Source organism: Hesperophylax consimilis, chromosome 20 (genome assembly GCF_061612785.1).
Source record: "Hesperophylax consimilis isolate HC1 chromosome 20, BYU_Hcon_1.0, whole genome shotgun sequence".
In the NCBI taxonomy this organism is placed as follows: Eukaryota; Metazoa; Arthropoda; class Insecta; order Trichoptera; family Limnephilidae; genus Hesperophylax; species Hesperophylax consimilis.
In genome coordinates this window covers 10,052,072-10,124,160 of record NC_142855.1, presented here as the reverse complement: position 1 = coordinate 10,124,160, position 72,089 = coordinate 10,052,072, and the positions used below count along the sequence as shown (strand labels likewise).

At 35.1% G+C, this 72,089-nt stretch overlaps 3 protein-coding genes across 3 annotated transcripts; 1 reads left to right on the top strand and 2 right to left on the bottom strand.

Moving 5' to 3' along the window:
- Window positions 1–18,123: 18,123 nt before the first annotated feature.
- Window positions 18,124–32,069, bottom strand: LOC149414051 (uncharacterized). Its single transcript, XM_089643967.1, has 5 exons — window positions 31,776–32,069; window positions 27,839–27,982; window positions 24,394–24,543; window positions 20,526–20,675; window positions 18,124–19,323 (listed from the first exon to the last, which is right to left on the bottom strand). Exons 1-5 carry the CDS (start codon window positions 31,909–31,911, stop codon window positions 18,647–18,649), a joined length of 1,257 nt encoding a protein of 418 aa, XP_089500093.1. The 5' UTR covers window positions 31,912–32,069; the 3' UTR covers window positions 18,124–18,646.
- A 2,750-nt stretch (window positions 32,070–34,819) lies between these two features.
- LOC149414050 (uncharacterized) lies at window positions 34,820–41,293 on the bottom strand. Its single transcript, XM_089643969.1, has 4 exons — window positions 40,975–41,293; window positions 40,569–40,712; window positions 37,366–37,515; window positions 34,820–36,144 (listed from the first exon to the last, which is right to left on the bottom strand). The coding sequence occupies exons 1-4, from the start codon at window positions 41,108–41,110 to the stop codon at window positions 35,378–35,380; spliced, it is 1,197 nt and encodes a 398-aa protein (XP_089500095.1). The 5' UTR covers window positions 41,111–41,293; the 3' UTR covers window positions 34,820–35,377.
- Window positions 41,294–48,526: 7,233 nt separating this feature from the next.
- LOC149414049 (uncharacterized) lies at window positions 48,527–62,831 on the top strand. The gene is made up of 4 exons (XM_089644102.1): window positions 48,527–48,763; window positions 49,025–49,168; window positions 60,311–60,469; window positions 61,271–62,831. Exons 1-4 carry the CDS (start codon window positions 48,628–48,630, stop codon window positions 62,311–62,313), a joined length of 1,482 nt encoding a protein of 493 aa, XP_089500228.1. The 5' UTR covers window positions 48,527–48,627; the 3' UTR covers window positions 62,314–62,831.
- Window positions 62,832–72,089: the final 9,258 nt, after the last annotated feature.

The following is a 72,089-nucleotide window of genomic DNA, read 5'->3' as shown; positions in this document are numbered from 1 at the left end:
TGTTCAAGTTTGTTTATTAATTTATTGTGTGATATTGTATCAAAGGCTTTGGAAAGATCTAAGAAGATTGAAATACATTTTTTCCTTTTATCAAGGTGTTTTACAATGAAATCTGTGACAGCGGCAATAGCGTCCGAGGTGCTCTTGTTTTCTTGAAACCCGTATTGATTTTCTGAGATCAGTTTATGGCTCACGAGGAATCTTACCAGCTGTGAGTTGATGACTTTTTCAAATACTTTTGATAGGCTTGTTAGTAGGGTTATTGGTCGGTAATTATTTATATCAGTCTTGTTTCCTGTTTTAAGTATAGGAATAACGATACCTTGTTTAAGATTTGAGGGGAAGTGGCCCTGAGTGATACTAAGGTTTATTAAATGTTCTAGGGGCAATGCAATTTCCGTAGACAGCGTTTTCAAGATCTTGGTTGTTATGCCATCAACCCCGGCTGAAGAAGTGATTTTTAGGGAATTGATAATTTTTAGAATCTCTTCTTCTGACACCGTTTGGAAATTGAGTCTTCTGTTGGAGTATTGAAGTCCTGTTTCAGTAGGTTGAACATTCCCATAATTTGGTAGACGAGAAGCAAGATTTGAACCAATATTAATAAAGAAATTATTGATGTAATCCGCAACGACCTTAGGATTTTTTGATGTGTCAATAATTTTTCCATCAATGGAGAGTTTTTGTATGTCCTGTTTGTCTTTGGCATTTTGAGTATTTGTGGCTTCTCTTAGAATTTGCCATATTTTTTTGGGATCGTTATTGCTTCCTTTGATTTTGTCTCCATAGTAGATTTCTTTTGCCTTTCTAATGACTTCCCCGCACGTATTTCTGTATCTTTTATAGATGTTTAATGAGATTACGTCGTAAGGATTGTCTTTCACTTTTTTGTGAAGTGCATTTCTTCTGCGAATGCAGTTGATGATTGAATGACTTATCCATGATTTCAAGGGTTTAATTTTGTTTGGAATTTTTTTTGACAAAGTTGTGGTATTATTACTTAATTCATTTTTCAAAAAGTCAACAAAATATCTCCATGCATCATCTGAGTTTTTTATTTGGAAAAGCTCTTGCCAAGATTTATTTTTAATTGAGGTTTTTAAATTTTCAAAGTTAATATTATTGTATATAAGAGACTGATCTCGTCTATTTTGTGTGGTGTCGGATTGCAAAGTGAAGATTGTTGTGTAATGATCTGTAATTGTTGATTTGTAAACGATGCTTTTGTTTTGTTTATTAGTTTTGACCATTATGTGATCAATACATGAACTTGATTCATTGACTATTCTTGTTGGTGTATTGATGGTACTAATTAATCCATGGAATTCTAACATGTTCAGGTAGTCGTGACATTGGTGATGTGGATTATTTGGGAGTATGTTGATATTTAATTCTCCCATAATTATCAAATTTTTAGTATGGGAAAGATTGGATAATATGCTATTAAGACTGTTTAGAAATGGTGTGATATTACGATTCGAAGGAGAGCGGTAAATTGCTAGAATGCAAGTGTCATTATTGTATTTTATTTGCAAACAGTTCGCGCCAGTAATGTCTATTTCCGTTATAATGGGGTTAAGATCATTTTTTGTGTATACGACGACTCCATCGTTCTGGCTATCATGTTTTGTCGAATTGAAGGAAGAGTAGTGATTTATTAATTTTGGAGTATAAATGTTTGACAACCAACATTCCGTGAGAATAATTATATCGAAGTCTATATTAAGGTGGTTAAGCTGTATCTGGAGTTCATTAAAGTTTTTATTAATTGACCTAATATTTTGGTGCATAATTGTAGTGTTTTTTACCTCTGCTATAAGGTATTTGCAAATTTTGGCATCTGAAGTAGTAAAAGGGTTGATTTGAACACCATGTTCTGCATGTACGCAATTAAAGTTAATAGCCATTATAAAATTTATAATAAACAAAAAAAAGAATTGTTTAGTTCCCTTGAATGAGAGCTCCACTAATCCCTGGCCATCACTGGGGGTTTCAACCTTTTATTGCTAGTGCAGGAGTTCATTATTGTTACAGTGCGAAAATAAGCATAAAAGATATGACTCACCAATATTGGGGGAAACGACCCAGTGAATGACCGGTAAAAGTTGAACTCTCAATCAAAGAAATTAATCAATTTTTTTAAGATCATCCGAATGTTTGATGTAGTGTATTTGCCTGTCGCCGTCATTTTTCCTAATCATTATTTTACAGTCTTTGTACCAGACATATTTGAAGCCCATTTCTTTTGCCTTTGTTTTAGACCTCCACAGAAGATCTTTGAAATAGGGACCAAGGATTTCACCAACAAAAATCTTCTGGAATCCGTTTCCTTGTGTTGTAATTGTATTAAGTTGCCTTTTGTTCAGTAGAATTTGTCGTCTTTTTTGGGGGTTAGTAAATCTGACGTGGAGTTTTGGGGGGACTCCAGGTCGTCGGTCCGGAATTTTCTTGATGTCGAGGATGTCATCGCTTTTTAATTCGATTCCTGAGACTGCGGCCACCCGTTTAATAATTTCTGCAGGCTGCTCACCCTCTTTTACTTCGATCCCAGTAAATTCAAGGGTGTCTTCATGAGTTACTTGCTCCACTACTGCCAGTCTGACTTCCAGGCTCTTTATTATTCTGTCTTTTTCCGTTAGCTCCTTTCTCATTAATTCAACTTCCGAAACCAGTTTGATAATGGTCTCCATCTTAAGATGAATGTCATCGTACTGACGGCTGATGAAGTCCCTTGTGTTTCTGGTTTCTTGATTTTCGTCATCTATTTTCTTTATTATTGCTTGTTTAAATAATATTGACCCAAGTTTCCTCAGTTTCCCCAGGCAGTTCATTTTATTTAGATATTTATTTGACTTTTTACGTAAGTATGAGTAGACTTACATTTTATTGGTCATGATTTAAAAGATATGATATTAAAGCCTTTTTGTACCTAGCTTCTGTGCAGTTAAACAGATCCGCTACATCTGCGTACCTATTACTAATTTCATGTAATCTAAGTACAAGCGAGTGTTTGAAATGTTCAGTCTTAGAATTGTTACAATTAAATAGGGTTTTAGAACGAGTAGCTCTTATGGGTACACGAAATTCAATGAGGTTAATTAAATCAAGGCTGTCTACACTACCATTTACAATTTTGAACATAAATATTCAGTCGGATATAATTCTTCGATCTTACTTTCGGTGGTAAGTGTATTGTCGGAAAAAGTGCAGTAAATTCATCCATGCACTCTTGTAATATGTTAAGATATACAGTAGAATGAAGTGATTTATTTTTTTTGCCTACTTTGCCGATTTATAAGAATTTAGAAATCCCCATAATTACGAAAGATTATTAACAATTAAAACTGTGCTATGAACGCTACTGTTTTTGTTGTTGAAAATCGGCATATTTTTCCTGATTCTAACCTTGTTTTTACTAAGTCTTCTCTTCTCAAGAGACCACAAACAGTAGTTGCGACTTCTATTACAATTTGCACACATCTCTCTTTTGGTTTGAGTATGACAAGAATAAATCTTTATCATTGGTAGTTTGACATCGTCAATTTTGGTCTGATCTACCGATCCTAATTACCATGACTTGTTAAATTTGGTTTGATCTACCGATCGTCATTACCATGACTTGTTAAATTTGGTCTGATCTACCGATCGTCATTACCATGACTTGTTAAATTTGGTCTGATCTCCCGATCGTCATTACCATGACTTGTTAAATTTGGTCTGATCTACCGATCGTCATTACCATGACTTGTTAAATTTTCTAATTATTTCAAATTTGATGAGTAGTGGTTTGGTTACATTTTCCTATTTTATAACATCGCTATAATTATTAACCAAAAAAACAAAAACTGGCACTTTAAATGTCGGGTTTTCCAATAAGAGGTGTTATTTTGGTATTCAATCGTAAAAGATCAATGGTTTCGTTGCTTGTGTGGCACGTAACGCCGTCTTGTTGGAAGTACACGTTGTCCAAATCAATACCATCCAATTCCGGCCATAAAAAATCATTAATCATCTCTCGAAAACGCAATTCATTGACCGTAACTGTTGCTCCAGCCTCATTTTCGAAAAAGTAAGGTCCAATGACTCCGCCGGACCATAAACCGCACCAAACAGTCACACGTTGAGGATAGAGAGGGTTTTCAACAATAACTCTTGGGTTTTCCGAGCCCCAGATGCGACAATTTTGCTTGTTGACGAAGCCACCGAGGTGGAAATGGGGCTCATCACTGAAGATGATTTGCATTTGATTAACTCAAGTGAATTTTAATAATTTCAATGCGTTGTTGAAGCGTGTATCGTTCCATTTTTATTAATGGCGTAGTTTTTACTTGTCAAAGTGACAACTTCTAAAGTAATATTTACCGAAAGAGCGGGCTATTCAAAATAACAACTCTTATTGGAAAACCTGTATAAGAATAACGTCATTTGCATTTTCGTTTTGCCGGGTTTTACATATACTTTTAAAAATTACCAGACAGCAAAATGACATATACATTTTTTACTAAAAATAAGCCCAGCAATCGCTGCTTAAAGTATGTTGGGTTAGTGCTAACTCTGCTCACTTAAGCCCTCGTATACCCAATTTCTACCGATTTATAACAAGTTTCTTGCTAACTCTTTAAGTTTGTAAGTTGCAAAAAATTTATATCTTATTTTTTACGATAATATCTATACATTTGTTATGCCGAAACTTTAATTATCCATAGAAAAAAATCTCAAAGTAAGTTCCAAAAATTATTTTAAACAAGTTTTATTCTGTTATTTACTATGTTATAGGAATGAAAAATTTCAAAATGTATCTTCAAATGCAACTAAAGCAATTTTCGAGACATTTTTGCTGTATTTCAAACGAGTAGTGTTTTAATAAATATTTTTACCATTTTCACTTAAGGCGATGCACTACGTCGTGTAAATCGAGCCGTTATCAATAACACCCCTTACGTAGATGGCGATAAGGTTTAAATTCCAGCTTAACACCATCCGCCTGTTTTGATTTATGCAAGAAAAAAACATGGCCAAAAAGTGCCTTTAATTTTATTTTGTGGATGTTCAGGCATAAATATTAAAAAAATGTCCGATCATTTTATAAATAACTTAATTTGCCACACTATACAATAAAATGATAACCGAAAATGGGTTCGTAAGTAGGAGATTTCGAACTTTAAAGCAGTTTTCATGGGCCTTATACATTATTTTTTTCTGGGCTTATAAAAAGACTTATCTAAAAAATACTGAATGATTTAGTAGGCCAAGATGTGTTCTACTCGCAGTATTTAATTAAAGCATCTACAACATTTCTAAGTGATCAAATTTTCAAACCAAAAAAACATGAATTTGCATTGCTACGTATGGCATCGCCGTAAGGCCTTAAATGTCTCAGGATCTATATTGATGGCCGTACTTATTATTATTATGCCATTATTATTCTGAACCACACAATTTTTAATTTGAACAAATATAAATCAATTTTACCTGCTGTCGGGGTAGTACTTTCAGAGTGCTCTAAGCATTCCCTTTTAACATCCAGTTGGTCTATATCAATTTCCGTATAAGGAATTCCCCTTCGTTCTTCTCGGGGTCCTGGTTCTGCCTTGATGGCAACAGTCTTCTTATTAATGATACCTGGAAAAACAAAACAATAATTTATTTATTTATTTTTTGGGAGATCGACAGTTTACATTTAATCAGTTTGTACATAAGTGTTATTTAGTAAAATAAAACCAATTATGGATTTCCTCCTTGTGACTTTAACTGAGACAGCATAATTTAAATTTGTGAGAAAGGAATATTAATTAAAAAAATTATACAAAACAAAAGATTATATGAAACGAAAAATTTACAAAACAATACATTTATAGCAATGTAGAGAGGCTGTAGATATAAATCAAATCATAACCGAGATATAAACAATAGAGACATAAACATTATTCACAAACCATCAGAGAAATATTCTTTTATGGACCTCTTGTATTTGGTAAGTTCACAACTGAAAATATCAACCTTAGATAATACGTTATTGTAATTATTGCATAGTCTGTTCAGGCAAGAATTCTGCTTAGAGTTCGTTTTGCTTTGATCAACCCTGAACAGGACACAAGAGCGTGTTGAACGCGCAGGTACATTGAATGAAATCTTGTTTAGCAACTCTGGGCATTGAATATTATTGTTAACTACTTTATACAGGAATAGTGCATCCATATGATGCCTCCGTACATTCAGTGAATCTATTTTAAAGTATGAAGCTGCCTCTGCATAGTTATTAAATCTTACAAATGACTTGTAACAAAGATATTTTAGGAATTTGTTTTGAATTGCTTCGATTTTGTTTATGTGGATTTTGTAAAATGGAGACTAACCAACTGATGCAAACTCCAAATGACTTCGTACATAGGCAAAGTAGAGTTGCTTAATGATATCGATGCTATTAAAAAGTTTTTTTGTTTCTTATGATGAAGCCTAACATTTTAACAGCTATGTTTGTGATTTGATACGTACATTAAAAATTGTCTGTCTTATACCGAGGGACGAATCACATTTAGGAAAGTAAATGCTGATCAAAAACTTGTACTGTAGTACCGATTGGTTTTTCCTTTCCTAAACACGCTCATTAAATAACATACAATACAGGGTGTATCGGCACGTACCCGACAAACTTTAACCAGCTATTCCTTAGCATATTTGGAGTAAAAAAAATTATGTGCACTTTGCTGTCCGGTAACGTTTTTTTTCTACTAAAAAATTTATTATTCATATTTTCACCACATGTCACCTGTTTTATCCTTTGTCAAAGTTTGAAAACCCATCTGGCAACATTTTATTCGAATTCCGTTGAATAATGCACGTGTGTACCTATATTGGCGCACTTTTACAATCACAACGAAATGGCACGGCACCATTCGTCTCATTTTTAACTATTATTATTTAGTGTGTACGAAAGAGCAAAGACGCTTTTCGTCATACTTGCTTATAACAGCTGTTGAACACGAAAAGCAATGCCAATGACAGTGATGTAGTGTGGAAATTTTTAATTTTTTTGTTTTTAATTGAAAAAAAAATGCTACCGGACAGCAAAGTGCCCATAACATTTTTTACTCCAAATGTGCTAAGGAATAGCTGGTTAAAGTTTGTCGGGTTAGTGCCGATACACCCTGTATATCTGTATATGTTTTTAAAATAAATATTGGAAAGTCCTATTTTACAATTATGTCCTGTGCGGGCAAACTATATCTAATTTTTTCTAATAAACAGTGTTAATCTCAAGTGACCTACCATGTAAGTATGGTACTGTATATTATCTCCATTTATAGTTAGTAATAACATAGATCATTGTAGAAATGTATTATATATTTGTACAGCGCCCTTGAGGTGATTTTGCACGACAACAATTTATAGTAATTATTTTTTTAACGATAAACTAATGTTTATAAGACAAGTTTTTTATGCATGGCACAAAGGATTATCAAATTATTATAAGCATTAATTTCTTGCCCGAAATATCCATACACATTGAAAATTTCTCCCGAGTAAAAATAAATACCGCCGACGGGAATTGAACTAGCACCTTCTGATGTCCGGTCAGGTGCTCTGGACCACTGAGCTACGTCGGCTTATTCCCAATCCGTCAAATAATTCCATATGTACTTCTATCGACAATTACTGCTTATTATATATTTTTTTCCTTTTTATTTTTAATCAGGAGATATTTTCAATTTGTATGGATATTTCAGGCGAGTAATTAATGATAATAATAATATGCAATAACAATAACGGAACGGTTTTAACAGTCGCTTACCAGCCGGTAGGAGAATTCTTTCAGAGGACTCAAAGTATTCCGTTTTAATACCAGGAACCTCGATATCAATTGCAGTATTAGACATTTCGCTTGCTTCGATGGTGACTCCGTCTACATTTGAAGGCTCCGTTGAACTCATTTCATCTGTTAACAGAAATTACTTATTAAACAAATGGAATCCGTAATCGGAATGATACAGTCTGAAAATACTTTCAAAACCGCACAGGAAGGGGCGCTCTCGTCAGGTGTCAGTTATTTCATAAAAATAAATAAACGTAATATAAACCCTGCTTTATATTTTTCTGGTTTTGGACTTTACTGGAAACACTTGTCGTATTTTTTTTTATTTCTTCACAAGGCGAAATTCAACGTTTTATATTATCTTGTTGGTGGCACGTATTTTTTGTCCTTTTTGCAACAGTCGCAAATTTTCTTACAAAGCAAAAAGACAAAATCAAAGAAGAAATGGTAATTATTCGGGATCACTGGCTATGCTTAATACAGTTTTATTTAAAATAAACCTTTTGATTCACCTTAATTACTATTAAAGAAATCTGCTTTTGGGGAATTTTTAATTTTAGCATTCTTAATTTTAATAACGTAACATGAACATGACATGGGATGACGACCGTTTAAAATAATATGTTGAAGACATTTTTCTTATGTTGGTATTTCTGATACTATGCGAGTGGCTAGAAGAGACGTTATTACCATTTACTCTTTGCAAATGAGATAGGTACTATTTTGGATGGGTTTGTTTAGTGTAGGTTAAGTAAGGCTAGGATAGTATGGGTTAGTATAGGTTAGGTTGAGTTAGTTTAGTAAAGGTTAAGTTAGGTTTGTTTAGTATAGGTTAGATTATGTCAGTTTGATATCACAAAAGGTGTTAAACAAGGCTGCGTAATGTCACCGTGGTTATTCAATCTATACATGGATAATTGTATGCAAGAATTAAAAGAGGTGGGATTGGGCGCGAATTTGAATAATTTGAAAGTATGTTGCCTGTTGTATGCTGATGATGCGGTGCTGATTGCTAATAGTATAGATGATCTACAGTCTCTCGTGTCTAGGATGAACGAAGTATGCATGAAGAATGAGTTAATGATAATTGTAAGTAAGTCTAAAGTAATGGTGTTTGAAAGAGGGAGTACGAAAACAGTGTGCAATATAATTGTGAATGGGGAATACTTGGAGCAGGTGGATGAGTTTGTGTATTTAGGAAGTATGTTTACGAGAGATGGGAAGGCTGACAGAGATATCGAAAGAAGGGTAAATGCGGGTAATTCCGTTAATGGAGGACTAAACGCCGTAGGCGCTAACAAAAAATTGTCCAAAGAAGCGAAGTTAGCAGTCCACAACGGAGTGCTGGTACCTACCTTGATGTATGGAAGTGAGGCATGGAACTGGCAAAGAAAGGATGAAAGTAGATTAAATGCTGTTGAAATGAGATCCCTGAGGCGTATGTGTGGTAAAACCATGTTTGATCGTGTGAGGAATGTGGAGATCCGCAAAGAGTGCAAGGCTGATGTAAGCGTAATGAGTAAGATTAAGAAAGGGACGCTTAGATGGTTTGGGCATGTAGAGCGAATGAGCGAAGATAGGAGTGTAAGGAGGATATATGATGCAAATGTGAATGGTAGCAGAAGTCGGGGACGCCCGAGGAAGACATGGCACGATCAAGTGAATCAGATACTCGAGTCGGGCCATGTCAAGAGTCAGAATAATAGAAGAGTATGTATGAGACGATGTATGAATGTGAATGAGGCAAGGAGTGTGTGCCAAGACCGAGTTGTTTGGCGGTCCGTCCTCTCTGCCTACCCCTGCGGGGAAACGGCGTGATGGTTAGTTAGTTAGTTAGTTAGTTAGTTAGATTATGTCAGTATTTTTGTTGTTTGTTTTTGGGGTGTTATGCCGTGTTGCGCTAACTCCTTCTTTAGCCGACGTTTCGGACAGCGTTGCAGTGTCCATCATCAAACTTAACGAATTCCTGGACCATCTTAATTCTCTCCACAGCAAAATTAAGTTCACAATGGAGCTGGAAAACCAAGATAAAATCCTGCCTTTTCTAGATGTGGAGGTGATGCGAAAACACGATGGTAGCCTAGGACATACCGTATATAGGAAACCAACTCATACGAATCGATACTTACACGCTGATTCGCACCACCACCCAGCGCAGAAGAGAGGACTTATCCGTACGTTGGTGACCCGAGCGACCAGAATATGTGAAGAAACAAAACTTGGAGCAGAACTTATAAAACTGACCGATGCACTGGAGCGCAACGGTTACCCGGCAAGTCAGACTAGGCAAATTTTAAGAGCCAAATCTACAACAAACGAAGACAGAGTTGAACAAGACTCAAAAGGCTGTGCTTTCCTGCCTTTCGTTCACAATGTGACAGACGGAATTGCCAGGCTGTTGAGAAAAGAAAACATCAAAACTGTCTTCGGAACCACCACCAAAATCCAAGACCTACTGAGGTCTGCAAAGACTAAGTTTCCTCTGGAAGCAGATGGAGTGTACAAACTCAGCTGCTCTGGTTGTGACAAAGTTTATATAGGCCAGACAGAGCGGACGATTTCCAAAAGGATAGCAGAACATTTTCGTGCTTGTAAACTTGGCCACCCTGATAAATCGGCAATCGCCGAACACTTAATTGAAACCGGCCATTACTTTGGATTTGCTCCCGAGGTCCTGGGAAGACCCAAAACTTATAGATCACGCCAGATTATGGAGGCAATTGAAATCTACAAAAATCCATTTAATATCAATAGAGACGACGGAGCTAAGCTCAACAGCTCTTGGTATCCGGTAATTGACGGCTACACCAAAGCTAAACGCAAATAACATGTCTAAGTATACTCCAATACCATATAATAATACAATATAAAACCATTGCATTTATACCTTGATACTGGGTACATCTACTCTAACCGCTGTCAATCGGTTTTCTAATTCTAGAATTCACCACAAGATGGCGCCACTTCCGTTGGCATTTCGCACTTGGATGGGCCCCAGGCTATCATAAATACTGTGCTTTCAGAATTCGCCACAAGATGTCGCCACTTCCGTTGGCATTTCGCACTTGGACGGGCCCAGGCCACAAATAAATAAGCACAAACTCGACAACCAAAATTTACACATCTTCGGATCTACCGGATCTGCCCTGATGATGGACACTGCAACGCTGTCCGAAACGTCGGCTAAAGAAGGAGTTAGCGCAACACGGCATAACACCCCAAAAATAAACAACAAAAATGATTTTGGCCGTGAGAATCTAAAAACTTACCTATGTCAGTATTGGTTAGGCTAGGTTAGTATAGGTTAGATTAGGTTATGTTAGGTTAGATTTTATTTCATACAAAAAAATATAAAAATTGAAATAAAAAACTGCTTAAATACCCTATTTTTTCCAGAGTTCCGACGATATACGCATGAATTAAATGGTGATAATGTTTCTTGTAGACCAGGGGTGTCAAACTGGATATTCTTAAGGGCCGTTTGGCGTGTGTAAGCGGGCCGGACTCAATATTTAAAAAATAAAACCCATACTTAATTGTTAAAATCTTTATTTAGTTAGATACCTATTTATTATAAATTCAGTAAGTTAAAAAGAAGGGTAACAAGGTAAATTATCTTGAGCCGGACACCTGACTTCTCTTGTTTTTGACAAGTTCATTGATGTCGGGTGTCATATTCGTCGTAGTTACTTTTAGAATCGATTGGAGATTTTCATCCGTAAGCCGTGAGCGATGTTTGTTTTTATTTATTTTCATAACGGAAAACATCTGCTCGCATAAATACGTACTACCAAACATACACAGGATACGTGCCGCATGATTTCTTATACTTGGATAGTTTGTTATTCAAACTCTTGAAATATTGTGTATAAAATGTAGTAACATTAACTTCCTTAAATTTATCCTTTACAATGCTGTCGCATTGGAGATCTATCAATTCCATTTGCAAATGAATTGGTGCCAGTGCAGCATCAAAAGTAAATGGATTGTTGAAAAGTGGGAATTCCATTTTATGCATTTTGCGAAAATCTTCAAAACGACTGTTAAATTCTGTGATCAGATTCAGCAAAAGTTGAGAATACTCATCCAATTTTGTCTGGTTCACTGTGCCAAATGATTTCACGTAAGGGAAATGATCGAGTGTTTGGTTTTTTATGTGAATTTCCCACAGTATTAATTTTGTTTCGAAGGCTTGTAAATGCGAATACATTTGAGTGACGATCAAGTCTTTACCCTGTAACTTTATATTGAGGTCATTCATGTGTTACCAAAAATGCACCATCAAGCCACCAGTCGTCGTCATAATCAATTGGCTTGCCTTTTTCTAACATGAAAGCTTGAATAGGGTCACGTAACTCAAAAAATCTTTCCAAAACTGCCCCTCGTCTGAGCCAACAAACTTCCGTGAAATAAGGTACATCGGAATACTTTTCGTCCAAATCTTGTAAAAATTGCCTGAACTGCCTGTGATTTAGACCTCTGCTCCTTATAAAATTTACTATTTTAATTACCGGTTGCGTGACATGGTCCATTTTTAAATATTTGGATGCGAGTGATTCCTGGTGAAAGATGCAGTGATTTCCCACAAAATTTTCTGATATTTTCTGTTTTAATTTAGTCACAACACCCGAATGTTTGCCGACCATGGCAGGAGCGCCATCCGTAGTTATGCTGCAAAATTTATTCCAGCCGAGTTCATATTCTACTATTAAATGCTCAATAGCAGAATAAATATCATTTGCTGTAATGGTGCCTGTCAATGGAACGCACTTTAATAGTTCTTCACATATTTCAAAGTTACTATTAATACCTCGTATAAAGACAGCAAGTTGAGCAGTATCAATAATATTAGTGCTCTCGTCAATAGCCAGAGAAAAGTGTGTAAATTCCTTAATTTTTTCCTTCAGCTGGGAATCCAAATTTTGAGATAAATCACTTATTCTTGAAGCAACAGTGTTTCTTGACAGCGGAATATTTTGAATGGTTGATTTTTGTGATGGGAATGAAACATCAGCCACTTTTAACATACATTCTTTAGTAAAATCACCATCAGTGAAAGGTTTTGATCTCTTGGCGATTTCTAATGCAATAATGAAACTGGATTTTAAGGCGTCTTCGCTTTCAGTTTTAGCTTTAGTGAATATCGACTGTTGGACGTGAAGGTTAGATTTTAAAGATAATAGTTTGTCCATTCTTATCTTTTCAGTGTAACCTTCAAATTTTCCTTTATGATTCGAATCATAATGTCTCTTTAAATTATACTCCTTACAAACAGCAATTGTTTGATTGCAAATCAAACAAAGTGATTTACCTTTCCATTCCATGAAAAAATATGCAATTTCCCATTTTGTCTGAAAAACTCTGCACTCACTATCAACTTTACGTTTTTGCGACATTATGCCACGTACCAATATTAGAACTTGAATGAACAACAAACTATGAGTACGTAAGTAATATAAACACTCGACGCGACCGCTCGATGCTAAGGCTTAAATCTGACTGCGCCGGCGACCGGCAACTGCGACCCTTGCGGTGCGGGGTCGGGGGGGAGGGGGCGTCGTGAGTACGAGTCGTGCACCAGACCAGCGCCACCAGCCGGCGTAAGAGAAAAGGTTACGCTCACGCTCGGTGCACGGCGCACCGCGTCCGATGCGCGCGTCTCTTGAAATTACACTGTAAATCAATCGCTTGCAATTTTAAACACGCGTAGGCATCGACTGTCCTCTGAATATCTAAAATCTACAATGAAAGAGTGCGGTTCTGTCCTCCGCGACATAATATTGTCACGTGGTAGCGAGCCGTAATGATGGGACCCGAGTGCCGCATACGGCTCGCGGGCCGTATTGATAGGGTCCGAGGGCCGCATGCGGCCCGCGGTCCGTATCTTTGACACCCCTGAATGTAGACCCTCGTGTAGAATCAGGATTACCAACATATGAAAATATCGTTAACAGAAATTATTGTAAATAGTTGTAATCCCATATAACGAAAGCGAATGTTCAAAATACGTCATTAAAAATTATGTTAAAATTAAAAATTTCCCAAAGGCAGATAGTTGCCAATAATTAAGGTGAATCAAAAGTTTTTAATTATTGAAGACAATATTAGCGATTTCTAAACGAAAATCTGAAACAGAAAAATCAGAAAAGTATACGGTCACATCTAGGACTCGAACCCAGTACCCTTGCCTTCCCGGGCACCGCTCTATCACTGAGCTAATGGGACCCTATCCCCTTCGGTCACTTTTAACTGTATCATACAAATATCTTTGTATATGATCGCAAATTTCCTTCGCTAACATTGTCTTCAATAATTAAATATTACAATTTGAGGTTTTACTCAATAAAGTTATTCCAAAAAATACAAAAAAATTGTATGAAGGGTGGCCAGCAATTCCAAATATCTACAGAAAAGATTTCTCGTGTCCTGTATTTCGATTGTATTTTACGTCTGTAGAGCAATTGCGTACCAAGAAAAGAAAACGAAATACCTGAATTATTTTCGGAAATAGATTCCGGCCATTCTTTTTTTATAAAAGAATAATCTATCTCGATGTCCGTAAGTATCACAGGAACACTCTCTTCCGCACTTGTGCTTGGTTCTAACTTGATAGCGGGGGAATTCATGCTTTTTATGGTTCAGTTTTATTTTAACTTTATAATGAGATTAAAAGGGCATTTTGAGAGATATGGTCCGATTATTTTCTTAAAAGATTTGCAAATTGTAAAAGGAGCAAAGTTGAATAAAATTACCAAAAAACACAAAATGACAGGAAGCATTCTGAGAAAACTTATCCATAGAAACTACAGAAAAGAAAACAATTTCTTAATTAAGAAGAAATCTAAGTGTTGCCATTTTAAATCTTCGTATGAACCTAAAAACTGGACTGGTTCTTAATAAACAAATTTGAAGCGGCAAATACATAATTTATCATGACATGTCCCATTCCCGGTCAAAAATAATTTACAAGCCGTTATGATTGCATTAACAATGTAAAAATTAAATCCAAATAATTCATTTTATACCACTTTGCGTCTGAATCATTTCGAAAGTTTGTGCTACAAGATTTGGCTTCAGTATCATTCAAAATATAAATGCTTTCTTTGTCCAGGGCTTTTTAGGTTCATAAAAAAAATTACCAACGATTGACTCCATGTGTAGTACTTCAACAAAAAATATGTCTATGATTAACCTCATTACATCGTCCTGCTTCCTAACTCTATTTCTATATAGGTACTAATATGACCATTAACCCACGCAGTTAAATTAACAAAAGTGATTGAAATGTTCCAGTGCTGACATGTTATGGGGACAAATGGTGGGAAAAATTTAATAAACCCGGGCATTACATTAAAGTAGTCCAACAACTGGATAGATATTCAAATTTGTATTTATTTAATATACATAACTTTATCAATTGTTTAATATACATGTCACATTACTACTGTAGGTCGCAAAAATATTATTACTATCTGTGATCTGTCGAATGGATTAATTAAGTCATTTTTCTTTATTTAAAAAAAGAAAGAAAAACATTCCCGGGTCACGAATAACCTGACAATATTTGAAAATCTCCTACTACCACCACAGTAATCGGAAAATGTTGCTTGTGTTGTGATGGAGGACTTAGCCAACCGAGGAATTGAACACACTACGCATGGGTGTAGTGTGTGCAATTCATGCTATTATAAGATCTAACCCATAAATCATTATAATAAATACCAAACGAAACACTTACAATGACAATTGGAATAAAAAACATGCTGGGTCTTGCGAAATATAGGCTTACGCAGAACTCTTAATCCGCACGTGTCCGTAACGTAACGATGGTCCACATTGGTCTTCAAGTCTTCCATATATATCTCCTTCACCCTTCAGTATTTTAAATATGTTCTTATATAAGTCCCGTGCGACATTGAAATTGTCATTAATTTTAGGAATATTTCAATATTCCAATTTCTTATCATGCACTTTGTCATTTTTTAGGATTATTTCCTTTGCATCGAGTATAAATATTTCAAAGGCAATAAGGAACATCATTTAGTTCTCTTTCAGGCATAAAAAATCATACATGTTCACATGAGAGGAAGAGAGAAACTTTTAATAATGTATGGTCGCTCTGGTAAAATATTGGTTACCTGCATTCATTACGGCGTATGATGTTTGGGACCAAATTTGGTTTCCTAATAATAAACGGGTAAAATACATTTAATAATAAATCATTATTTTAGGTATTCCTAAAACGCATATTTACAACCATTATTTTCTAGATAACATAATAAAAATTATTTTCATAAATATCAACCCATTTCGGCGTCAAATGCAAAAGCAAATTTAAAATTTATGGGATTTAGGGATAGACAGAGAAAACAACACCAATAATTATCATTTTAAATTGGTTAACGGACGATACTTTAAAACCAAAATTGAACAATTTGCTAAGAAAATGATAATATTTTGATAACCCGTTATTTATTTCTTGTAAATGATTGTCTTTTTCTGCATTTTACGTATTTTAATCTCGTCGAATTTAATGTTTCAAAGACCCAATCCTGTCTGATTACGTCTAAAAGGGATCCAAATGATAATCTAGTCTCCTTCAAAGGAAGCAATCTTCCGAACAGGCCTTCCATTGATATGCTTGGTATAACTATAAGTGACCAGCTCAGGTACGGGGGCTCCATCGAAGCCAGAGTAAAGTTGGCCTCTCAGAAGCTGGGCGTACTGTACAGGGCCCGCAGATACTTTAATAGTACCTACACAACTGCTGACCCTGTACAAATCGCAAGTGCGCCCTACTGTCGAATTTGGCAGCCATCTCTGGTCTGGAGCCCCTAAATACCTGAAAAAACCCTTGACTCTGTGCAAAAACTGGCGGTCCGTTTGATAGATTCCCCAATCTTAACAAACGGACTGCAATCTTTAGAGCACAGGCGTCAGGTAGGTATGCTGTCCTTGTTCTATCGGTATTACAATGGAAGATGCTCTGAGGAACTAGCGTCATTGATCCCTTCGGCACCGGTGCGTAGTCGGGATACACGCCAAACATTTGTACACAGTTGACACTTGTCACATGAGAACGGGTCGCTTCTACGATTCGTTCTTAAGTTCAACAGCTCGGCAGTGGAACGAACTGCCGGCCTCTGTGTTTCCTCCCTCCTACAACATGGGACTCTTCAAGACCCATGTTCACTCCTTCCTCTCCACAAAAAGATCCTCCACACAGCATCCCCAAAGATGACATAGGCCCTGAGGGAAATTATTTTCTTCAGGGCCTCCTGTGTGGAATTAATATTAAAAAATATATATATAAAAGTATTTGGGCACTTTGTGTGACAAACACTTCCCGCAAACCACTAAAATAACCTTGTAAATAGCAAAATCAGAAGTGAAGATTTTTATTTTCATGACGCAAAAGACTGACTCGAATGACAGATATCTTTCGCTGATCACGTTGTCTTCCGCTGTGCTGCTATTGGCTATTTGGTCTGTTGGAGAAATGCGTTTGTAACAGAGTTCGAATTTTTCACTTAGACTACGAATGGCTGTAGATATTGGCAACAATACTATGAATTTAAACTTAGTAACTTGTTTAAAAACGAGGCTTTATTTTGATCAACTTGTGGATGTTGGATAAACATGCTCTGAATGTTGTGTGATTTTGGTGGACTTGAGACAAAATTCTTTATAAAAACCCATTTAATAATTTTATGACTTGTTTATTAAGAACAATTCCATAACTCAATTTCGCTAAAAATGGTCTGATGGACAAAAACGAACCAGCGCGAAGAGCTGTTCATTGAAATGACAATCAAAAAAATTATCAAATATCATCTGACCCACAATCACAGTACAGGGCACTGACTATATGGAACCTGGCAAAATGGCTGAGACAATACGTGTGACCCATTTCGCTACAGGGTTGAAGAAATACACGTTTTAGGCATGGAAGTGTATTTGTAAAAGCAGGGCTTAACAGAAATAGAAGGTTTAATTATTGAATACTAATGACCTTTTATCGGAGAGGATGTTTTCAAATCAGAGGACCATTGGAGTTGATACCCAATGGCCTTTAACCATTCTGATTGAAAATATCATAAAAAGAATGATTAGCTGTTCATTACCAAGACTTTTAATCTGGCGCAAGGAAGGGTATATGTTTCAAAAACTTAACGAGCTGATGATTTTTATGATTTGTTTAAATTATTTGGCAAAAAACTAATTTGTACTAAAATAATATTTTAAATTCACTTAGTAATTCTAAACTCACTGAGAAAAATATTTTATTTAATATTTAATAGATACACATTTTTGACACTCCATTAAAAAAAACCATATTCAATGAGATATGCTGCTTCATCCTTGTACACTTTGTCAGCATCAAACATTTTATTTGTACTCCATACAGGAGGCCGTGAAGAAAATAATTAGCATCTTTGGGGATGCTGTTTGGAGTTTTCTTTTGAGGAAAAGAAGACGGCTAACGCCTAAGCTAACGGGTTCCCAACCTGTGGGTCCTGTAACGTTTACACCCATCACATCATAACTTATTACACATTTGTGGGGATGAAATAAAATTATGCCAATTTAGCATTTATTTACAAGTGAATATGCACGTGTATTACAGAAAAAATATAAGTAATACACTACAAAACCCAAGAATCTATAATTAAGGAATGATTCTATCTCAGGGCGTGTACAAGATTCCTTAGAATAACTTTTAAGTTGTGTCTGATTGCAAAATCTTTAAAAACAGAACATGAATAATTCACATGTGTTTCTTCAAATCTCCCTTTCTAAGAACATGAATAACTCACATGTGTTTCTTCAAATCTACATGTGAATCCGCAGCATGTGTTTTTTCAAAGCTCCCTTTTGAGAACATGAATAGTTGCAGTCGGGACATGAAAAAGGTTTTTCTCCACTGTGAATCATCATGTGTGTCTTTAAATTTCCATTTTGAGAACATGAATAGTTGCAGTCAGGACATGAAAAGGGCTTATCTCTACTGTGAGTCCACATGTGTATCTTCAAATATCCCCTTCGAGAAAATGAATAGTTGCATTCAGGACATGAAAAAGGTTTTTCTCCACTGTGAGTCAACATGTGTAACATCAAGGCTCCCTTTAGAGAACATGTATAGTTGCAGTCGGGACACGAAAAGGGTTTTTCTCCACTGTGAGTCAACATGTGTCTCTTCAAACCTTCCTTTTGGGAACATGCATAGTTGCACTCGGTGCATGAAAAAGGTTTTTCTCCACTGTGAGTCAGCAGATGTCTAGTTAATTTTCCCCTTGTAATAAATGAAAAATTGCAGTCGGGACATGCAAAAGGTTTTTTTCCACTGTGAGTCGGCATGTGTTTGTTCAAATGTCCCTTTTTAATACATGAAAAGTTTCCATTATGGGTGCACAAGTGGACTTTTAAAGTGGACTCGCCTGAGCAGAAGTTGCAATGAGGACAAGAGAATCGTTTTCCCTCAGGATTTGTCTTCAGAGCCGTCAATAAGTCTGAAAAAGATTGCGGATAAGAGTTTAATAAGTAAAAGCACAATGAAGTCATAAAAACGTTAATATTTAGATTATTTATATAAATTATAAGATGGGTACCTAATTATATAAGATTATTTTTTAAATTGTAGCGGCAGTTACTAAGTAGGTTCTAGAACATTAATACATGCAACGCGCATCACATTGGAATCTACTAGCCGAGCGGCGAAATATGCGCCGACCTACTAGGCTGGGAAGTTTCTCTATTCTACTACGCGTAAGTGTGCCCTATATAAAGCGGCAATATCGAGCTAGGCCAGTCTTGCAAGTGACTTAATCCCATTCAAGTGCCCAGTTATAACTGACGACGGGCGGCCGCTCCGCTGACCATTTTTCCCATAGTACCAGTGAAACCGTATTTAGTATGGTCGTGGTACCATCGATGTAGTCAAAAAGATGTCACAACGTCAACTCGTTTGCATGTAGCTGACATTCACTGTAAAGGACGTTTGATGTGTGATTCAAGGTGCCGAATCACGCCTTCTTGGCACCCCACGTTGACTGCAGTTCCGTCGCGTCCAATTGCAACAAGCTCCTCAAAATCAATATCTTCTTGAGATCATAATGCGGTTCTTTCAAACTAGCGTGTTATCCACCAGGTTTAAAAATTCATCCTTACATAACATAACATATTGGTTGGAATTTCTTGAAAAAACGTTTTCTGTCATTTTTTAGTCTCAAGTTTAAACTACATGAAGGAACAGATCCAGTTCATTTGTTTTTGCACTCAATTCTCATTATTTGTGATTACAATATTTAAAAAAATCATTAATATACATTTTTAATATTTATAATTTTCTTAAATAATTACATGACAGAGCAACAATCCCGCGTAACCCGAAGTCGATATTACTAAGAAAAAGAACTTCCTTACTGAACCACTCCACCATAGTATACAGGTGTATCAGCACAAACCCGACAGACTTAAACCAACGGACCACGCGTTACAAACTTATATCAGACAGCAAAATGACATCTACATTTCTAATTTCAAATAAGCTCAACTATGGTCAATGTCTGTCGGGTACGTGCTGATATACCCTGCATACAGTGACAACATCTATGAATTTTACAAAGGGTTTAAACTTGAGGTTTAAATGTCTCAGGATCTATTTTGATGTACCTACCATTATTATATTATAATAAATGTAAATCGGCTATACCTGCTGTCGGGGTAGTACTTTCAGAGTGCTCTAAGAATTCCCTTTTAACATCCAGTTGGTCTATATCAATTTCCGTATAAGGAATTCCCCCTCGTTCTTCTCGGGGCCCTGGATCTGCCTTTATGGTAACAGTCTCCTTATTAATGATTCCTGGAAAATCAAAACAACAATATGTACATTAATTTGCCCAGACTAACAGCGTTACATTTCAAATTACGGCCGCCTTCTTCAAGAGAGTACTATAAAAAAGCTTTTCGTATTATTAACGATTAAAGAAGCCATTGATAAATCGTGAAGTGGCGGGAATTTATATAATAGACTTATAAAGGTTAATTTAAAAAATAAGAAGGAACCAGATATCCGGTTCAGGTACCGATGCTTCGAGAAGGAAAACCTTACTCTTGAGCATATTCGAAACGAAATTTAATCTAGCAATTTAATTAAAGGCAGTGAAAGAATGCTTTATTACGTCTATTTTATACATATAGTATGAATGTATAGTAACACATCCACTGTGTTTTGGTAAAACATTTATTGGGAATGTTACTTTTCAGTGACTTCATATACTAAGGACGGGTTGTTTCGGAGAATTTGAACAATTCATCAAATTTCAACGTTCATTTCCGGGTTCTGTGAAAGTCCTATTCAAGTTCTGTTATTATATCATTATAGGCTAGTTGCTTGACAAAACTGAAATTAAAACAGATCTTGAAAAAATCTCTCACAGAACTGGAAAATGAACGTTGAAATTTGATGAATTGTTCAAATTCTCCGAAACAACCCGTCCTTAGTCTTCAAAGTACAACATGGTACAATACATTTTGGTGATTAACACATTTTTAATGCTTAAAACTGTATTCGTAAAATAATTTTCAAGTTATTTCGACAAAACCGTTTATTTATTTTAATATCAACGGTATAAAATATACCATATACAGTAAATTATAAACAGTGACATCAGAAAATATACAATTAACAGAAACTCTAGATGGATATAAAAGTTAGAGATACAAGTACATTTAAAACTTATAGGTAGACTAGGTTAGATTATTATTGATTGAAAGATATGATAGTAAAGATATATGATATAATATATTGCAATAGCTAAAATGTATGCATTTATTTTCAGGTTTTGGTTGAAAGTAGGTAAGTGGCATAAAGCTGTTTATTCACCGTATTGACTATTATTATTGACCCAAGTTTCCTCAGTTTCCCCAGGCAGTTCATTTTATTTAGATATTTATTTGACTTTTTACGTAAGTATGAGTAGACTTACATTTTATTGGTCATGATTTAAAAGATATGATATTAAAGCCTTTTTGTACCTAGCTTCTGTGCAGTTAAACAGATCCGCTACATCTGCGTACCTATTACTAATTTCATGTAATCTAAGTACAAGCGAGTGTTTGAAATGTTCAGTCTTAGAATTGTTACAATTAAATAGGGTTTTAGAACGAGTAGCTCTTATGGGTACACGAAATTCAATGAGGTTAATTAAATCAAGGCTGTCTACACTACCATTTACAATTTTGAACATAAATATTCAGTCGGATATAATTCTTCGATCTTACTTTCGGTGGTAAGTGTATTGTCGGAAAAAGTGCAGTAAATTCATCCATGCACTCTTGTAATATGTTAAGATATACAGTAGAATGAAGTGATTTATTTTTTTTGCCTACTTTGCCGATTTATAAGAATTTAGAAATCCCCATAATTACGAAAGATTATTAACAATTAAAACTGTGCTATGAACGCTACTGTTTTTGTTGTTGAAAATCGGCATATTTTTCCTGATTCTAACCTTGTTTTTACTAAGTCTTCTCTTCTCAAGAGACCACAAACAGTAGTTGCGACTTCTATTACAATTTGCACACATCTCTCTTTTGGTTTGAGTATGACAAGAATAAATCTTTATCATTGGTAGTTTGACATCGTCAATTTTGGTCTGATCTACCGATCCTAATTACCATGACTTGTTAAATTTGGTTTGATCTACCGATCGTCATTACCATGACTTGTTAAATTTGGTCTGATCTACCGATCGTCATTACCATGACTTGTTAAATTTGGTCGGATCTACCGATCGTCATTACCATGACTTGTTAAATTTGGTCTGATCTACCGATCGTCATTACCATGACTTGTTAAATTTTCTAATTATTTCAAATTTGATGAGTAGTGGTTTGGTTACATTTTCCTATTTTATAACATCGCTATAATTATTAACCAAAAAAACAAAAACTGGCACTTTAAATGTCGGGTTTTCCAATAAGAGGTGTTATTTTGGTATTCAATCGTAAAAGATCAATGGTTTCGTTGCTTGTGTGGCACGTAACGCCGTCTTGTTGGAAGTACACGTTGTCCAAATCAATACCATCCAATTCCGGCCATAAAAAATCATTAATCATCTCTCGAAAACGCAATTCATTGACCGTAACTGTTGCTCCAGCCTCATTTTCGAAAAAGTAAGGTTCAATGACTCCGCCGGACCATAAACCGCACCAAACAGTCACACGTTGAGGATAGAGAGGGTTTTCAACAATAACTCTTGGGTTTTCCGAGCCCCAGATGCGACAATTTTGCTTGTTGACGAAGCACCGAGGTGGAAATGGGCCTCATCACTGAAGATGATTTGCATTTGATTAACTCAAGTAAATTTTAATAATTTCAATGCGTTGTTGAAGCGTGTATCGTTCCATTTTTATTAATGGCGTAGTTTTTACTTGTCAAATGTCAAAAAGTGACAACTTCAAAAGTAACATTTACCGAAAGAGCGGGCTATTCAAAATAACAACTCTTATTGGAAAACCCTGTATAAGAATAACGTCATTTGCATTTTCGTTTTGCCGGGTTTTACATATACTTTTAAAAATTACCAGACAGCAAAATGACAAATACATTTTTTACTAAAAATAAGCCCAGCAATCGCTGGTTAAAGTCTGTTGGGTAAGTGCTAACTCTGCTCACTTGAGCCCTCGTATACCCAATTTCGTCCGATGTATAACAAGTTTCTTGCTAACTCTTTAAGTTTGTAAGTTGCAAAAAATTTATATCTTATTTTTTACGATAATATCTATACACTTGTTATGCCGAAACTTTAATTATCCATAGAAAAAAATCTCAAAGTAAGCTCCAAAAATTATTTTAAACAAGTTTTATTCTGTTATTTACTATGTTATAGGAATGAAAAATTTCAAAATGTATCTTCAAATGCAACTCAAGCAATTTTCGAGACATTTTTGCTGTATTTCAAACGAGTAGTGTTTTAATAAATATTTTTACCATTTTCACTTAAGGCGATGCACTACGTCGTGTAAATAGAGCCGTTATCAATAACACCCCTTACGTAGATGGCGATAAGGTTTAAATTCCAGCTTAACACCATCCGCCTGTTTTGATTTATGCAAGAAAAAACATGGCCAAAAAGTGCCTTTTATTTTATTTTGTGGATGTTCAGGCATAAATATTTAAAAAATTTCCGATCGTTTTATAAATAACTTAATTTACCACATTATACAATAAAATGATAACCGAAAATGGGTTTGTAAGTAGGAGATTTTGAACTTTAAAGCAGTTTTCATGGGCCTGATACATCATTTTTTCTTAGGCTTATTAAAAGACTTATCTAAAAAATACTAGGTCATTTAGTAGTAGGCCAAGATGTGTTCTACTCGCAGTATTTAATTAAAGCATCTACAACATTTCTAAGTGATCAAATTTTCAAACCAAAAGATCATGAATTTGCATTGCTACGTATGGCATCGCCTTAAGGTCTTAAATGTCTCAGGATCTATATTAATGGTCGTACTTAGCATTATTATTCTTAACCACACAATTCTTAATTTGAACAAATATAAATCAATTTTACCTGCTGTCGGGGTAATACTTTCAGAGTGCTCTAAGCATTCCCTTTTAACATCCAGTTGGTCTATATCAATTTCCGTATAAGGAATTCCCCTTCGTTCTTCTCGGGGCCCTGGATCTGCCTTGATGGTAACATTCTTCTTATTAATGATACCTGGAAAAACAAAACAACAATTTATTTATTTATTTATTCATTTTTTGGGAGATCGACAGTTAATTAGTTAGTTAGTTATTACATTTAATCAGTTTGTACATAAGTGTTATTTAGTAAAATAAAAACAAATAATGAATTTTTTCCTTGTGACTTTAACTGAGACAGCATAATTTAAATTTGTGAGAAAGGAATATTAATTAAAAAAATTATACAAAACAAAAGATTATATGAAACGAAAAATTTACAAAACAATACATTTATAGCCATGGAGAGAGATTGTAGATATAAATCAAATCATAATAGAGATATAAACAATACAAACAATAGAGACATAAACATTATTCACAAACCATCAGAGAAATATTCTTTTATGGACCTTTTGTATTTGGTAAGTTCGCAACTGAAAATATCCACCTTAGATAATACGCTATTGTACTTATTGCATAGTCTGTTCAGGCAAGAATTCTGCTTAGAGTTCGTTTTGCTTTGATCAACCCTGAACAGGACACAAGAGCGTGTTGAACGCGCAGGTACATTGAATGGAATCTTGTTTAGCAACTCTGGGCATTGAATATTATTGTTAACTACTTTATACAGGAATAGTGCATCCTTATGATGCCTCCGTACACTCAGTGAATCAATTTTAAAGTATGAAGCTGTCTCTGCATAATTATTAAATCTTACTTGACTTCGTACATAGGCAAAGTAGAGTTGCTTAATGATATCGATGCTATTAAAAAGTTTTGTGTTTCTTATGATGAAGCCTAACATTTTAACAGCTTTAATTGTGATTTGATACGTACATTATAATTTGTCGGTCTTATACCGAGGGACGAATTACATTTAGGAAAGTAAATGCTGATCAAAAACTTGTACTGTAATACCGATTGGTTTTTCCTTTCCTAAACACGCTCATTAAATAACATACAATACAGGGTGTATCGGCACGTACCCGACAAACTTTAACCAGCTACTCCTTATTTGGAGTAAAAAAATGTATGTGCACTTTGCTGTCGGGTAAAGTTTTTTTTTAATAAAAAAATTATTATTCATATTTTCACCACATGTCACCACTGTTTTATCCTTTGTCAAAGTTTGAAAACCCATCTGGCAACATTTTATTCGAATTCCGTTGAATAATGCACGTGTGTACCTATATTGGCGCACTTTTACAATCACAACGAAATGGCACGGCACCATTCGTCTCATTTTTAACTATTAGTATATAGTGTGTACGAAAGAGCAAAGGCGCTTTTCGACATACTTGCTTATAACAGCTGTTTAACACGAAAAGCAATGCCAATGACAGTGATGTAGTGTGGAAATTTTTAATTTTTTTGTTTTTAATTGAAAAAAATGCTACCGGACAGCAAAGTGCCCATAACATTTTTTACTCCAAATGTGCTAAGGAATAGCTGGTTAAAGTTTGTCGGGTTAGTGCCGATACACCCTGTATATCTGTATATGTTATTAAAATAAATATTGGAAAGTCCTATTTTACAATTATGTCCTGTGCGGGCAAACCATAAATATTTTTTTCTAATAAACAGTGTTAATCTCAAGTGACCTACGGTAAGTATGGTAGTGTGTATATTATCTCCATGTATAGTTGGTAATAACATAGATCATTGTAGAAATGTATTATATATTTGTACAGCGCCCTTGAGGTGATTTTGCACGACAACAATTTATAGTAATTATTTTTTAACGATAAACTAATGTTTGTAAGACAAGTTTTTTATGCATGGCACAAAGGATTATCAAATTATTATAAGCATTAATTTCTTGCCCGAAATATCCATACAAATTGAAAATATCTCCCGAGTAAAAATAAATACCGCCGACAGGAATTGAACCCGCACCTTCTGATGTCCGGTCAGGTGCTCTGGACTACTGAGCTACGTCGGCTTATTCCCAACCCGCCAAATAATTCAATATGTACAAGTACTTCAGTCAACAATTACTGCTTATAATTTTTTTTTCACCTGTAAGCAACCAAATTTATTTTGGTAGGAAAGGCTTTGTAAATGCTGATTTTTTTCACTATACTCGGTCCAACTTTAGAACAACCCGTGGACGCGCATGTCTCCGCCCCTTCGCCCCACTCCTAAAAGGACGAGCGTTAACACATTTAGACCCACTTTTTTAACAAATTAATTATTTAATTTATTTTCCTACCGATAAATAAACTAAAAAATTAAAACATTTTAATACATTCAAATAATGATGATGATAGTATTACAATACATATTGTACTTTATTAGGCATCAGATTTATCAAATCGGCTAAGAAATCAATCCAAAGTTGAAAATATCATCATTGCCATTAAAAAAAAAATAATTTTCCTCAGATGATTCATTTGAAATTTCAAAAGCTAACGAATTATCATTATTGTCCTCTAGTTCATCAACAATGTGATCGATATTCCGAAATTTTTTTTCGATACATATTTATTATCATTGTCCGTTGAGGTTTGTGCACCACCTATAAACATAAAAAAAAACGATCAACACCAACATTCACAAATTTTATACATATATTACCTATCTATATCCTTGAATTATAAAAATGCATTGTTGTAAATCGAATAGTCATACAAATAACACATAAATAATGTTTACCTGTCCTTTTTTGTTTTTCGTAATTGGTGATAATGAATTCGGACATATCGGCTGAACATCCATTTTATAGCAGGGTCTGAATGGGTTAATTTCTCTAAGCGCAGGCACTAACGACTAACGAATTGTCAGCGAAGATTGCCGGAGATAGCCGAGCGATGGAGAAGGAAAGGAGCGGGGGGGTGGTATGCGCAGAACGAACCTAATTTGGTACTCCAACAGGTCGTTCTTATCGTGGACAGAGAATAGATGGCGTCGAGATATATTATATCTACATATGTTGGTGAAATATTTTGACTTGTCAAATATTTATAAGACAAGGTATTTTATGCATGGCACAAAGGATAACAAATTATTATAAGCATTAATTACTCGCCTGAAATATCCATACAAATTAAAAATATCTCCTGATTAAAAATGAAAAAAATATATAATAAGCAGTAATTGTCGATTGAAGTACATATGGAATTATTTGACGGATTGGGAATAAGCCGACGTAGCTCAGTGGTCCAGAGCACCTGACCGGACATCAGAAGGTGCTAGTTCAATTCCCGTAGGTGGCATTTATTTTTACTCGGGAGATATTTTCAATTTGTATGGATATTTCAGGCGAGTAATTATTAATGCTAATAAGAATATGCAATAACAATAACGGAATGGTTTTAACAGTCGCTTACCCGCCGGTAGGAGAATTCGTTCTGAGGGCTCAAAGTATTCCTTTTTAATACCAGGAACCTCGATATCAATTGCAGTATTAGACATTTCACTTGCTTCGATGGTGACTCCGTCTACATTTGAAGGCTGCGTTGAACTCATTCCATCTGTTAACAGAAATTACTTACTAAACAAATGGAACCCGTAATCGGAATGATACAGTCTGAAAATACTTTCAAAACCGCACAGGAAGGGGCGCTCTCGTCAGGTGTCAGTTATTTCATAAAAATAAATAAACGTAATATAAACCCTGCTGTATATTTTTCTGGTTTTGGACTTTACTGGAAACACTTGTCGTATTTTAACTTTTTTATTTCGTATCACAAAACATGCCTTTTATAATATCTACGTTGACAATAACAATTTATTGATAACGGGCCCGACCCTTGTACAGCTAAACACTGTTTACTGTAATAAATTTCTGAAGGAAAGAACACTTTTTTCACTGGGAACAGGCCCTTTATAGATCAAAAATACTAATCCATTGACAGATTGATATACACAATGAAAAAAAAGGCAACTGCTTATCGACAAAGTAGAGCTCTAAAATGTTAGCACAGATTCACACCATTTCTAATAATTAACTATTCAAACAATCCATAGATGGCGACTGTATCCAGAATTTAATTAATAAAGAACTTATAAAATTAAACACCTGCAGAATAGCAAATATAAGATTGATGTGTAATTTTAGAATTTCAAAAACCCTGTATGTTTAATCATAGTCCCTGTACTGTATGAATATAAAATGTATTGAACTGCGATTACATCTTCCGTTAAACGCGGTTAAACTTTTATTATAAAAAAATATTCGTAAATATACAGAAAATAGGGACACGGTTAATTCGCAAATTCATTGGAAAAACCATCGTGTATCATTTATATAACAATGAGAAGGAAGTAATTCCGTATCCAGAAATGGGTAATTTGACTCTTTTCTTCACGCCATGTGCTGAAATAATACATATGTATGGTGACCGGATAAGTCACACCTATAAAAAGTTGTAACGAAGATTTAATATTACTTAGTGTAAAGAATAAAAATGTTAAATTTTAAATAAAAGATCCAGTCATGGTGGTTTGATGTTAAGTTAAAAATTGTGGGCAATCCAAAAATGATTTTAATTTTGAATATCATTACGAGATTATCAATTTGGGCACCAGTTCCATATAATAACGATGGAAAAAAAATTATAAATTATAGTAAACCAATATTTAAAGTGAATCTCTAGGAATTAATGCACGATGAAAGCATCTCACGAATCTGTTCCTCTTCCTCGTACGTCTGATTGCAACCGCCGCTACCGGAATACTTACCGAATACTTAATTACCCGAATTGGTTTATTTATGCCGAATAGTCCTCGTGTCTTCCGTCAGACAACTTCGAACAGCTCTTCAGCAGTGTCGTCATATGTAAGACGTCCACACTAAATAATACATTAACGGGGTACTTGATTTATCACGTTACAAAGTGTTATAAAGTTATGAAAATTGATGAAACAAAAACTAGGTTAAATAAGTTACATATGTAACTACTTAACACAGTTTTTGTTGAATTAGGCCCATTGTCCACACAGTCGTCTTTTGTAGGATGCATGTTACCTACAAATGAAGATAGGCGTATTTTGCATATTTGTTATGTCCACGCTGCTTCATGCAATAGTCAGTCACGTTACAAAACGTCTCAGTTTTCTTTCAACTTTTGTTGTGAAAATGTCAAGTGATGATGATGAAGTGATTATAGCATACTATTTTATTAGAAGACGACGAAAAAGGCGAAGAAAGTACTGGATTCATCCATACATCAAAATAAATATAAATTGTAGAGTGTTTGTTGCTGCCAGAGAGTTATCAAAAGATGATTCTGTATTTCAATCATTTTACCGAATGACTAAACATACGTACCAAAATTTAGTCTCTACTGTTGGACCACTGATACAAAGACAAAATACTGCAATGCGGTCGGTCGAATAGTGACATGTTGCCGCGCGCACCGCATTACGAACGCATGACGAGCGGCTGACGTGACGTTGCCGCTTCGTGGACACAGATTTCATTGTTTCTACGCAAGATGCAAGTATTCGTCTTGCAATCGTCAATTAACGAAAGCGTGCGTATGACGTGCGGTTACGTGGAAAATGGGCCTTAGGCTACATTTGTAACTATTTAACCTAGTTTTTGTTTCATCACTTTTAAATGTGTGTTGAATTGTCATTTTGAGGAGTTATCATCGAACCCATGTGTATATCTATATTTTTATGCTATTTCTTCTTATCTACGGTTTAATTAAACCCAAACTGACAACCTAAGAATTTTGGGAACGCATATTCATATTTTAGTTTAATAAGAGAAGAAAAAAACTAACCTCAAAACTTTGCCATCAAGGCAATGGCCTCCAAATAATGATTAGTTTAAATTTTAACGAAAAAACAATTAAAATGAAATATTTCCATTCCCCAAAACGACTACAAAGTATTATTTTAAATAAAATGCGTATTAAGCGTGTCCCTTTTTTCTGTACATTTACCAAACTATTTTTTACGTGTTGCTAGTTGTTAGAGTTCTTCACAAGGCGAAATTCAACGTTTTATATTATCTTGTTGGTGGCATGTATTTTTTGTCCTTTTTGCAACAGTCGCAAATTTTCTTACAAAGCAAAAAGACAAAATCAAAGAAGAAATGGTAATTTTTCGGGATCACTAGCTATGCTTAATACAATTTTATTTAAAATAAACCTTTTGATTCACCTTAATTACTATAAAAGAAATCTGCTTTTGGGGAATTTTTAATTTTAGCATTCTTAATTTTAATAACGTAACATGAACATGACATGGGATGACGACCGTAATAATATGTTGAAGACATTTTTCTTATGTTGGTATTTCTGATACTATACGAGTGGCTAGAAGAGACTTTATTACCATTTACTCTTTGCAAATGAGATAGGTACTATTTTGGAAGGGTTTGTTTGGTGTAGGTTAAGTTAGGTTAGGATAGTATGGGTTAGTATAGGTTAGGTTGAGCTAGTTTAGTAAAGGTTAGGTTAGGTTTGTTTAGTATAGGTTAGATTATGTCAGTATTGGTTAGGCTAGGTTAGTATAGGTTAGATTAGGTTAACTTAGGTCAGATTAGGTAAGGTTAGATTAGGTTAGGTTAGATTTGGTAAGGTTAGATTTGGTTTGGTTAGGTAAAGTTAGGTTAGGTTTTATTTCATACAAAAAAATTGTAATAAAAAACTGCTTAAATACCCTAATTTTTTTCAGAGTTCCGCCGATATACTCATGAATTAAATGGTAATAATGTTTCTTGTGGACCCTGGTGTAGAATCAGAATTACCAATATATGAAAATATCGTTAACAGAAATTATTGTAAATAGTTGTAATCCCATATAACGAAAGCGAATGTTCAAAATACGTCATTAAAAATTATGTTAAAATTAAAAATTTCCCAAAGGCAGATAGTTGCCAATAATTAAGGTGAATCAAAAGTTTTTAATTATTGAAGACAATATTAGCGATTTCTAAACGAAAATCTGAAACAGAAAAATCAGAAAAGTATACGGTCACATCTAGGACTCGAACCCAGGACCCCTGCCTTGCCGGGACACCGCTCTACCAACTGAGCTAATGGGACTCTATCCCCCTCGGTCACTTTTAACTGTATCATACAAATATCTTTGTATATGATCGCAAATTTCCTTCGCTAACATTGTCTTCAATAATTAAATATTACAATTTGAGGTTTTACTCAATAAAGTTATTCCAAAAAATACAAAAAAATTGTATGAAGGGTGGCCAGCAATTCCAAATATCTACAGAAAAGATTTCTTGTGTCCTGTATTTCGATTGTATTTTACGTCTGTAGAGCAATTGCGTACCAGGAAAAGAAAACGAAATACCTGAATTATTTTCGGAAATAGATTCCGGCCATTCTTTTTTTATAAAAGAATAATCTATCTCGATGTCCGTAAGTATCACAGGAACACTCTCTTCCGCACTTGTGCTTGGTTCTAACTTGATAGCGGGGGAATTCATGCTTTTTATGGTTCAGTTTTATTTTAACTTTATAATGAGATTAAAAGGGCATTTTGAGAGATATGGTCCGATTATTTTCTTAAAAGATTTGCAAATTGTAAAAGGAGCAAAGCTGAATAAAATTAACAAAAAACACAAAGTGACAGGAAGCATTCTGAGAAAACTTATCCATAGATACTACAGAAAAGAAAATAATTTCTTAATTAAGAAGAAATCTAAGTGTTGCCATTTTAAATCTTCGTATAAACCTAAAAACTGGACTGGTTCTTAATAAACAATTTGAAGCGGCAAATACATAATTTTATCATGACATGTCCCATTCCCGGTCAATAATTTACAAGCCGTTATGATTAAAAATTAAATCCAAATAATTCATTTTATACCACTTTGCATATGAATCATTTTGAAACTTTGTGATACAAGATTTGGCTTCAGTATCATTCTTGCAAAATATAAATGCTTTCTTTGTCCAGGGCTTTTTAGGTTAATAAAAAAAATTACCAACGATTGACTCCATGTGTAGTACTTCAACAAAAAATATGTCTATGATTAACCTCATTACATCGTCCTGCTTCCTAACTCTATTTCTATATAATTATGACCATTAACCCACGCAGTTAAATTAAGCATCAAGTACTTGCGGCAGTGATTGAAAGGTTCCAGTGCTGACATGTTATGGGGACAAATGGTGGGAAAAATTTAATTAACCCGGGCATTACATTAAAGTAGTCCAACAACTGGATAGATATTCGAATTTGTATTTATTTAATATACATAACTTTATCAATTGTTTAATATACATGTCACATTACTACTGTAGGTAGCGAAAATATTATTACTATCTGTGATCTGTCGAATGGATTAATTAAGTCATTTTTCTTTATTTAAAAAAAGAAAGAAAAACATTCCCGGGTCACGAATAACCTGACAATATTTGAAAATCTCCTACTACCACCACAGTAAGCGGAAAATGTTGCTTGTGTTGTGATGGAGGACTTAGCCAACCGAGGAATTGAACACACTACGCATGGGTGTAGTGTGTTCAATTCATGCTATTATAAGATCTAACCCATAAATCATTATAATAAATACCAAACGAAACACTTACAATGACAGTTGGAATAAAAAACATGCTGGGTCTTGCGAAATATAGGCTTACGCAGAACTCAATCCGCACATGTCCGTAACGTAACGATGGTCCACATTGGTCTTCAAGTCTTCCATATATATCTCCTTAACCCTTCAGTATTTTAAATATGTTCTTATATAAGTCCCATTAATGACATTGAATTTGTCATTAATTTTAGGAATATTTCAATATTCCAATTTGTTATCATGCACTTTGTCATTTTTTTAAGATTATTTCCTTTGTATCGAGTATAAATATTCCAAAGACAATAAGGAACATCATTTAGTTCTCTTTCAGACATAAAAAAAATCATAAATGTTCACATGTGAGGAAGAGAGATATCTGACTTTTAATAATGTTTGGTCGCTCTGGTAAAATATTGGTTACCTGCATTCATAACGGCATATGCTGTTTGGGACCAAATTTGGTTTCCTAATAATTAACGGGTAAAATACATTTAATAATAAATCATTATTTTAGGTATTCCTAAAATACATATTTACAACCATTAAAAATATAATTTCTAGGTAACATAATAAAAATGATTTTCATAAATATCAACCCATTTCGGCGTCAAATGCAAAAGCAAATTTAAAAATTATGGGATTTAGGGATAGACAGAGAAAACAACACCAATAATTATTTTTTCAAATTGGTTAACGGACGATACTTTAAAACCAAAATCGAACAATTTGCTAAGAAAATGATAATATTTTGATAACCCATTATTTTTTTCTTGTAAATGTTTGTCTTTTTCTGCATTGTTACGTATTTGGGCACTTTGTGTGACAAACACTTCCCGCAAACCACTAAAATAACCTTGTAAATAGCAAAATCAGAAGTGAAGATTTTTATTTTCATGACGCAAAAGACTGACTCGAATGACATATCTTTCGCTGATCACGTTGTCTTCCGCTGTGCTGCTATTGGCTATTTGGTCTGTTGGAGAAATGCGTTTGTAACAGAGTTCGAATTTTTCACTTAGACTACGAATGGCTGTAGATATTGGCAACAATACTATGAATTTAAACTTAGTAACTTATTTAAAAACGAGGCTTTATTTTGATCAACTTGTGGATGTTGGATAAACATGCTCTGAATGTTGTGTGATTTTGGTGGACTTGAGACAAAATTCTTTATAAAAACCCATTTAATAATTTTATGACTTGCTTATTAAGAACAATTCCATACTTAACTCAATTTCGCTAAAAATGGTCTGATGGACAAAAACGAACCAGCGCGAAGAGCTGTTCATTGAAATGACAATCAAAAAAATTATCAAGTATCCTCTGACCCACAATCACAGTACAGCGCACTGACTATATGGAACCTGGCAAGATGGCTGAAACAACAAGTGTGACCCTGTCGCTACAGGGTTGAAGAAGAATATGTTTTAGGCATGGAAGTGTAGTTGTGAAAGCAGGGCTTAACAGGAATAGAAGGTTTAATTATTGCATACTAAAGACCTTTTATCAGAGGGGATGTTTTCAATTCAGAGGACCATTGGAGTTGATACCCAATGGTCGCTAACCATTCTGATTGAAAATATGATAAAAATAATGACTTGCTGTTCATTACCAAGACATTTAATTTGGCCCAAGGAAGGGTATATGTTTCAAAAACTTAAGGAGCTGATGATTTTTGTGATTTGTTGAAATTATTTGGCAAAAAGTTAATTTATACTAAAATAATATTATAAATTCACTTTGTAATTTTTTTAAAATAAAACTCACTGAGGAAAACATTTTATTTAATTATTACACATTTTTTAACACTCCATTAAAAAAAACATATTCAATGAGATATGCTGCTTCATCCTTGTACACTTTGTCAGCTTCAAACATTTTATTTGTACTCCATACAGGAGGCCGTGGAGAAAATGATTAGCATCTTTGGGGATGCTGTTTGGATTTTTCTTTTTGAGGAAAAGAAGACGGCTAACGCCTAAGCTAACGGGTTCCCAACCTGTGGGTCCTGTAACGTTTACACCCATCACATCATAACTTATTACACATTTGTGGGGATGAAATAAAATTATGCCAATTTAGCATTTATTTACAAGTGAACATACACGTGTATTATGGAAAAAATATAAGTAATACACTACAAAACCCAAGAATATATAATTAAGGAATGATTCTATCTCAGGGCGTGTACAAGATTCCTTAGAATAACTTGTAAGTTGTGTCTGATTGCAAAATCTTTAAACACAGAACATAAATAATTCACATGTGTTTCTTCAAATCTCCCTTTCTAAGAACATGAATAACTCACATGTGTTTCTTCAAATCTACCTCCACAGAACATGAATAATTGCACTCGGGACGTAACAAGAGGTTATTCTCTACTGTGAATCCGCAGCATGTGTTTTTTCAAAGCTCCCTTTTGAGAACATGAATAGTTGCAGTCGGGACATGAAAAAGGTTTTTCTCCACTGTGAATCATCATGTGTGTCTTTAAATTTCCATTTTGAGAACATGAATAGTTGCAGTCAGGACATGAAAAGGGCTTATCTCTACTGTGAGTCCGCATGTGTATCTTCAAATCTCCCCTTCGAGAAAATGAATAGTTGCATTCAGGACATGAAAAAGGTTTTTCTCCACTGTGAATCAGCATGTGTCTAGTCAATTTTCCTTTTGCAATACATGAAAAGTTGCAGTCAGGACATGAAAAAGGTTTTTCTCCACTGTGAGTCAGCATGTGTAACATCAAGGCTCCCTTTAGAGAACATGTATAGTTGCAGTCGGGACACGAAAAGGGTTTTTCTCCACTGTGAGTCAACATGTGTCTCTTCAAACCTCCCTTTTGGGAACATGCATAGTTGCACTCGGTGCATGAAAAAGGTTTTTCTCCACTGTGAGTCAGCAGATGTCTAGTTAATTTTCCCCTTGTAATAAATGAAAAATTGCAGTCGGGACATGCAAAAGGTTTTTTTCCACTGTGAGTCGGCATGTGTTTGTTCAAATGTCCCTTTTTAATACATGAAAAGTCTCCATTATAGGTGCACAAGTGGACTTTTAAAGTGGACTCGCCTGAGCAGAAGTTGCAATGAGGACAAGAGAATCGTTTTCCCTCAGGATTTGTCTTCAGAGCCGTCAATAAGTCTGAAAAAGATTGCGGATAAGAGTTTAATAAGTAAAAGCACAATGAAGTCATAAAAACGTTAATATTTAGACTATTTATATAAATTATAAGATGGGTACCTAATTATATAAGATTATTTTTTAAATTGTAGCGGCAGTTACTAAGTAGGTTCTATAACATTAATACATGCAACGCGGATCACATTGGAATCTACTAGCCGAGCGGCGAAATATGCGCCGACCTACTAGGCTGGGAAGTTTCTCGATTCTACTACGCGTAAGTGTGCCCTATATAAAGCGGCAATATCGAGCTAGGCCAGTCTTGCAAGTGACTGAATCCCATTCAAGTGCCCAGTTACAAATGACGACGGGCGGCCGTTCCGCTGACCATTTTTCCCATAGTACCAGTGAAACCGTATTTAGTATGGTCGTGGTTCCATCGATGTTGTCAAAAAGATGTCACAACGTGAACTCGTTTGCATGTAGCCGACCTTCACTGTAAAGGACGTTTGACGTGTGATTCAAGGTGCCGAATCACGCCTTCTTAGCACCCTACGTTGACTGCAGTTCCGTCGCGTCCAATTGCAACAAGCTCCTCAAAATCAATATCTTCTTAATATCATAATCCGGTTCTTTCAAACTAGCGTGTTATCCACCAGGTTTAAAAAATCGTCCTTACACAACATATCATATTGGTTGGAATTTCTTGAAAAAACGTTTTCTGTCATTTTTTAGTCTCAAGTTTAAACTACACGAAGGAACAGATCCAGTTCATTTGTTTTTGCACTTAATTCTCATTATTTGTGATTTCAATATTTAAAAAAATATATTAATATACATTGTTAATATTTATATATTTTTTTAAATAATTACATGACAGAGCAACAATCCCGCGTAACCCGAAGTCGATATTACTAAGAAAAATAACTTCCTTACTGAACCACTCCACCGTAGTATACAGGTGTATCAGCACAAACCCGACAGACTTAAACCAACGGACCACGTGTTACAAACTTATATCAAACAGCAAAATGACATCTACATTTCTAATTCCAAATAAGCTCAACTATGGTCAATGTCTGTCGGGTACGCGCTGATATACCCTGCATACAGTGACAACATCTATGAATTTTACAAAGGGTTTAAACTTGAGGTCTAAATGTCTCGGGATCTATTTTGATGTACCTACCATTATTCTAAGTCATACAATTCTTAATTTGAATAAATGTAAATCGGCTTTACCTGCTGTCGGGGTAGTACTTTCAGAGTGCTCTAAGAATTCCCTTTTAACATCCAGTTGGTCTATATCAATTTCCGTATAAGGAATTCCCCCTCGTTCTTCTCGGGGCCCTGGATCTGCCTTTATGGTAACAGTCTCCTTATTAATGATTCCTGGAAAATCAAAACAACAATATGTACATTAATTTGCCCAGACTAACAGCGTTACATTTCAAATTACGGCCGCCTTCTTCAAGAGAGTACTATAAAAAAGCTTTTCGTATTATTAACGATTAAAGAAGCCATTGATAAATCGTGAAGTGGCGGGAATTTATATAATAGACTTATAAAGGTTAATAAGAAATAAGAAGGAACCAGATATCCGGTTCAGGTACCGATGCTTCGAGAAGGAAAACCTTACTCTTGAGCATATTCGAAACGAAATTTAATTGCTTAAAGGCAGTGAAAGAATGCTTTATTACGTCAATTTTATACATATAGTATGAATGTATAATAACACATCCACTGTGTTTTGGTAAAACATTTATTGGGAATGTTACTTTTCAGTGACTTCATATACTAAGGACGGGTTGTTTCGGAGAATTTGAACAATTCATCAAATTTCAACGTTCATTTCCGGGTTCTGTGAAAGTCCTATTCAAGTTCTGTTATTATATCATTATAGGCTAGTTGCTTGACAAAACTGAAATTAAAACATCTTGAAAAAATCTCTCACAGAACTGGAAAATGAACGTTGAAATTTGATGAATTGTTCAAATTCTCCGAAACAACCCGTCCTTAGTCTTCAAAGTACAACATGGTACAATACATTTTGGTGATTAACACATTTTTAATGCTTAAAACTGTATTCGTAAAATAATTTTCAAGTTATTTCGACAAAACCGTTTATTTATTTTAATATCAACGGTATAAAATATACCATATACAGTAAATTATAAACAGTGACATCAGAAAATATACAATTAACAGAAACTCTAGATGGATATAAAAGTTAGAGATACAAGTACATTTAAAACTTATAGGTAGACTAGGTTAGATTATTATTGATTGAAAGATATGATAGTAAAGATATATGATATAATATATTGCAATAGCTAAAATATATGCATTTATTTTCAGGTTTTGGTTGAAAGTAGGTAAGTGCCATAAAGCTGTTTATTCACCGTATTGACTATTATTATTGACCCAAGTTTCCTCAGTTTCCCCAGGCAGTTCATTTTAATTAGATATTTATTTGACTTTTTACGTAAGTATGAGTAGACTTACATTTTATTGGTCATGATTTAAAAGATATGATATTAAAGCCTTTTTGTACCTAGCTTCTGTGCAGTTAAACAGATCCGCTACATCTGCGTACCTATTACTAATTTCATGTAATCTAGGTACAAGCGAGTGTTTGAAATGTTCAGTCTTAGAATTGTTACAATTAAATAGGGTTTTAGAACGAGTAGCTCTTATGGGTACACGAAATTCAATGAGGTTAATTAAATCAAGGCTGTCTACACTACCATTTACAATTTTGAACATAAATATTCAGTCGGATATAATTCTTCGATCTGAGAGTTTTAATAAATTGAATTTTTCTAAGTAATTATAGTTTATACTTTCAATGGGAATACCGAGTTTAAAGTTAATGTGTCAGGAATTTGTGTTGAATTTTTTCTATTCAATCTGAATGTATTTTATAATGTGGGGACCAGATCGAAGAGTTATATTCGACTTGACTTCGAACTAAAGATGTATACAAAATTTTGAAGGTTGAAATATTTATGAAGCCTCTGGATTTTCGAAGAATGAATCCAAGCATTTTCATTCCCTTATTGTTAATTGAGTTATGTGAGATATAAAGTTTAATTTAGAGTCGAAAATGATGCCCAGGTAATTAATTTCTTCGACAAAGGTAAGGGTTGAGTTATTAAGTTCATATGAATAAATAATTGGTTGACTTATTTTGTAAAATCTTATTGAATGGCACTTATTTATATTGAGATATAGTTTATTTGGAGTGCACCAATTATTTAACCTGTTTAAGTTATTTTGTAGACTGATACAATCTTCAACGGTTTTTACTTTTTTTAAATGTTTTTAAATCGTCTGTAAAAAGTAATACATTTATATCGTTATCAAATATATTAAAAATATCGTTTATAAACATTAAAAACAATATCGGGCCTAAATGAGACCCCTGTGGTACACCACTTGTAACTATAAATTGGTTTGAAAGGAACGAATTGATTTTTACTAGTAGAACTCTTTCAGTTAGATAGCTTGCGAACCAGTCTAAAAGTATTCCATCGATACCGAGCTTACATAGTTTGACGAAGAGAATTTTATCGCAAACTTTGTCAAATGCCTTAATAAGTCCGTATATATGGAATCGACTTGAGTTTTATTAGCTAATGCGTTAGATATATAGTTTTCATATAATGAGAGATTTGTCAAAGTTGATCTGCCCGAATAGTTTATCAAAAAGTTTCGGTATTACGGATAGCTTACATATTGGTCTATAGTTGGTTATATCACATTTATTGCCCTTTTTGAATATAGGTGTCAGAAAACAACGTTTCCAAATGTTATGGAAGCAACCTGTATCAAGGGAATGATTAAACAATAAACTTCAATATCTTTAAGTAGTTTCACGAATCCGTAAATATTCGTTTTTATTGTCTCCTGAAAAGTTTTAATTCCGAAGCCTAAAGGGTTTTACCAAACCACAGTTGAAACATGTTCTTGTCTCAAAGACGACAAAGTGATGACTTGAGGAATCAGAAACATTGTTTATTTATTTAGTTAGAACTGACGGCACAAGTTCCTTTTAGATACGTGATTGTTATTAACAGTCAAAGTACAATATAGAAAGAAGAAATATTGTTATTGACAGTCAAAGTACAATATAGAAAGAAGAAAGATTGTTATTGACAGTCAAAGTACAATAAAGAAAGAAGAAAGAAAGGAAAAATTATAAGATAATATAAGTAAACAAGAAGAAAAAAACATTAGTACAAAGTTAGTGGAAGAAGTGAAGAAGAAACGAAAACAAAAAACCCGTTATGCAGTGACCTCTTTAAAATATGCGCTGCTAAAATGTTAAATATTTACAGCTTCATATTTTAACAGGGACATGTTAAAAAAACATTTTATTTAAGCGTATACCTTATACTGGACATGCGAGCTTATAAAAATATAATCAAGGAAGTTTGGCTTACTCGCCGCTAGGTGAATTCTTTCAGAGGGCTCAAAGTATTCATTTTTAATACCAGGAACCTCAATATCAATTGCAGTATTAGACATTTCACTTGCTTCGATGGTGACTCCATCTACATTTGAAGGCTCCGTTGTACTCATTGGACCTGTGCAGAGAATATGCTTACTAAACAAATGGAACCCGTAATCGGAATGATACAGTCTGAAAATACTTTCGAAACCATACAGGAAGGGTCGCTCTCATCGGGGGTAGTAAAATAGTTTCAATTATATTAAATATAGGTAATATATCCCAGCGGAATAGCGTTTGTAGGATGGTTGGGGCATGTCGATATAGTCAACAAAAAACTTGCAATATCTTCGATAGTATAACAGTTATCTATGTACTAAAAAAAGAAAACGTTGTACCTGAATTGTCTTCGGAAATGGATTCCGGACATTCTTTTTTTATAAAAGAAAAATCTATATCGATTTCTGTAAGTATCACAGCAACACTCTCTTCCGCACTTGTTCCTGGTTCTACTTTGATGGCGGTGGAATCCATGTTTTTTTCCTGGAATCAATGGATCTGATAGTTCAGTCTTATTTTAACTTTATAACAATGAGCGTGAAGGTTTTATTAAGAGAACTGATTATTGGTTTTCCAACGTTTGAAAATTGACGAATGAACGCCAAATAACATAACCAACAAAAAAGTGACAGGAAGCATTCGTGGCATATTCGGAGAAAATTTACCCATAGATGCTTCAGAAAAGAAAATAATTTCTGAATTTACGATGAAATCTAAGTGTTGCCATTTCAAATTTGCGTGAACTTAACAGTAGCGATGGACACAATCGATGAATCATCGATGATTTACTCGATCTTTTTTTCCATCGACATATTGAGACTAATATTCATGGACAAAACAAAACGATTCTGTCAAAAATTGACTTCTGTCTTGTTCTTGATTCGTCATCACAGTCCGAGACAATCGTTTTGAAAGGTCATCGAATAAGGAATCGATTCTGTAGGAAATCATTGACATTAAACCAGTCACGACATTGGTTAGAATTCATCGATATAAAATCGATTTCCTGATACGTAAAAAATATCTGAAAAATGAGATATTATTTCCTTGGTGCATTGTGTTACGTACTACCTAATATGATTTATTTATTCAACATCAACGATATAAATATATTCAATAAACAATAATTACATGTCACAGAATAACAATTAACTGCGGCATTTGATCGAAAAATGACGACAGAAATTATTAAATTAATACAAGCTCTAGAAGGAGATACGAGTAAATACAAAATATTATCAACAAACATGAGTAGAGTTACGTTGTATTAGTAATGATTAAGAAAATATGATAGTAGACAAATGGTAGATACCTCCTTGTACCTAGTTTCTATACAGTTAAACAGATCCGCTACATCTCTGTACCTATTACTAACTTCATGTAATTTAGGTACAAGCGAGTGTTTGAAATGCTCAGTCCTGGAATTGTTACATTTAAACAGGGTTTTAGAACGATTAGCTCTTAAAGCATTTTTTAGTCTGAAGTTTAAACTACACGAAGGATTTGCATTTAGGATTACACAATTATTCTTTGGTAATTATTGTCAAATATTGGAATGTTAGGTATTAGATATTAGCTGTTTAATTAGGAAATTATTTACCAACCGATAAAGCTAGAAGTATGTAGTAGAAGAACAATTCATTAATTTTTAGGTTGGCATTAAAAAATGACATTTGGACTTATAATAATTGGGGAAGTTATTAATAAAAATAAATTTAGAACTTTTGTGGCGCCTTTTTTGTGAATTTAGAATAAATAATACGCAACACTCTGTATTATTTGTATGTTACGTAAATAATTCAGTTTTTATAAATGTATTTACCTATTTGTATTATAATTTTTTACGTATGTGACAGTAGTAGTAACTGTAGTAACAGTATAAGTGTAAGTAAATAAATAAGAGAAGAAAAAGTAAAATCCTAACAATTATTTTCTTTTTATTTAGTCGGAAGAACTTTTAGAACTCCCTCCTTGAGTTTCATATTTTAATAATATATTCTTATCACCTGCTACTGACACTGCTTTAATCAGCAGTTTATGATGAATTGTTTTGTATTCGAACACAGCTTCAGTAAATATATAAAATATGTTTAAATTTATCAAGTTGGATGTATTGTACGCATTCCGAATGCCATACTTTGATGAATTAAAAGGGAAGATAGGTCACTGAGAAAACTCGCGTGGTTTCACTGAACCTAACCAGTGGACAAACTGATGATTTACTGCGTTTAGTACTGTACATTAGTCCGTATGTCAGACAACCTGTCACCGGCTGTCAAAAACACGTCGCTCTAAGCTCTGTTTTGTGAAAAATGCCTTCCTGCGCTTTGAAGATGCGCACAAATCATTCTCCATCAAAACCCAAATCTGATGGAGTGTCTTTCAATTCGCATGTACTCAAAAAACACTTATTATTTCAGTAAATACAAATATTCACAATGCTTTTCGAATAAAATAAAGTGAGACAGCGAACGCAGAAACACAAAAGAGATAACCTAGTAACGTTACGTCATATTCTACTTCTCTGCGCGCTCGTTTGTTTGTCAAGAATTCCGGTAAAGGGGCTCACTGACGGGCGAGGATGTGCGCGGCGAGCAGTTTGAGCATGACGTCGATACAACAATGCTCGTCGCTCGCCTCTGACGCCATACTTGCCGCGGACATGCTCGCCGTCAAAGGGCCGCATACATTCATCATTAACTTATTCTTCATGCATACTTCGTTCATCCTAGACACGAGAGACTGCAGATCATCCATACTATTAATAATTAACAATAAAAACAAAAACCATCACGTTCGTTAGCAGTAAACGGTTTTTCGAACAATTATCTCACTAAGCAAACAAACAAACTCGAACTAAGTCTAATACATTTTCATAATTACAATAAATTATAATTAGTGGTTTGTAGAAGAAGTACGAAGAGAGGTGGTCTTGACATAAAATCTGACATAAACTTCAGATTACTGATACTCCTGTCCCTGTTACAAAGAACCGACTCCCTTGCTGTCATTGAGCCATATATTAAATTTTTGTGAGTAAAATGTTATTTTTAACTGTTCCCATATGAAATATTAGAAAAAAAAATATTAGTTGACTTGTAAAGAAGGCTTCTCTAGCAACCCCCCCACACCATTGCCTTTGTTTATCAAAAAGGTCCTGGATAAAGAAGCGGTCCCACCTCAGCCTCCGGTAGCTGGTACCGCAGTGACAACCAACATAAGTTATCGTCCATCTCTACGCCACCATAGATTTATAAAGACAGGCAATTCTTATTATTATTAATAACCTCGGCCCAATATTTTTCTTATTATTCAACAATGACATAGTTGACCAATTTAATGATGTAGAAGTTTTGCTATTTGCTGACGACTTAAAAATATATAAAAGAATACGAAATGTATACGATTGTCAAATTTTACAGAGTAATTTAGAATAACTTCATCAATGGTGTGAACAAAATGCTTTATTTTTGAACATTCAGAAATGTCAAGTAATACGATTTTCCAAAACTCGTTATAATATATTAAATGACTATACATTAAATAATATTAAATTAATACCAGTATCACATATTCGTGACTTGGGTGTAATATTCGATGAAAACTTGTCATTCATTGAACACATCAACTATATAACTAATAAGGCTTAAAAGATGCTTGGCTTCCTTTGCAGAACTTTAACTGATTTTAAGTCCATAGATTGTATGAGAACCCTCTATATTTCATTAGTCAGAAGTCAATTGGAGTATAATTCACCTATTTGGTCCCCTTTATATAAAGTTCACTCCAATAATATAGAAAGAGTTCAGCACAAATTTCTTAAGTACGTAAATTTTAAGCTCGGAATTCCTATGGCTTACATTAATTATGTCAGTTTGATGAATCAATTGCATCTAATAACACTGTCTGACAGGAGAATTATTTCAGACCTGGTTGTGTTACACAGAGTCATTAACAACTTAATTGATAGTCCTGCCATCCTTGCCACTCTTAAACTACATGACATGTGCCTACTAGGAATACAAGACAAAATATAACATTCTTCTGTAATACATACTCAACCAACTATCAGACACACTCACTGACCAATAGGATGCATGATCTGGGTAACAAGTATGGGGGTGCTATTGATTTATTTATTGACTCCATATATAGAATTAAGCATAATCTACACCAACACTTTGTTGAATCCTACAAATTAGAGTAGCGTTGGTAAATTAGTTTTAATGATTTGTCTTATATGTAGTGTTGTTGTAATTTCTTTTTTAATTTATGTTACTCTTGCGTTTTACTAATATTGCTTCATATTTTTTTTAATATTTTCTCATTATACTTGTAATCACAATTTTAAAAATGTGTATTTTGTACCTTCTTTAAAATGGATTACATCTATTTACTGTCAATATCTCCTGTATAATACATATTCTCCTATGTACACTTCTATGTAAAACCCTTTTTAGGTGTATATTAGCCTGGAGCACGGATGTATGAAAAAAAAATATGATTCAGAGTTCTAAGAGGGGGGGATTTGTGCCTTATGTTAAAATAAAAATACGTGGGATTTTTCATTTCATTTAATTAAGATCTTCTGCCTCCACAGTGACCCCAAAAATTGAAAATTAGGGTAAAAAAGTTAAAAGTTTATAAGGCGATACATTATGATTAATTTAGTGGTAAGTAGGTGTTAAATGATCAACAATATATATTAAGATGTTTATTAAGGCATCGCTCTAAAAAAAAATTGAAACATAATTATACATTTATTATTTAGGTTTAAAATCCCTTTTTAGTTTAAAATTTAGGTATTTTGTTCCGCGATTCCAGCCTGGCATCACCTTGCCGCGACTTTCTTGTACACTGAGAAATGGGAGCTTCTGTCGTAGTCTTTACAGCTCTTGAAATTTGAAACAAACTTAAAAAATTATACATTTATTATTGAGGTTTAAAATCATTTTTTGTTTCAAATTTAGGCATTATGTTCCGCGATTCCAGCTTATCATTTATGGCACCTAGTCGCGACTTTCTTGTGCACTGAGAAATGGAAGCTTCTGTCGTATTCTTTACAGCTCTTTCAACAGCTTGAGTATGGCAGGGAAGCCTTATAAACATTAGTTCGCTTTCGCCACCAGATTCCACGATATTATGAATTTCCTGGTCCGATAAGTTTTTCAAAATCGGTGGTTCGGTTAAGTTTTCCTGCCAATTTATTAAATCAATATATGTAGAAGCATTGAAATCTATCAATGGCACTTGAAACATTCTAGGTGTTGGAGGTTGAGCAGTACTGCGTGCCTTTAGTATGCGGCGGGCTGCCAGCTCTCTAACATGTTTTTTATCATCTGTTATCATCGCAAGTAGAATCCCTTCAGGATGCGCAAAGTAGCCGTTTCTTTGGATAACAGGATCTATAATTTTTTTTAGAGTTTCTGGCAGGTAACTGGAGGCCTTAATGATATTGATCAGATGACGCGTGCCATCTTTGCATGATGGTTTATTTTTAATTGAGAACCAAGACGGTGCGTAAACTTTGACCACAAAAGTATCCAGAGTTTTCAAATTTTCAGATGGTTCTTCAGTAGATACATACAAACGTAGTATTCGGTTAGCACGCGTGATCCAACGGGCATGTGATAGTTTTCCTGGAGATTTATTGCCTAGGTCTTCTGGAAATTCACCTGAAATTACCGCCGAGACAATTTTATGCAAGTACTGTTGGTCTGAACTCAGATCTTTGGCCTTTTCTGGTAGCATTTGACCTTCGATGCGTTCAAATTTTTTAACAGGCAGCTTTTCACAGGTTTCCAGTGATTTTCCCAGTGGACCAATATAAGATTTAGGTCCCGAAGTACACCCATCGAGATGAAGAAACAGATGTCTCAAAGGCAGTTCGTTCATGTGAAGCAAACAAATTATCCACTGAAGTGGTTTTTGTAGCTTTTTCTCAAGCAGTCTTATAATTCCAGCATACTTTCCAGTATTTACATTCGTACCATCGCAACCAATTGCCATAATTCTATCTTGGGAAACTTCTTTATGTAACAGAAACCCTGTTATCGCGGTTTCTATTCCTTTTGCTGTCCCAACATCAGGTACCACGTATCCCATGTAAATGGATCCCGGCTCTTGAATTAGTGAGATATGTTCCTCCACAACCATAGTCCTGTAGCATTTACCGCCCTTTTTAACAATATTCAAAGTTTTGTCTTTTTTCCCGTAAAAGTGTAAAGCTCTGTAATTGTTGCATTTTCCGTTATTTTTTCTCTAGTTTTAGTTCTCTCTCTTCGTAACTTGTGCCGATCAATGACCTCAACATCAGACCCAATGTCGAACAAAACAGATGATGCTATTGCTGCTGCTGCTCTGTCAGACACTCCATACCTATCACATGTCTTCGATAACGTAGGAAAATTAAGCGTCGATTTTTTTATTTTCTTTTTAATAACGCCTTTGATCATGGAGCAATCAGATTTTTCTGTCTCTGATGATGTCGCTGAAGAAATACTAGCATTTAAATCAGCTAACGTTGAAGTGCTTAAGGATGTGTTTTGGCGATTCTCTCGTTCATGGTTCCTTTTTAGAGTTTTTTGCATGTTCTTTGTAGCAGTTACGTCGATTCCGCTGATTACCATTATCCGAGACGTTCTTTGATCGGTCAAAAAAGTTTGCTCTCGTTTAGGAACCTTTTTATCCTTAGGACAGATACATTGAACGAATTCTTTGCACTTGCATGCTGAAATATCAAAAAGTATCTTACTTCTTTGCTGAAAACTATTTAACTCGTCCGGAGAGAGCCTCTTGGTAGATTTGAGTAGATTTTTGCACTTTAGATGATATGCTTTCAACATTTGAATGATCCTTGTTTGCGTCACTGTAGGAATAGATGCCGTTTGCCATATATTTTCAATTCTCGACGTTACTATGTCTGCTATCTCGCCAAAAATTGGTTCTTTTGCAGTTTCTAATTGCAATTTCAGTTGATGTCTCGTCCAATCATAGTATTTCACTACATCTTAATAAGTAGGTAGAACGTTTTCTTTCATCTCACAAACATCACCAAATAGAGGACATTTGAATACACTCCGAGTTCTTTGCATGGTTGCAACGAAAGATTATCGAACGTATTTTTAACGATAAACGAGCGTGCGACTGATCCGAGCCACGAACTTCTTTTTATTTTGTGTCAAATCTATATTATACCAAGTAAACTTTCTTGATAAAAATAGGTAGGTATGTTTATTTAAAAATATCGTACATAAACATTACTTCAAATTAGAGTGTAAAACCGATTATTTTCATAAATTCGATGCCGTTGCAGAGGCAGTTACCCTAAACCAAATGGTATAATATTTTACATGGCTTAAATTAAACCTAAAAGGCACCAAATTTTGACTCTTACATTACCGTCCAGTGAAAAAAAAAGATTTCACTCCACTCTAGACTGTATATATATAAATAAATAAATAAATAACCATCATAAAATATGTTATCTAAGATGAGATGGTAATACACAGAAACCTAGTGAGTAGCTTCCGTGAATCAATAATCATGAAGAATTGGCAGATATAAATACATTTAGTGTCCAATATTAGCGAGATATGCATCAGTTTTTGGCTCCCATTTCTCTATCTGAAGCAAAAAGGAGAATGAATCATTAAAAAATCATGCGCTGAAAAAAAATGGTTAAAAAGATCGAGTTAATCATCGATGATTCATCAATAGTGTCCATCGCTACTTTTAGGTTCATGGTGCATAAAGATTTAAAATGGCAACACTTAGATTTAATCGTAAATTCAGAAATTATTTTCTTTTCTGTAGTATCTATGGATAAACTTCTAACGAATGCTTCGTGTCACTTTTTTGTTGGTTATGTTATTTGGCGTTACTCTTTTCGTAGATTTACAAACGTTGGAAGAAAATAATCACTCCTTTCAAGAAAACCTTCAACTTCAAGTTAATATAAAGCTTAACCATCAGATCCTTAGGAAAAAAACATGGATTCCACCGCCATTAAGATAGAACCAGGCACAAGTGCGAAAGAGAATGTTGCTGTGATACTTACGGATATCGACATAGACTTTACTTTTATTAAAAAAGAATGTCCGGAATCCGTTTCCGAAGGCAATACAGGTACACCTTTTTCTTTTTTTAGTACACATATGTTATTCTATCAAAAATACTAAGTCTTTGGTTGACTGTATCGACATGCCCCTACTTACACCTAGATCCTTACATACGCTATTCTGCTGTGTAATATTACCTATTTTTATTTTCATGAGATACCTGACACCTGACGAGAGCGCCCCTTCCTGTGCGGTTTCGAAATTGTGTTCAGACTGTATCATTCCGATTACGGGTTCCATTTGTTTAGTAAGTAATTTCTGTTAACAGATGAAATGAGTTCAACTGAGCCTTCAAATGTAGATGGAGTCACCATCGAAGCAAGTGAAATGTCTAATACTGCAATTGATATCGAGGTTCCTGGTATTAAAAAGGAATACTTTGAGCTCTCTGAAAGAATTCACCTAGCGGCGGGTAAGACTAATTCCCTTGATAATATTTTATTAACTCGTATATCCAATATAAAGTACACGCTTCAATAAAATAGGTCTTGTCTTCTACTATAACAATCATATATGTAAAAGGAACTTGTGCCGTTAGTTCTAAATCAATATGAAGAATCTTTTCGCCTTCAGCGGCCATTTGGATGTTTGTATTAATCTAGTCTACACCCGAGCAGCTCATATTATGTAGTTTTTCTTTAATGTATGTTTACAAAGTGCTCAACCCTATGGCCACAGCCTAGGGGTGAGCACCTTGCCCTGGCCAGAATCTGTTTTTTTGTTAATTAACTCCTCACAGGAGTCCCTGATAGTAAATGACGCATAACGTATCAACTTTGGGAATGCCGTGAAATGATACAAATTGAGGTCACAAGACTCTGTATAAAATACTTCATTTTCCGCAGGCCCCAAAGATGGGGGACTATGCTTTCAGTGCTTACAACTCGAGATCCGCTTTAACAGATATATTTTACAGCAGGGTGGGGAACCTTTTCGCCGTCGGAGGCCATCTGGATGTTTGTACCTTCACCCGTGGGCGGCACTTAGATTTTGGGGGGGGGGGAGGTGGTGTCTGAATCATCGAGATATTATTATTGATGGCCTCCGTGGTCGAGGGGTGAGGCAAAATCCCAATCAAATCCCGGCGTGCGCAAGTAAATTGTATTTGGTTAATTTAACTTTTTACTGCTTTCAACTAATATAGTATATTTACGGCCCTTTCCAGAGTGGAATATTATATCAGTATCGCCCTAGTGTAAGACCACCGTTCAGAATTTAAACTTTGCTTGAAGTGATTTTGGCTGCGTTTGTTGATCAGATCTGAATAGCCACATACTCACCTCCCTAATCCTCATCTCCTTCCTCACCCCACTACCTTCAGCCTCGCAACATACCCCAATTGAGGATGCCATAATCTCACTCCAGTCGATTGGGAGCAGTTAGGACTCTTGTGCTGTATTAAAATATTACCAGGTACCCATTTTAATATCATCGAATTGTTCGAAAAAAAAAATGGTAATTCCCTTGAATTTCGTCTTCATCTATATATAAAAAAATTTATATAAAAAAAAAGTTCTTCACCGATTGCTTTGAAATTTTGACTAAACGCTGCATTCGAGTACGCTTCTGCGCACAATATCTGTCACACACTATCTGTTTGACTTAAAAGCAACACGCGCTTTTGTTTCTTTATATGCATAGACAGACTGAGCCACAGCAACGCGTGGCGAGGTACGGATAGTATAATAATATTTATAAATTTAATAAAATTGACAGTGAATATTCTTAACACAGTGAAACTAAAATCATCGCCGGAAAGAATTACAATAGGCATAATTAAAGGTGTACTGCCATCTATAGGAGACAGATTAGTTGCATTAATAAAGGAATCTCTGTTATATGGAATTTTTCTGCAATCATAGAAAATTTCCATAAAAACACCTGTGCCCAACATATTTATTGGAAAAAAATTTTAACCAATTATTGGTCTGAAAGACTTCAAACCAACAAATGAATTACCAAAATATGAACAACTACTAGAGCAGTGTTTCCCACGGTGGGGCGTACGCCCCACCGGTGGGGCATAGCGCCTCAGTGGTGGGGCACCACGCTTCAGAGATGAAACACGTAGGCATTCCACATATAAAGGAGAATACTCATCGATCATACAAAAAATGCCTGAGATGTAAAAAATTGAAATATACGCCAAAATTGTCCTTAAAATAAAATGAAACCCGTTACAATTTCAATGATTATCTAAAATCACAGAAACTATGCAGGATGTAGCTGTAGTTGTTGTATTGCTTCATTGTTTTATACCTACATAATGCATAAGTATAGTAAGGAAATCTATAGTTGTTTTCTCAGTTAAGTAAATTGCACATGTATAAACGAACCAAGTAACTGTTAATTTTCCTAAAATAAAATATTTCATTACGATTAGAACATGATACATGATTGATAAAAGTATGACTTTTATGAACATGAATAGTTACACTAATAAAATGAGAATGGTTTATACTAAATATGAGTGATAATGTAGATCGTCAAATTTGACTTCCATAAACATGAATAATTATCGTAAGAATTGTTTTTTTTAGTATGAGTGCTATTGTTTCTAATTAAACGTGACTTCAGTTAACATGAATTATCGCAGTAAGAACATAAAAACGGTTTATCTTTAGTGTGAATGTGAGTCACCAAGTTTGTCTTTTGTGAACATTAATAGTTACAGTAAGAACATGATAATGGTTTTGCCTTAGTATGAATGCGAATGTTTGCCATTAAGCTTGACTTCTGAGAACATGGATAGTTACAGAAAGAACACGAGAAAAGAGACTGGTTTTCCTTAGTATGTGTGTGAATGTGTCTTATTATGCTTGACCATGAATAATAACAGTAAGAAAATAAGAAGAATGTTTCCTTAGAATGAGTGAGAATGTGTTGCAATAACTGTGACTTCTGTGAAAATGAATAATGACAGAAGAAAATGAGAATAGTTTATCCTGAGTCCTCGTATGAGTAACTGTGACTTCTGTGAAAATGAATAATGACAGAAGAAAATGAGAATAGTTTATCCTGATTACTCGTATGAGTAACTGTGACTTCTGTGAAAATGAATAATGACAGAAGAAAATGAGAATGGTTTATCCTGAGTCCTCGTATGAGTAACTGTGACTTCTGTGAAAATGAATAATGACAGAAGAAAATGAGAATAGTTTATCCTGAGTCCTCGTATGAGTAACTGTGACTTCTGTGAAAATGAATAATGACAGAAGAAAATGAGAATAGTTTATCCTGATTACTCGTATGAGTAACTGTGACTTCTGTGAAAATGAATAATGACAGAAGAAAATGAGAATGGTTTATCCTGAGTCCTCGTATGAGTAACTGTGACTTCTGTGAAAATGAAAAATGACAGAAGAAAATGAGAATAGTTTATCCTGAGTCCTCGTATGAGTAACTGTGACTTCTGTGAAAATGAATAATGACAGAAGAAAATGAGAATAGTTTATCCTGAGTCCTCGTATGAGTAACTGTGACTTTTGTGAAAATGAATAATGACAGAAGAAAATGAGAATAGTTTATCCTGAGTCCTCGTATGAGTGACCACGTATGCCATTTAATTTGGCTTGCGTGAACATGACGAATTACAGTAATAACATGATAACGGTTTTTTGCTTAGTTTGAGTGCGAATGTGAAATTAATGCTTAAAGAAAAAACTTACACTAAGAATTTGCAAAGAAACTAACACAAAATATACTAACATTACTTTGCATGCCAGAAAATTATTACTAACCTTTCCCTCAACTTATTTGGTGGAATGTGGTTTTAGCGCCATAAGCGACTTACTCATAAAAATTATTATTAACCTTTCCCTCAACTTATTTGGTGGAATCTGGTTTTAGCGCCATAAGCGATTTTATTCATTAAAAAACAACTAAATCGTTTAGAAATAACTAATAGAGGGGACCTAAGACCGAAATTAACTAAGTTAGATCCGGACATAAAATTTCTTTGTAGCAAGCGTAACTGAATTTAATGTCAGTTGTAATATATGTATTAGAAAAGGTTTTATTCAATTTCATAAGGGGTTCATATGTTTACAAACATATTAGATTATGATTTAAAAATTTACCTGTTGTTTCATAAAAAAGATGTCGGTGGGGCATCTGACTTTTGAAAAGACTATGGTGGGGCATGGCATAAAGAAGGCTGGGAAACACTGTACTAGATTATATGGTTAAAAGATAAATTTTTTGAAAAAAATAACATTCTGGTAAAACAACAATCTGGATTTAGTAACAAATATTCCTGTGAAACAACAATAAATGATGTGATTAATGAATGGTAAACAAGTACGGATCAGAAGAAAATCACAATAGCAGTATTCCTGGATTTTAAACGTAATTTTGAAGCGATAGACAGAGAATAACTAATTTATTTTTTTTGTTATTTTTTTTTTTTTTTTTACAGTATTACCGCACAAGAGTCCCAACTGCTCCCGTCTGGAGCCAGTGAGACTATGGCATCCCCAATTGGGGTATGATGTGAGGCTGAGGGTATTGGGGAGGGGAGGGAGATGGGGAAGAGGAAGGTGGGGAAGTACCTGGCTATTCAGATCTGGTCACCAAACACGGCTAAAGCCATTTCAAGCAACGTTTCAATTCTGAATGGTGGTCTTACACCAGGGCGATACTGAGAGTATCTTCCACTCTGGAACGTGCCGCAAATATACTATATATTATTTTAAATTAATTAATTGTGAAATAACACAAATTAATCAAATAAAATTTATTTGCGCACGCCGGATTCGAACCCGCGACCTTCGGATCTGTAGTCAAAAGCGTATACCACTAGACCACGCCGGCCGTCAATGTTTAAGACAAGATTTTTTATGCATAGCACAAAGGGTAACAATTATTTTACAAGCAATAATTATTAGCCTGAAACACTCATCCACATTGAAAAATCTCCTGATATCCCAAGCCACCAGGTTCCCACCTAGGACCAATTCTTTTCCTACTATTTATTAATGACATTTCACTAATTTTCGATAATATTCACTTTCTTCTATTCGCCGACGATCTAAAGATGTTTAAATCGATCGGTAATTCTTCTGATTGTTACAAATGAACTTAAATAAACTTTATGAATGGTGCATCGTAAACAAATTACATCTTAATATCAACAAATGCCAAACGATCAGTTTCCATAGATCTAAAACCCCTTTATTATTCGACTACTCAATTAACAATGCCAACCTAAAAAGAGTCTTTGAATTCAATGACCTTGGAGTTATCTTTGACTCCAAATTACGCTTCTTGAATCACATTAATAGCATTACCAGGGGGCTGACTCTGTATCTCTCACAAGCGTCCGTTCCGCGGGTTTACGACTGACAAACCCGTTTTCACTGATTTTGGTACTCTTTAGCAAGTCGTAAACCCGAATTTAATCGACAACTCAAAGTGACAGCTCAACGTTTCGCTTTAGACCGACGTCTGCCGACGCTCCTTGTATTTTGACAGTTCTTGTTAACTTTGGTACCCTCTATCTCCGAAAGCTAGAAACATTATAGCTCCAAAGGCTTGATTGTCGGGTTTATCAAAATAGGTCGAACTACCTCTGGTTTGGGACCGTTTAGAGCTTTGTATCGCCCAACGACATATTTTTCGAAGTTAATAAAATCGAATTTACTAGTTTTAAAAGGTAAGTAATTTGTTTTATTTCGAATTAAACAATACCTCAACCGAATTGATAAATATATACCTAACCGATGCACTTTTAGGCACAGATTATGGAAATTACACTTCGTTTCAACAATTACTCCAAGAAAAAACTATTTACGTAAACAAATTAGATTATTAGGTTCTTAATTTGGGTTATTTAAGTAATTTGTGCGTAATTTAGATTGGAAGGAAACTTTCGCAAACGTCCAACGCTGCAAAGGGATAGTTTTATATGGAAAATTTTGATGTTGAATAAAATAGAATTTTAATGCATCTTTTACCATATATACCGATGTAAATAGTTGTTTCTTGTAGTTAGCTGAATATTTTATCTTATATGCCCAATAGGTACATGGCTGTTTCAATCTTATTAATAATTTATGTTTTTTTGTGTACCTACATTAGCCACAATGGGAGGTTATCTCCGTCTTCTGTTTGTAAATAGAGCATTGCTCGCGGAAGACCTCCGGGAAGAGAGAGTCCGAAGACGCGAGTTGAGGGATCTCTCGAATCCATTGAATATTCATTTCGAATTATCGGCTGTCGCAGGACATTTTCACAACTCTGTGTGAGGAACTGAGGCCGATACTCCCTGTACGTAGGCGAACAACCGGAGTGCCCTTGGAACTTAAGGTGAATACAACATTATTTAATTAATCATTTTTTCTTACAATATCTGCAAATCCCCAACAGCACTTTCCGGTGGAAATTACAATTAGAAATTAAAAATAATTCTCTTTAGTCCATAACCTGTACCTAGGTACTCTTTCATTTATACAGTTTGTATTGTTTCTTTCTGCCTATCTTATCTTCTATTGCCGTGTATTTGCCGTACTCATAATACATTATTTATTTTTAAGGTTCTAACGACACTCTCATTTCTTGCGACAGGGTCATACCAAAAAATTGTGGGGAATGATTTTCACTCGAGCCTGTCGCAACAAACAGTGAGCCGACACTTGAACGAGATTGTGCCGGCATTAAACAGAATAATGCACCGGCACATCAAATTCCCAGGAACACAACAAGAAAGGAATTCCGTCAAACAAGGGTTTGTTTTGATCTATTGTATTTTATTGTTACTTATCTTGTTTACCCGAGGATTGTGGCATATTCAGATGACAGACTATAACGTCTCCACTAATGAGGAATGAATGCATCAACATGGATATTATATTGGTATACAAGCGTAGTCTAAGGCCAATTTAAATAAATAATATATCATTATCGTCATAGAATAGAAGAACTGTAAAAATGCCATCCATGTAGATTTGAATGGAAACCAATTTCGCCACTGACTTGGTACCTTTTGGTTCTAACCCATTTAGCACATGCTCTATCTTTCTTTCACTTGAATTTCATGATGAAACAGTTTGTTTTTGAAATTTAAGCAAAGAACGGTCCGTCTTAGTGATTAAAGTAATATTAATTTTATAACATGTTGTCTGTATCGAGGTTGAAGGAAGGAACAATAAGAAATACAAAAAACAACTAAATTATATATGTGGTGTAATATTTTATATTTGTAGATTTATAAGAAAACAACAGATATTCATCTTTTTACAGCCTCCATACAGTTACCAATGTATTACAGAAAAGATTATGCATTTAGAACACGTACAGTAAATGAGAAATGGTAAATACATATTTAGATAAACAAGTTGTAGCAATAACAAATGCATGATACAGTAAGTACATGTGTATATTATTACATACTAATACAACTAAACGAATCATAATATTGATACTAATCCAACTAAAATGTTGCACCGCTTACGAAAAGTAAAGCCATTCAAAGAATCTGTACAAATGAAATAGTTATGTGAACGGCCCTCTAAAGTATTTCCACTTAGTCAAAGCACGTTTGTCTCAGTAACGTATCTACACTCTATTTTAATCATCTACGGTATATTGAACATTTAATATAACTCAATATGAATAGTGACGTTACTTTGGAAAAATTGTGTAATTTGTCATTTGAAATAAAACAAAATGTTACACTAAATTTATGGTTTACAATGAAGTAGGGAAGTATTTAAGTACAAATCTTATGACTTCAGAAAAAAATTTGGTTTTGATTTATTAAATACATAAAACAAAATCAGAAACATACTTTTTCAGATGCGAGATCAAAAAAGTACATCATAAAACTTATAGCGATAAGTTGGTACAACTAGAAATGGTTGATAGGAAATAAGTAAGAGTTATAAAAGTACCTTTGCTACAATGGGTACTAAATGGTAAAAAGTGATGGTACATGTGCCAGAATCGGCTGTTAATTAGTCATATTTCAATAAGGCGCCGCATTGTCGCGTCTCCAATACATAGTAGTGCTGCAAGCACAGCTCTCAGCTTGTTGTCCTGAAACCATAAAAACAACTAAATTATAAAAACTGTATTGATAGTTCAGTATCTATATCGATTTTAATCATAAAACTCTGTATATGTTTCAGGTTTTATGAGAAATATCAATTTCCGGGTATAATTGGATGCATAGACGGAACCCATATAGCAATAATAAAACCCAAAGTCCACGAAGAGGCATATTTCAACCGAAAAGGTTTCCATTCGATGAATGCTCTCATGGTAAATAAATATAATTTTTTTTTTAAATATGGACAAACTAGCTGATACACCCATCATATAAAATATATCATGCTATTTTTCACCTGTAGATATGCGACTCAAACCTAAAAATAATAGCTATATGTGCGAGGTATGGGGGTGCATCACATGATGCACACGTATGGGAAATGATGGCAATAAAACCACACTTGGAAGAAGCAAATAATCAAGAAGCTTTCTGGCTTTTAGGTAAATTTCATTCATGTTTTTAATAAAGTGGGCTTTTTTTAATGTATTTGTTCAAATATGTATATCAAATATTATAATATTTCAGGAGATTCAGCATTTCCGCTTAGGCCATACATGATGACCCCAATCTTAAATGCGGTACCGGCATCACCAGAAGAGCATTACACGAAATTGCAATGCAGGGTTAGAAATTGTATAGAACGCTGTTTTGGGATTTTAAAAGCAAGATGGCGCTGTCTTCTAAAACATCGTGTGCTTCATTATACACCAGTAATGGCAGTGAAGATAGTGAATGCATGCGCTGTTCTTCACAATATTGCCATTGAAGCTCAAATGCCAGAACCAGAGGATGTTATTATTGAAAATGATTGTAGAGAAGTGTTTGATATTAACGATGGACACGACAATAACCTCAGGCAAGGTCGGCTAACTCAATGTGAGCTTGTTGAGACTCTCAATCGCCACAGTTAAATATCTCTGACCAGCTCTCTAAAATCATCTTCAATAATAACATCCTCTGGTTCTGGCATTTGAGCTTTAATGGCAATATTGTGAAAAAGTGCGCATGCATTCACTATCTTCACTGCCATTACTGGGGTATAATGAAGCACAAGACGTTATAGAAGATGGCGCTATCTTGCTTTAAAAATCCCGTACCTGCTTTTGCTGCTATGTTTAATTACTGCTACAATAGATTATAAGGTGTATTATTGAGAAATCTGACTCAGAATGTTGTAATTTTTGTCTCATCTGTTTTTTAAATGACAATATTAATATATGTACCAGTATATTGCCATTATAATGTATAAAATCATATCTTACACTTCCGTTTGATCACCTCTGAGAGTATCAGAGCCATCATCTCTTTCATTTGTTTGAGATGTTCAATCTTCTCCTGCTCGACCAGTAGCCTCTCCCGCTTGATCTGTACCTTCTCCCGCTCGATCTGAAGGAATTCGTCCATTCTATGTTTGACTGAAAGTGAAAATATTTATGTTATTTTTTTATAAATATATTTGTTACATACGATTCTTACTCTTTTTCATAGCATAATTCCTATACACCCCAAGATATTTCAGTGTAAGTACTTACATTGTCGTTTAGAAACGTTGTGCGAGGCCTTTCTTCTGATCCAAGCCCTGGAATCTACCGGAAGACATGGCAGGCCTCTCTGTGAGCCACGCCACCAACAACTCCAGCTGCAAACTCGATGCCCCTTGTTTAATAGTCTGTAGGAGAATTATCATGTATTACATAACTAACAATGTAAAATAGTAAATGAACATCACGCAAATGAGGTGACTAATAAAAAACTGACAAAGGCAAAAATACACACTACCTAGTGAAAATAATATAATAACATAATGAGTAGCGTCATTAGGTGAAAAGAAATCTACAAATAAATGTCATTTGTACGTATAAAACACCGTTCATTCAAAGCGAATTTGAGGTTATAAAGTCCTTTACTTCTTGGAAAGGTTACGATACCTTACGAAATACATTTACCAACGTAAAAAAATACAGAATAAACATGAAAATTATAAATAATTGTACAACTTACGGTCATTTTTCCTTATTGAGTGATAAATGAATCAATTGTTGTCAATAGGTGATATAAATTCAGCGGAAACGTCAAAATTCAGCCCGCTAATAAATGTGCCAATAGACAATTTTGGCATTTCTGTATAGAGTTATGTGAGATGCAAACGTATCCGACGCCGACGACGCTAAAATAAACCAAACTTTATCCATGTCGTTACAGAGTACTGTTTTAAGTCCGATGTGATAAATTTGGCCAAACAGAAACGTTTTCGTTTGTGAAATCGAAATTTACCGAGTAAGCCCCCAGTAAGGGATTACAAATGATTGTAAAAATGTCCCGTTGGCGTCATGTATCTTTTATCAGGATATTTTTCAATGTGGATGAGTGTTTTAGGCTAATAATTATTGCTTGTAAAATAAGAGAATAACTAATAATGAAATTCAAGGACATAGGAACTCACGGTAATGAACAGCAGTAGTTTAGTGATTACCTAAAAACAGAAAAAATGCTCTCAATTTTTGACATTTGGAGTAAAAGTATGTTATTTTTTCAACTTCTTTCGTGTTTGAAATTAAAATATTCAAATTTATTAATTGCAAAGTCTATTTCAAATACTAAAACGTTATTTTATAAGGTTTCCTAAAATTATATTTGTACGACATCTTCAAAAAGAAGAAATATATAGCACATTTAAAATACCTTGGAAATATTCCGAAAAACAACCCCCTTTGACTGTATAAACGATGTGTATCCTTCCATATTTTATGTCAGTTTCTATATTATTATTTTTTTCACACACACGTTCGTTTATCAATCGAATAAAATTTTCACCACGTTTTTTTGTTACACCGTACGCAAACCGAAAAGCAAAAAAATGTGGCTTGAAGTCTTTTACCAAAACACAGTCGATGTGTTATTATACATTATTACTTTATGTTTAAAATTAATGTGAGAGAACGTTTTTCAATTGGCTTTAAACAATTAAAATCCGTTTCGAAAGTGCTCAAGAGTAAATAGTTTTTCTTTCTTCAAGCATTAGTCCCTGAAGCGGACATCTGGTCCTTCTTAATTTAACCTTAAAGTCCCTTAAATTATCAAAGATTAGATTTATCAATGGTTTCTTAATTCATTTATTTTTAACGAATACAATAATCTTTAAATATTGAAGACAATATTAGTGATTTTTTAAACGAAAATCTGAAACAGAAAAATCAGAAAAGGAAACGGTCACATCTGGGACCTGAGACTTGGTAGAGCATTGTCCCGGAAAGACAAGGGTCCTGGGTTCGTGTCCCAGATGTGACCGTTTCCTTTTCTGATTTTTCTGTTTCAGATTTTCGTTTAAAAAATCACTAATATTGTCTTCAATATTTAAATATTACAATTTGAGGTTTTACTCAATAAAAGTTATTCCGAAAAATAATAACAATAATCTTTGTTAAATCTCTTAGGGGGCCGTCATTTGAAATGTAACACTGTGAGTCTTGGCAAATTAATGTACGTATTGTGGTTTTATTTTTCCAGGTGTCATTAATTCGGAGACGGTTTCTATCAAGGTAGAACCAGGACACCGAAAAGAAGGAGGGGGCATTCCTTATACAGAAATTGATATAGACCAAGTGGACCAACTGGATGATAATAAGGAATCCTTAAAGCACTCTAAAACTATTACTCCGACAACAGGTAAAACCGATTTACATTTGTTCAAGTTAAGCATTGGGTGGCTCAGAATAATAACGCAAAATAAGTCCATCAAAACATAGATCCTGAGACATTTAGACCTTTTTTGAGATTTATGGATGTTTTTACTGTATAGAGGATGTATCAGCACGTACCCGACAGACTTTAACCAGAGATTTTCTAGCTTATCTAAATGCATTCTTAATTTTAATAGATTATCGATATACCAGTTAATAGTACAAAATTATAAAAATATGTGCAAATTAATAATGTAATGTTTTTTTTTCATATTCTAAAATTCAATTAAACGAAAAAAATTATGTGATTCTCTCCACTTTTGATAAATTTCTTTTTTTAAATATAACGTTTCAAAAAACGTGATAAACTTGCTGTAGAAAATTAGGCGGCTTCATCATTTTATCATTTTTCACATCTTCTTCATTATTGTTTAGATTGTCACTTTTTAGTGAGGTTTTTTGTAGTAAGAATTGTAAATAGGCGATGTGTGAGGAAGCATATCAAACAAATCTTTATTTTAATACTTTATATTAGTTACACGACCAAGAGAGTGGTCGAAATGGATTTAATTCAACATCAATTTAAATGATTTTCAAAACTGATCTTCATTCTTTACCTAGCTCATTATCTATCTACCCAAAGAAATAAAATAAAACACAAGAATATACAATTTTGTATTGTTGCATTATCGTTCTGACCCATCCATTTCGTGCAATCTTAATTTTAACGTTTTTAATGTATTCATTATACTTTTAATTACTAAGCTCTAATCGTAATCTCTTTCAGACTCGTTGTCTGCTCTAAAGAACCATCCGGGGGCAAAACGATTCGCTTGTCCCCACTGTAATTTCTGCTCAGGTAAGTCCATCTTAAAAGTCCACTTGCGCACCCACACTGGCGAAAAACCTTTTTCATGTTTCGTCTGCAATTATTCGTGTACTCAAAAAGGAAATTTAAAGATACACATGCGGATTCACAATGGAGAAAAACCTTTTTCTTGTCCCGACTGCGTTTATTCATGTATTACGAGGGGACATTTGACGAGACACATGCGGACTCACAGTGGAGAAAAACCTTTTGCATGTTCCAACTGCAATTATTCATGTTCTGAAAAGGAAAGTTTGAAGAAACACATACGGACTCACAGTGGAGAAAAACCTTTTTCATGTCCCGACTGCAACTTTTCATTTTCTCAAAAGGGAAATTTAAAGAAACATATGCGGATTCACAGTGGAGAAAAACCTTTTACATGTCCCGACTGCAACTATTCATGTTCCCAAAAGGATAATTTGAAGCTGCATATGCGGACTCACACTGGAGAGAAACCTTTTGCCTGTTCCGAATGTAACTATTCATGTATAACAATGGGACATCTAAAAAGTCACCTGTTAACTCACAGTGGAAAAAAACCTTTTTCATGTCCGGATTGCAACTATTTATGTTCTCGAAAGGGAGCTTTGAAGAAACACATGCGTATTCACAGTGGAGAAAAGCCTTTTTCATGTCCTGACTGCAACCATTCATTTTATCTTAAATCAGATTTAAAGAAACACATTAGAATTCACAGTGGGGAAAAGCCTTTTTCATGTCCCGACTGCAACTATTCATTTTCGCAAAAGGGAAATTTAAAGAAACACATGCGGATTCACAGCGGAGAAAAACCTTTTTCGTGTCCCGACTGCAACTATTCATGTTCTCAGAAAGCCAATTTGAAGATACACATGCGCACTCACAGTGGAGAAAAACCTTTTTCATGTTTCGACTGCAACTATTCATGCACAACAAAGAGAAATCTAAAAAGTCACTTGCTGACCCACGGTAGAGAATAACCTTTTTCATATCCCAACTGCAACTACTCATGTTCTCAAGAGAGCTTTGAAGATACACATGTTGATTCCCAGGGGTGAATAACCATTTTCGTGTCCCGACTGAATCTTTTCAGGTTTTACGAAGGGGTATTTGACGGTACACATGCAGATTTATAGTGGAAAAAACCATTTTTATGTTGCGACTGCAATTCAAGTTTTGAAAAGAAGATTTGAAGACGCACATGCGAACTCAAAGTAGGAATAACCTTTGTAATGTTAAGTCTGCATAAGTAGTGGAAAAACATTCTTTATTCATACCCGTCGTTTAATGCCGTCAATATGTCTGTGACCCATGACACTGTATAAAGGAGGAAACACAGAGACCGGCAAATCATGACCCGTTGTCATGTGACAATTTACGTCTAAAATAATTACTTAAAATTCATTTGCTTTATACTAATTTAGGTGTGAAGTCTGATGTTTATTATTTGTATTTTTTATATCAGTGTAAAATATATTAATGTATTTTTTATGTACCATGTACTTAAATTTTTAAAAGATAATTGTTTTTTTTTGCATTTACTGTATCTGTGTTTTATACACGTATGTTCGTGGAAGTATTATGTATACACCTCGTGGCAGAACTCCCTTTCTATACACGAGAAATTCTCACAAATCGCAAAGCTATGCAAAATTAGGTGCACATTGATGCCATCTGACCTCCAAAGATTGACGGATGGCGCAAGGATGCAAGTTAAATGTTATATGTTTCGGAATTTAACATTCTTTAGTAGTTGGAGTAAATTTTTTATTTTCTTGTTCCTGCATTTCTTTAACCATTTGATTAATGGCATCTGTAAATCTTCTAGTTAAATAAACAGATTTGAATGTATTTATACTTATGTTTTGGTATATAAAATTCAACTCCTTTTTAGAAAAGAGTCTATATTCCTTAGTAACTTTTACTAAAGTTTCGGCAAATGCCGAATTGTCTTAAGTTCATGCAATATTGTGTTGAGCTTTCTCCAGTATACAGCGACCACAATAGTAAGTACATTTTTAATGAATATATTTTCAAGATAACGTACCTACCTGACGCCTGTTACCGAGGATTGTAATCCACTTGCAAAGATAGGGTGGTCTATCAAACAGACCACCCGTTTCTGCACAGAGTCTAGGGTTTTTACGGGTATTTTGGGGCTTCAAACCAGAGATGGCTGCCAAATTCAACAGTGGGGCGCACTAGTATCTGCTGGTCCTGTACAGTACACGTGGCTTCTGTGAGGCTAACTTGACCCTGGCTTCGATGGAGCCCCCGTACCTGAGCTGGTCACTTAGAGATACACCAAGCATATCAATGAAAGGCTTGCGTGCGTGTCAATGTGTTTTTGTGTCGATAAATAAACATTAGCTTCTTTATTATGATGGACGGAGATTTCGTGCTGAGGTTTTTCATCAATTATAATAGAAAATTCCAAGATTTGAGCTTTATATGTTAAAAATTTAATAAATTCGTTGAAGATAGGTATTTTGTTTTCATATGGATGTTCCCAATGTTCTCTGGTGTTCACATCTAATTTATTTGCTAGGAGGTAAATCAAAACATGACTGGTTTATTTAAAGACTTTAAATGTAATAATTGCGCCTCATCCAAGAGGTTTCTTAATGCTGCGTGGTTTCCTGACTTTATTTCATTTAATTTAAATAACTCACCTATGTGTTTATTTATGATTAGTTTTGTATTCTGATATCTGTCTGTTAGCGTCTCCCATGCCGCGGGATAAAGAATTAATTAATTTGGCTAGATGTTTTTAAATAGTAAAATCTTTGCATCGTGTTCAAATTAGAATTATTGTGCACTAATGTCAAGAACGTATCCCTAAAATTTAACCATTTTGAAATAAGGTAATTTTTAAAGTCGGTAGATTTATATTATTCAATTTTGGCTGAACACTAGTAATTTTTTGGTATCTTTTCCTTTCGGAAATGCATAAAAATAAAAAATTATTCACAGATTTCACGCACGTTCACGAGCTCACCTGGAGACAGACCTTCTATTTTGCCTCGTGATAATTCAAATTCGTTTAGGATGTAAAGGATTTAAATCAAGTACTCCGTTATTTTTAATATTTGGAGAGGACGTATTTGGCCTTATGACTGGCAGCATGTATGAACAGAATGACACGCTAATGTTTGGCAATATTGAAATCATGTTTAATTACCTACAATTTAGTTAACAAGACTGGTTTCCTTTTAATATGAAAAAATACTAACCCACTAATTCTTTGTAGAGTTTAGTCTCGCTCTGAGATTATGTGTAATTATTAATTTTAGTCTCGTACTAGCAAATATAATGTTGTACAGTAAATTACAGTCTATTAATTTTTATGGATCTTTTATTCAAGATTAGTGTCCTTATTCCGTACACTTAAGATTCCTAAATTTAAACTGAATTGGTTCGATTTTAATGCTGATTCAATTTCGTTACCGGTATGAAAATATTGTACCACTCAAGATTTTAAATCTACTTTCTCTGCTGAATGCAAAGCTATCATAAAAGCTCTTCAACTCGTCAAAACATTAAATATTAAAAACGCACTCATCCTTTCAGACTCGTTGGTCTTACTACAAAAAATAAGCGCATCCCCACTCAATTCCAGTAGCGACTCTCTAATCTGCATAACCTAATCTAACCTACTGCATTCCGTGTCACTGGTTCATGCATCAGATGGATACCGGGACACCTCGTTATTACTGGAAACGACATAGCTGATTATATTGCCAAGGAAGCCACTGCCCATGGTCCGTTAAGTGATATCCCTATTCCGGTTAGAGACCATTTCCCTATTCTAAAAACTAAGTACCAACTCCAATAGTCTTCTGATTGGAAAAAATCCTCTCTAATAAAAGGTCACCAGTACTCATAAATTTAACCTTCTATTCCTTTTAAGCCCTGGTTTCACAAATACACTACCATGCCTAAAATATATATTTCTTCCATAACCCGAATGCGGCTGGGTCACACTTGTTGTCTTAGCCATCTTGCCAGGTTCCACATAGTCAGTTCGCCATACTGCGATTGTGGGTCAGAGGATACTCTGGACGATATTTTTTTTGAGTGTCCTATCAATAACCAATTTCCAAACTTCATTCATGAATTGGTAAAACTTGATATTTAATTGCTACCAGTATACCCTGCCTTCTTAGTACTCCTGAAATTTACCATTTGTTGGCAAAATTTATTTATAAAAATTGCCTTAATATCTGACTGTAAATCATATTTCTTTCATTTTCATTTGTGTACATTTCTTCAGGTTCCTATTTGCGTCTATATTTTCATCTATTTTCTCTAATCCAACTCTGTATATTTCGACTGTTTGAGCTAAAACACTATTCTATATTCACGTGTATATTTTTCTTGATTCATTTATTGTATTTGTTTATAAGTTTATCTATTTCATATTACTGTTTTTATAAAAAAATGCTACTAATTTTGGAAAGATCTGTTCGTTTAAATAATGAAAAACGCCAACTTTTATTGTACTCTCTATTGTTTTTTTAAATTTATGTTATGTCTTTGTTGTGTTTGTGTTATATTATTATTATATTTTTTATTCGAAATACATACGTATGACAGATTTACAAAAGAAAAACATTTGTTCTAAAAACTAATTGCAACAAAATATTTTCTTTTTAACGTAACTACCCGATTCAATAAAGAAAAACTTTTCTCGTTTTTGAGTTGGGGAGTAGTGCCATTACAGTATACATAAGGTAAAGAAAAGAAAGAAAGTTTTTATTTATAAAGTAAGAAATAAACAAATTTATATAGCATGATAACAAAAGTATAGATAATGAAATAGACTAATATAGCAGTTACTAAATTAGATACACAGTAAATGTAAATAATTTTAAGAATATGGATGTAGTAATATAAAAATAATATTATTACATTTCGATTAATAAGTAGATAGTAGGTGGTATAAGTACATTGAGTTATTGTATTCAGTTGGAATAAAGCAGAGCTGAAAATATTGCAAGAGAAGGTACATAATAAATTGCGACAATAAGCTATTGGTGGTTCGAATGCTGATATAATATTACATGAGTACGTTATGTTATGTTTATGATGTACATTTATATTCTGTCATTTATTGTATTTGTTTATTAAAAAAATGTTATTTGTTTATGGCCAAGATCACCCCTAAAGAGTGGAAGCCAAAATAATAAATACATCTATGGTTAAATCAACTTTACCTTGACTTTTCATTTTTGTTGCCCCAGCTTCGATTTTCTAAATAAATATTGTACAAACTACGCAATACTAAACTTTAGTCGGTTTACGAGTATATCAATAATCATTAGTCATCACATTTTATTTCAAAGTTACTAAAAATTTTGCAATTAAACTTTTCTGATGATGTTCCTACAAGGACCTTCGCGTTTCACCTTGTTTACAAGTAGGTTCATGTCATATTGAAAAAGTAAAACCTGCCGCTAAATATACCGCATTACTGAGCTAAATAACAACAACCAGGATAACACGTGACAAAGAGAGAGAGGGGTACAATACATGATGTGTTTGTTGATTGCAGTTTTACGACCGTTGTCACGAACGCAAAGCAAGCGATTAGTATTACTTTATTAAACCAGGGGGTGTCTTAAAATTTGTTTATTCAAATTATTTGGATCTTCATATCTTCATTGTTGTGTCTTGTTTTCCATCTGAAATGATATTTGAATGGACTCTATATAAAGGTAATTAATATTCAATAAATTTATAAATTACCTCGGTTTGTTTTCTTTGTAGATTAGTATTTATTTAGGGAATACCTTATTTGAAATATTTACTGATTTACTGTTGTTAAGTAGGTATCTATTACTATTATTATTATAACTATTGTTACCTCGAATTTTTGGTTGGTGTATGTAAAGTCAGATTTAAAGGTGTACATATTTCACGTAGGTGTAGACATGATATTTTAAAGGACTCGATATAAAGGTAAAACATATTTAGAATACCTACGTGATAAAAGTTAGAATACGTGATATAAGTTCACAGACATATGAATATTAATAGACGAGAAGTTAAGGACGAGGGGTTAAAACAAGAGTTGCGGGACGCAGAGAGGAAAACTGACTGTGATTTGTCAATAAATCAATCTGACAGTAAATAGGCATCTCGCATTGTAATATCACCATTTAGTTCTTAAAAGTAAAATCTGCTTTTGAATGAATAGACATTTTTACATGGGAGCGCAAATTACTCGCCACGTTATGAACAAATTTGCGAAGTCCAAATTCGGCAAAATAAATTTCTTCTATTTTCAGAGTCGAATATTTCGTTTATGTATTTAGTTAAGACACTTTTATAAATGTTCATAATTTACTTCCCAGCAACCAACCAGCTTTGTGTTTCGCGTTCAGACGTATCTCGATGTGATAGTATATGTTTATACAACTGATCCATATTATACGATGTGAATATGCTTAAAATAAAGTAAAATAATGCTTATATATGGAATGTAATACGACAATTGGGTTTATTCTCTTTTTCACATCTATTTTTACAAGTTTTCATAGCACAAGTCACCATTTTGCCGTGTTATTTCGTAAAATGAACCGATGATGCCTCGACCATAGTTCGCACAAGAATGATGACGTCACGTTTTCTAAATTCCCATGAGGCCATACGCGAGCCCAGCCGGCTCCAATGGAACCGGTATGGGGAGTGTGGAATAATACGCCTTTAATCACTTAGGGCAGGTCTACTGATATTCATATGTCTATGTAAAAGTTACAATAAATAATAAATAAGACTAGAAAGCAGTTTGAAACTCCTACTAGAAATACATAATTCTAGAAAGCAGTTTGATACACCTACTAGAAATACAAATGACTAGAAAGCAGTTGGTTACAACTGCTTGAAATACATATGACTAACAAGCAGTTTGATTCACCTACTAGAAATACATGACTAGAAAGCAGTTTGATACACCTACTAGAAATACAAATGACTAGAAAGCAGCTGGTTACAACTGCTTGAAATACATATGACTAACAAGCAGTTTGATTCACCTACTAGAAATACATATGACTAGAAAGCAGTTTGATACACCTACTAGAAATTCATATGACCAGAAAGCAGTTTGATACACCTGCTTTTATCGTGGTAGTATTCCCAAATTTATTTAACCCATACACCTCGTGACATAACTCCCTCGAAAGTTTTGATTTATGCAAGAAAAAAACATGGCCAAAAAGTGCCTTTTATTTTATTTTGTGGATGTTCAGGCACAAGTATTTAAAAAAATTTCGATCATTTTATAAATAACTTAATTTGCCACATAATACAATAAAATCAAAACCGAAATTTTTTTTTTTTTTTTTTATATTTACTCCACACAGGAGGCCCTGAAGAAAATAATTTCCCTCAGGGCCTATGTCATCTTTGGGGATGCTGTGTGGAGGGTCTTTTTGTGGAGAGGAAGGAGTGAACATGGGTCTTGAAGAGTCCCATGTTGTAGGATGGAGGAAACACAGAGGCCGGCAGTTCGTTCCACAGCCGAGCTGTTGAACTTAAGAACGAATCATAGAAGCGACCCGTTCTCATGTGACAAGTGTCAACTGTGTACAAATGTTGGGCGCGCGTTTGGCGTGTATCCCGACTACGCACCGGTGCCGAAGGGATCAATGACGCTAGTTCCTCAGAGCATCTTCCATTGTAATACCGATAGAACAAGGACAGCATACCTACCTGACGCCTGTGCTCTAAAGATTGCTGTCCGTTTGTTAAGATTGGGGAATCTATCAAACGGACCGCCCGTTTCTGCACAGAGTCAAGGGTTTTTTTCAGGTATTTTGGGGCTCCAGACCAGAGATGGCTGCCAAATTCGACAGTAGGGCGCACTTGCGATTTGTACAGGGTGAGCAGTTGTGTACTATTAAAGTATCTGCGGGCCCTGTACAGTACGCCCAGCTTCTGAGAGGCCAACTTTACTCTAGCTTCGATGGAGCCCCCGTACCTGAGCTGGTCACTTATAGTTACACCAAGCATATCAATGGAAGGCCTGTTCAGAAGATCGCTTCCGTTGAAGGAGACTAGATTATCATTTGGATCCCTTTTAGACGTAATCAGACAGGATTGGGTCTTTGAAACATTAAATTCGACGAGATTATTTTTACCCCAGGAGGAAATACTCTCGAGATAACCGTCCATTCTCTGCTTCAAAGCCCTCCGAGCCGTTGGAGTTTGTGTGCCCTTTGGGGGCTTGTCAAACAAAAAGCTATCATGAACTGTACTGTCATCCGCGTAACAATGAATCGGTGCACATGTCAAAAGGTCATTGATGTGCAACAAAAACAAAGTCGGAGACAGAACCGATCCCTGTGGGACGCCAGCATTTATGGAGTGCGAGGAAGAGGTGAAACCGTCAGCAACCGCCTGAATCGACCTATCCCTTAAAAAGTCAGCAATCCACGTACACAGGGATGCGGGAAGTCCGTAAGAATGCAATTTGTTGACAAGTCCTCGGTGCCAGACCCGGTCAAAGGCCTTGGATATGTCTAGTGCGACCGTTTGGGTCTCACCGTGACGTTCCAGGCACCGCCCCCAAACATGCGTCACATACGCGAGAAGATCACCGCACGAGCGGTTCCGCCGGAATCCGTATTGACGGTCGTTGATAATTTTGTTCTTCTCGAGGTATGTGAGCAGTTTGTCGTTGATCACACGTTCCATCACTTTGGACAGAACTGATGTGATCGCTATGGGGCGGTAGTTGGCCGGGTTGGAGCGGTCACCTTTCTTGGGAATAGGGTGAATTACCGCTTTTTTCCAACCAGAGGGCACAGTGCCACACTTCAGGGACATTTTGAAGAGCTTTGTCAAAACTGGAACTATTTCCGCAGCACACCTCTGCAATACCAGGGCAGGTATTCCATCAGGTCCACTAGCTTTGTTAACATCGAGCCCCCGTATGACGTGGAGTACATCCCGATGCCGGATCCTCAGCTTTTTCATATAGAAGCCGCAGTGAGGAACCGACGGCGGAACAGCACCCCCGTCGTCGAGGGTCGAGTTTTCCGCAAACATTTTCCCTAAAAGGTTTGCCTTTTCGGTGGCGGTGTTTGCTAGTGAGCCGTCAGGTCTGGTAAGAGGTGGCAAACTGGGTTTGCAAAAATTTCGACCTATTGAGCCCGCAAGCGACCAGAATGCTCTGCTGCCATGCGGGCAGGCAGCCAGCTTTTTGCTGATCTGCAGGTCGTGTTCGAATTTTGACCTATTGATGATTCTCTTGCATTCCTTTGCCGATTTGTTGTATGCTGATCTGCTTTCGGGCGTTCGAGATGTGTTGTAGGCTCGGTAAGCCGCGTTTTTTCGTCGAACTGCTTCGGAGCATTGTCGACTGAACCACGGCTTTGAGCCCACACCAGTTTCTTTAGTAGTCGATTGTATGAAGCCATCCATCGCCGATTTGATGACTTCACCAATCTCCTGGGCACATCTTGAAGGGTCCGAAGTCCGAAAACAAACAGCTGACCACGGAAAAGCATTGAAATGGGCCCGCATACCGAACCAATCTGCTGACCTATAGTGCCACACTTTTCTCCTCAGCCTCTCATTGGTTGGTCTGAGGCTAACGGGGATTGATGTCGTCACTAGGCAGTGGTCAGATGATCCCAGAGGCGCTGTGACGTCAATCTTATAACCGTGTGGCACAGTAGTTAAGAATAGGTCTAACAGATTGGAGCGGTGAGTCTGGACATCAGGAACCCTTGTAGGCTCCTGAACCAATTGCTCTAATCCGTAGCAAATGGCAAAGGATTCCGCCTGTCGGCCAGCCGAGTCCGTTGGGCCTGAGAACTTCAACCATGGTTCGTTATGAACGTTGAAGTCCCCCAGAACAACAAACTCGGCCGAAGGGTAGCGGGGCAAGAGATCATCAATAGTATCGCTCAAATGTTTGAAGAGCTCGGAAGTGTCTGATTCGCTATGGTTCGGTGAGCGGTATAGACATGCGTAGAATCTTGCCGTACTGGCAAGATTGACGCGCACCCACATTACGTCGAATCTGGAGTTTTCCAGACTCAATAGTCGCACACAGTTGACGTCAGCTCGACTATAGAGGCAGACTCCTCCTTTCAGTCGGAATTTGCTTGCGAGGGTAAAGCCCGGGCAGTCCAGATAGGAGGAGTCTGGCGGCTCGGCTATCTGAGTTTCGGATAGGAAAAGAAGGTTGGGACGTTGGGACAAAAGATGGTGATGGACGGAATTTAAATTTGTGTGCAGGCCGCGAATGTTGGCAAAATTTACCAACAGTTTTGGCCCGCACCGGGGACGCCTGCTACTCGCCGCTGTAAAGATGTTATGTTTGTTTTTATGTATATTCATGATTTTAATTTTTTTTTTTTTTTGTTTTTTTTTTGTTTTTAAGGGTATGAAGTGAAAGGAAGGTCTGGAATGGAAAGGTGTGAGGGGTGGGTAGGAATATGGGGTTCAGGCTGTCCAGGAGTGATGAGCGTTTGGTTCCAGCCCACCCACTGCGGTGCTAGGCGATAGGCTGGGAGAGTCCGGCTGGAGAGGGCATCCAATGCGCCCCAAACGCTGCTGCTGGGTCCCCTCCGGTCACGAACCGGCACAACAGCAGTGGCGGGGTTTTTACACTCGCTGATGGGGCAGCCCACCCTTAGTCGTGAGCCTGAGGGTCGGGCCCCTGTACTATCGAGCGGCCCGGACAGCGGTAACCGGTTGTAAAGGGTCTCCCTCAACCAGCATCTCCCAACCGGCCCGCCAC

Excerpts from the sequence above, each read along its gene's own strand:
- LOC149414050 (XM_089643969.1), bottom strand. The coding sequence starts at position 41,110 with ATGGATTCCACCGCCATCAAAGTAGAACCAGGAACAAGTGCGGAAGAG. Across the intron at positions 40,713-40,974 it reads CATTTCCGAAGACAATTCAG|GTCCAATGAGTACAACGGAG; the intron begins GTACAACGTTTT and ends TTCTCTGCACAG. Across the intron at positions 37,516-40,568 it reads AAGAATTCACCTAGCGGCGA|GAATCATTAATAAGGAGACT; the intron begins GTAAGCCAAACT and ends TTGATTTTCCAG.
- LOC149414051 (XM_089643967.1), bottom strand. The coding sequence starts at position 31,911 with ATGAATTCCCCCGCTATCAAGTTAGAACCAAGCACAAGTGCGGAAGAG. Across the intron at positions 27,983-31,775 it reads TATTTCCGAAAATAATTCAG|ATGGAATGAGTTCAACGCAG; the intron begins GTATTTCGTTTT and ends TTCTGTTAACAG. Across the intron at positions 20,676-24,393 it reads AAGTATTACCCCGACAGCAG|GAATCATTAATAAGGAGACT; the intron begins GTAAAATTGATT and ends TTGATTTTCCAG.
- LOC149414049 (XM_089644102.1), top strand. The coding sequence starts at position 48,628 with ATGGATTCCACCGCCATTAAGATAGAACCAGGCACAAGTGCGAAAGAG. Across the intron at positions 48,764-49,024 it reads CGTTTCCGAAGGCAATACAG|ATGAAATGAGTTCAACTGAG; the intron begins GTACACCTTTTT and ends TTCTGTTAACAG. Across the intron at positions 60,470-61,270 it reads AACTATTACTCCGACAACAG|ACTCGTTGTCTGCTCTAAAG; the intron begins GTAAAACCGATT and ends AATCTCTTTCAG.